General features: G+C 39.7%; 2 protein-coding genes, 1 long non-coding RNA gene and 1 pseudogene across 3 annotated transcripts; 1 reads left to right on the forward strand and 3 right to left on the reverse strand.

Annotated features, from left to right (window-relative positions):
- Positions 1-7,701: 7,701 nt before the first annotated feature.
- On the forward strand, positions 7,702-48,070 carry LOC139082925 (uncharacterized). Its single transcript, XR_011539293.1, has 4 exons — positions 7,702-7,843; positions 19,274-19,353; positions 43,112-43,376; positions 43,823-48,070. It is a non-coding gene; the product is annotated as an uncharacterized lncRNA (long non-coding RNA).
- Positions 40,474-41,417, reverse strand: LOC103541070 (olfactory receptor 9A4-like; annotated as a pseudogene).
- A 5,601-nt stretch (positions 48,071-53,671) lies between the features above and the next one.
- On the reverse strand, positions 53,672-54,616 carry LOC103541071 (olfactory receptor 9A4-like). Its single transcript, XM_070618134.1, has one exon. The coding sequence runs from the start codon at positions 54,614-54,616 to the stop codon at positions 53,672-53,674; it is 945 nt and encodes a 314-aa protein (XP_070474235.1).
- Positions 54,617-67,386: 12,770 nt separating this feature from the next.
- Positions 67,387-68,316, reverse strand: LOC103541072 (olfactory receptor 9A4-like). Its single transcript, XM_008507799.2, has one exon. The coding sequence runs from the start codon at positions 68,314-68,316 to the stop codon at positions 67,387-67,389; it is 930 nt and encodes a 309-aa protein (XP_008506021.2).
- Positions 68,317-72,089: the final 3,773 nt, after the last annotated feature.

Consider the following 72,089-nt stretch of genomic DNA (forward strand, 5'->3'; position numbering starts at 1 on the left):
TGATTTTGCTCTCTCAAGATCAGTATTAGGACATGACAGTCACTCAGATACGATCGCTCAGAAGGTTCGGGGTCTAAAGTCCTTGGATTGGCTTGTAGAGATTTTTCCCCCAACATGCCTCTCAGATTGTGAGCTAACATACTGCTCAGTGATTTCAGCAGGCCCTGCCCCTTCCTATCTACTTTCTGTGAGTAAAGATATAATAGTTTCCAATAAATTAATCACATAGATTAAAAGATGCCTAACAGACTTCCCGTGAGTGAAGGCCTAAGCTTTTCTTTCACACATGGACTTTGGGACATCTTTTTGCTTGCTTGATGGCTTATTTTGCTATTTCCTGATCTAAGCCAGATTCTAGAAAAGTGGAGGGGTCCTATAGTTGAATTTTGGATGGGTAAGATCTTACTATTGATAGAAATTAGCGTATCTAGAGAAAAATGATTATAGAGTATCCCAAATACAGGCCTTTTTTTTTAAGTACCAAAATATCAGAGGAAGATATAACCATGCTCAAATATCAAAGCATCAAAGCATGATATAGTCACGTGCTTCAAAATTCAAAAAACACTTGGAAACATTTTTCTGTCTATCTGTCCCCCCACCACCTGATTTCCCTCCCCTCAAGGCAACCAATGTTATCAATGTTCTAGTGTATGTTTGTAGAGGTATTTTAAACATATATAAGCAAATGCACACAGACACATTTTTCTTTTTTGTACAAATGACAGTATATTAAATACATGTTCTACACCTGGAAAAATATCTTGCAGATCATTACATATCTACACATAAGGGATCCCTCTTTTTCCTTTTCTTGTTTCAATGACTCCAGATTATTAACAACCTCCAGATGGAGGGCCACAGTTTATTTTGCTGTTTCCTCATTGATTAATATTTAAGCTGTTTTCGATCTGTTGCTTTCATAACCAATGATGGATTTAATAATCAAATACATAGCTATGTCCTTGTGCCAGATTATCTAAATGATAATTCCTAGGAGAGGAATTGCTCGGTCAAAGGGTGCAAGTATTTGTAACTTTGATAGATATTATGAAATTGCTTCTTATGCAGGTTATTTCACTTTACGCTGCCTATTTTCCCACAATGTGTTATAAAACTTTTTGATATTTGTCAATTTAATAAGTGGAAATGATATCTTACTTTTTAATTAATTTATGTATTTTTTATGTTTATTCTTTTTGAGGAAGATTAGCCCAGAGCTAATGTCCACACCCATCTTCCTCTACTCTATATATGGGATGCCTGCCACAGCATGGCTTGACAAGCAGGGTGTAGGTCTGCACCCAGGATCCGAACCAGCAAACCCTGGGCTGCCAAAGCAGAATGTGTGAACATAACTGCTGTGCCACCAGGCTGGCCCCTGGAAATGATATCTTAATGTAGTTTTAAATTGCATTGATCTCCTTATGGGTGAAGATGAGGGTATTCTCGTATGTTCTTATATTTTGCCCATTGTTTTTCATATGGTTGTTATACTTTTTCTTATTGATTTATAGGACCTCTTTCGACATTAGGCAAATTGTCCTTTTAAGATATGGGTTACAGATATTTTTCCCAGTTTGTCATTTGTCCATTTACTTTTTTGGGGGTGATATTAACCATATTGATTTTTCAAAAATTCTTAATAAAGTCAGATTTGTCAATCTTTTCTTTTTTGACTTCTGTGTTTTATGTTATACTTAGGAAAGTCTATTCATTCCTATAAACATTCTTTCATATCTTATATTATATATATGGTTTATTTTTTTACATTTAAACCTTTGACCCATTTGAAATTTATCCTGGTGTAATATATGCAGGAATAGACTTAAATTAACTTTTTCCTAGATCACAAACTAGTTGTCTCGTCATATATTAAATAGTCCATCTTTTCCAAATGATAGTACTCGAGTCTTTTAATTATACACTTTATAGGTATAGTTCCTCCTCATTACTCTTCCTTTTCTGAATATTTTTGGCTATTTTTTGCTTGGTTATATGTCCTTACAAAAATTTTAATCAGCTTGTCTAGCTAAAAAACTGTTGATATTTTTAAATGAGATTGTATAATTTTTATGGGTAAACTTAGGGGAGAATTGATATCTTTGTATTATTGAGTCCACCTTTCCATTTGGTTAAGTCTTCTTTTGTGTCTCTCAGGAGCATTTTGAAGTTTTCTTTATGTAAATCTTGAACTTTACTTCTTAAGTTTATTCCTAGTAATGTTATATGTCTTTATTATTGTCGCTTTTGTAAATGGGGTCCTCTCCCTCCATTGTGTCTTCTAACTGGATTTTTTGTATATGTGAAGGCTTTTGATTCCTGAATATAAATTTTGTGCCCTGCCACACCACTGAGTTATCTCACAGTTTTTTAGTTTATTTTCTTACATTTCCAGGTATCCAAATTACTTGAAATTAAAGTTAAATTTGTCTTCTCTTCCTTTGTAATATTTTACACCTGCATTTTTTTCTCTTGTCTAACTGCATTGGCTAACATGTCAGAAGTTTTCATTAACTTACTCAAACTTAAAGAGGAAGTATATAAATTTGAATTGAAGGTCTGTCATTTCATGAAATGCATAACCTGAGATCCATCCCTTTATCAAGAACAAAGGCAGCTGCAAAAGTCTGGAAAGGGCCTGAGGACAACAGACATCTGGAAAACAGGAGCCTTGTGTAAGCTCCAAACCAAGAGGTAAAATACCTTCCTAACCTACCGCCTCGCCTCTAGGGAGGGGTAAGACTGATATTAATATCTTTGCTGACCTCTTCTGGCAAATCTGAAAAATCAGCCAGAAGACGGCAGATTTGATTGATTATTTTTCCCAAGAAGTCCCTGGGCTTTCCCGGGTTGCCTGTCTGAGAACATTTTTCAGTATTCCGAAAGTTATTTTTAAATTCCACATTTTTCTTTAACATCTCTACCTCCTTCTTTCCTCCATTCTCTTTTATGAAACTTTACAAATCTTTATCCTCCTTTCCTCTCTCAGATTTTTGGCTGTTCCTGTATCCACAGCCAACATCCCTCACTGACTCCATTTCTGAGCTGCAAAATCATGCAATCCTTGCAATAGGGCAATTGGAAAGTCAACGGTCACCTTGGGCTGGAACAGTTTTGGTGGGAAATGAAGAGGAGTATCCATCTTGCTGTGGGTGAAAAAATGAATGGACAGTATGGGAAAAATAACAGTGGGTATGTACTTCCATTTGAGGAAACTTAGCAAAGAAGTAAAAATAAGATTGAAGGATAACTTAATGGTTAATCAAGAATAAAGAAAGTATATTCATTCATTCACTCATTCATCTATTCATTGGTTAGGGTGTCTGGTGGCCATGCAAATGCACCTCTCATATCTCTAATGGCAGGCAGTGTAACTGATGGACAGATCCAACTGTTGTGCTCTGAAATCCTTGCCTTGTCTTCATTCGGGCGGTGCTTCCCATGGGCTGCTCTCAGCTGATGACTGTGGGTGGCAGAGGCACCAAGATAGGTCTGTTCCCAGGAGATTCAGGACAGCTCAGATGGCAACCCAAGCTCAAGAACAACTGAATGGCCTTGTTGAACTTCATTAGGACTGCCTTGTAGTCCAAGACTCCTTCACTCAACTTTTTTACCTGCCCTCTCTCCTTCACAGAGCCCACACCTGCACAGCAATCTGGCGGCTCTCCCTCATATCCCAAGCCCAGGATTCCTCCTTTCTCCCTTGTAGGCATTTTCCCTCAGAAATTTCTTGGACTTCTCAATCTTCTTGGTGTCTGCTTCTTGGAGACCCAGTCTAACACAGACTGGAATAGACTTGAGCATGTTTGATGGATAAGAGAAGAGCAGGAGTGGAAGACGAATACTTTATTTCTCATCTTCTCTCTTGCAGATTTCTTTCCAAACTTTCTAGTTTGGGTCTATCTGCCAGCCACGTGACCTGCTGTCTAATCACAACTTTCCTCTCAATATCTTCATTCTTCCAGTGTGATCCCTGACCTTGTCCCAACTCTGAACTTCCCGTCTAGCTTTCAGCCTAAGTAAACCAAAGCCATCTGAGCAAAATCAGTGGACTCCAAAATTGGCAGCTATCATACCCTCCTAGGGTTTTGTTTCCATTGCGGAAATATCATTTATTTTCTGATTGCCTATATAATGACATATTGAAATGAACATTTTTGTTGTCATAGAATTTCAAAGGCCAAAGCTCCGGAAATAGGTGTTAAGTACCACAAATTCTAAAGAAGTGCCAGGCACACCTCTGCAAGGCTTATTAAAAATGGAATGACAATCAATTGACCTTCATTTCACCACCCATCCAGGCTATAAAGACAAAAGACTACATTTACTAGAGGGAAGAATTGATAAGGGTGGAGTTCTGTAGTTCCCCCTCCCACATGCCCTAGGCAAGTAAAGGCAGTCTCCAAGATGAAACTCCTAGAGAGATTAGCGATGCAGCAGTGATCTGTTACTCATCCCCTCCCTGATTGGATGCAAAATCCCACGGACCCACCGTGGTGCCACTGGAAGAGCTGCACGGTGATCGAGTTCCAGGAGGAGATGAATGCCTATTCTCAGAGCTTGAGAGAGCAAGGAGAGCTCTTGCCTTGTCAAAGGTGGGCATGATAGCAAGTCTGCGTTTCTATCATTGATACGGCCAAAGGGGCCAAGTGGATGCCATGGAAGGTATGAGCCATACTGAAGGCTCCTGGTCCGAGAGGGCTACTTCCTTGAATGAGGACGTTCCAGCACTGAGAGGCTGTAAGTTGAACAAACAGTGCAGGCATCGGAAAAGGATCACGAAGCAATGTGAAATGCAGATGTCCTTTCAGAATATCTAAAGAATCCACAAATGTGTCCAATGAGAAAGATGACATTTGGACCCCTGCCCCACAATGGGCATCAGCACTAAGAAAAGGATAAACAGCTCCAGACAAGTAAAAGGACTTCAGTCCCTTTCCCCTTAACCTCCTCTTCCCTGTCTTGATACCAGAAGACTCAGGGCAGAGATGGAAGATTGGAGTAGACCAGCAAGGAGGAGTGAAAGAGCAAACTATTCCTGATCTCCACCTACAGGTCTGTAAGCGGCAGGTCAGACGTGACCAGGGGAGAAGAAACTCTTTAAATGAGATGCAGCATTAAAGTTATAATACACACTGAGATGCACAATTTAACACCTGATAATGGGTCATCATGAACAGTATGAAGCTGTTTTTATAACCAAAGTGACTAGAAAATTGCAAGATCTGCCTTAAATATCACACAGAGGAAGGGAAGGGAGATCTCATGGAGCATGTTGGAAGCAAAGGTTGAAAGAAAAATAAAGCCATTTCCTATTTCTATTACATTAAATTTAGTTCGTTTAGTAAATAGGCTACACACACTTTGAAATGTCCTTATGTAAAAAGGCATGGATTAAAAGGCCCAGCCTAAGCAAGTTAATGGAAGTGTTGTCAGGACCTGTCAGTCTTCTTTAGGAACAAGGATTTTACCTTACCTGGGCCTCCTCCAATTTTGTGAATATCAGATTGACAACCCCCACAGATCACTGTATTCTCTAAGACCACACGTACAAGGCTCACACAGGGAACGGTGGATTCCCTCTTCTCTTACTATCAATAAGCATCTCTTGTGATTTGTCTCTGATACTGCAAGACCAACCATTCTGATCTGGCCAGTGCTGTGTACATTCAGAAATAGGAAAGCGTACTGTTCTATTTAATCATCACATATAATTTTAAATATTACCCAGTTACAATAAATTAGTGGTTGCTTGGCAACCAAAGAGCTGAGATTTTGAAAGGAAGGACTCTGTTACTGTTCAAATCAGAACAGCAAGATTTGTTGAAATATCCTGAGTTCTGTTCAATGCTTTACAATGGAACCAAACCCTGGGGCAGACAAAGAGAAAAACAAGGGAACACTCATATTTTACAGCTGAGTTAATTTTAGAAGAGTAAAGAGGAAATAAATTGCATCTCATATCCCAGCTTGGGTTAGAACTGCCTAATTTGAGAACAAGTACTAATTAGCTGAAAGTAAAGCTCAGCTGTGAGTTGGCTAAAAATGGGATCTCTTGCAAAAATATACTATAAAACTGGATGCGGTGGATCTGATTCACTTTGCATGTGAAAACTGGACTCATACTGACAAAATATCATGTGAGGAAAGAGTTTTGGAGCATTTTGAAAAATTTAAGGCATTTGGTTAGAGAAATGACAAGCTAGCTTGCCTATGATATATCCAGAAATAAAATCCAGACTGGCATTTTCGGTTCAGATTCTTTTGATGAGTGTGTTTCTAGCCAACATCAACTTGATCAGCTAAGGGTCAGTCTAAGAACCAAGCAAAGGATCTAGGAATAAGAACAATACTTTTAATAAAAGAAAGGAAAGGGAGACAGACTTTGGGTAATTTGGAAGCTTTTCCAGAGGGTTTTGGGAATCATATATAAAGCTTTGGAGAAAATTTAAGCAATCATTTCAAAGCCTTCCATTAGTAGCCACTCAAAAGTATTCAAATAACTGAATGGTGAATTAACCTCTATTTTATTTCGAAAATCCTCCATACTTAACTTTTGATCAAATTAAAAATTCTACTGGAGCAAGCAAGGTAGTTTGATGTTTAAGTTAATTAACCCTTTGTTGTGACTTTCTGCATTAGTCATAAAAATAAAATTTCTTATAATGTTGGAGAGGCCATCCTTTTGATGTTAACATTTCTTAATCACACACGTGGATAACATACTCTGCAAAGATACACCAGATGCTGGCAAGACAGGGCCGCCTTAGGGAGGGGAAAGCAGATGCTGGGCGGGAGGGCCATTGCTTTTCACTCACTCTTTTTGTTTTCATTTGCTTTTCACTTGCTCTTATACTTTCTTTTTGAACTTTACACCATACGAATTTATTAATAATTCGACAAAGAAATGATTTAAAATAAACATTAATATTAAATTTTAAATGCAGGTGATTCAAAGAAAAGCAACACGATGTGGAAAGAACAGGATGTGGAATTAGACACCTGAATTTGAATCCCATCTTGGCGTTTGAGTACTTAGGAGAATGTGGGCAAGTTATTCAGCATCTCTGCATCTCTGTTTCCCTTGTCCTCAACGTGGGACTTCGATTTACCTGCCTGTGGTGAATTCCCACGACACACCTGCTACATGGCACAGACTCTGCACACTGTGGTTTCCCTACTAACATTCAATGTATTCAGTAAAAACAGCTTAAGGCACACCACTCACAATCCCCACAGAGACAATAAACGGGTTTATAATAAACTCAGTTAAAAATGTATCTGGGAACTTGGTTTTCCCAAACATAACGATCTGGGTTTTACAGTTCTAACCATTTCACCGACCTTTGCCCCATTTCCTCAGCTTTTCTAGAAGGAATCAATACAGATTGAATCCCCTCCAGTGATTCTACTTTCTTAAGGCCATAGTTCAATCCAGCTTTTAACAATTAGTTCGATTGTGCTTTCATGGAAATAAACTCTGTTATTCTTCTCAGGGTGTGAGTCTCGCTGTTCATGGATCGCTCTCAAACACTTTTGGAAATCCAATTTGCCTCAGAAGTGTCTACTATTTCCAAGTTTTCATAAAAATTGTCCCCCACGTTTTCTCACTTTTTTACTTCCTTCTCCACTCCGGAAAAGACCGTAGGCTCTGGTTCTCTCTTTTCCTTATGACATCGTCCCTGGAACGCGCTCGGCAGTTTGTTGCCGGGGAGCTCCCAGGCATCACCGTGCATTATTCAGAGCCGCCACTAGGTGGCGGTGGATACACACTTCTGAGGAGGTACGCACCTGCGAGACTAGGCAACCGCGGTCTCTGAAGGTTCTGCGTCTTTGGAGGGTAAGCGATAACAACAATTATTTATTAACATTAAGTAACTTGGAAAAATGAGATAAGTATAATGAAAATACTTATAATCAAGCAGAAGCTATCTCAAGCAAAAGGCTTCTCATGTCACCTCTGGTTACTGAAGTTAATAGCAATCAGATTCTAGATAAGCACCCCAAGCCCAGCTCGTTGCGTTTCCTTCTTCTCCTTTATTCCATAATATGTTCCTCTGTGCACCTCATATTCACATACCTGTATAAAGTGCACAACGCCTTTTTGTACACCGTGAAGGACTTAGGGGTGCATACTTTGTGCATGTTATTGGTCTGCAGGTTTTACACTACCAGTGCTAATCTGATGTGGGACATGACTGGTGGCAGTGGTTGCCAAACTTGTTCAGTTGCAGGACTTCCTTTTAAAAAATAAATTATGAAAATCCTCTGACACTATAAGTTTATAAAATGGATCATTTTAATATACCCTGGTCGAGAGGCCACCTGGTGGCATAGTGGTTAAGTTCATGTGCTGTGTTTCGGCAGCCTGGGGTTCATGGGTTCAGATCCCTGGGCAGGGACCTAACACTGCTAGTCAAGCCATGCTGTGGTGGTTTCCCACATAAAGTAGGGGAAGATCAGCACAGATGTTAGCTCAGGGCCAATCTTCCTCACCAAAAAAAAAAAAAAAAAAACCTTAGTTGAGGAAATTCATACAAAACTGCAAAATCAGCAATGTTTTTCAATGAATAGGCTTTCATTTATCAGTGCATCAACTAAATACATTTAAACACAGCCATATTATTTATTTGGTGGTTGGCAATGCTTGGTTTGCCCACATCTTTGTGAGCACCTTCCAGTAACAATGTTTGGGAACCACCAAGGTGGTGCTTTGGCATCAGATAGACTCAAGTTCAAATGTAACTGTCAGTTTCAGTCTGTGCTTCTTAAACTCTGTTGGCCTCATACTTTTCATCTGTAAAATGGGCATAATAACCTTTTCTTAGGAAGGTTGCTATGAGGATTAGAAATAATGTAGGAACTATCATCAGCATGAAGCCTGCAGGTGTGTGGTCAGTAACTGCAGTATTGATTGTTAAAAGATAAGTTTCACTCTTAAGCAGTTTTGCTATATCTGCAATAATTAGAGACAATTTTTATCCTTTCGTATTGGGCTCCAGATTCTCTGTCCTGTGGTCAGCCAGCTGAGCTACTTGTCCCTGGATTTTGTCTGCATAGACTCCCCAGCTGCACCAGCCCCAGCCTCTGCTCCTCTCTCCCAGGTTCTGCCTCCATGAGTCTTCCCTTCATTTCCCCAAGTCCTCTCTCATTCTGTGCTAAAAGGAACCATCCTTTCCAATATCACACACTCTCCTCTTTACTCGGTCTCCCAGTCTTCCTCTATCTGTCTCTTTTCCTCTATACGTTTCAGTATCTTAAGTTATGTCATTATCTATTCACCATCGACTCTCTCTCCATCTTCCTGGTCTCTCCAATTTCCTGTTCAAATTGACACCAACCCATCATACTTTTATTTTAGCTCAAGGGAAAAAATTAGCATTATAACCCACATATAAATAAAAGAATGGCCAACTCATCATGTCATTGGATGTAGTCAGTCGTTGTCTTATTTCCTTCTTTTAAATCTCTCTCAACTTCTAACACTTACTCCTGCATGCTGGCTCCTTTCGAAGTGTGCACTTGGATAACTCATCCCATAATTTAACCAGGTCTACCCGACAGCTTACACTCCGTCTGCCTCTCTCACACACAACATTCTGGAAGCATCGCTTACCATCAACACTGCCTCCCTCTTTTGAGAGGCCCCCAAATCACTGAGATAACATTTTTAGTCTGGTCCCCTTTTCTCTTAACATAGGTTGGCCCTTGAACTTCCCACTTAGAAAGAAACAGATCTCGGCTCACTTAGAACAGAACAGCCGTCTCCAGGCTTGTCCGGCAGACATTGTCTCCACACTGTGGGCCCCAGCCTCCCCAACACTTCTGCTCCCGTCACATGTGGCCTGTGCTCTGAGACAGGGTTGTCTTACTTCGAGTCTGTAGTCCGGTCTATAGATTAATCGACACACCCCTTCATCTATCACCATTCATCTATTTGATTTCCTTTCTTTCCTATTTTACCTACACTTCTGCTCCCCAGAAAATTCTTTCCAGGATTTGACCACCAATCCCTCCCAATTCCCACTGGTTCCCTAAGCAATCAAGTCGGTTTGCAGAGTTTGTTTCTGTGAACTTGCCTGTTAAGTATCTACTTTCTCTCCCTTGCACCTTTTGCTCCCCTGTCCACCTTCTGCCTTGTAATTCAGCAGACCCAAGTGTGATTTCTAGCATGGACGACTAAGCATGTGAATTTGGACAATGATTTGTGTAAAAGGAAAGTGTAGATGATCTCAGACATCTGTCCCCTCTCTGACATTTATTGAGGATCTAATATGTGAATATTCCTTTAAAGATTGTATTTTTAATTTCCTCCAGTCTCCTAAGAGGTAGACCAATAATACTCAGAGAGGTTGGATATCTGTCCTAGGGTCACACAGCTCAGAACTGGTAGAGCAGAGACTTAAGCCTAAGTCTGGTTATAAATTTCATGTCTTTCCATTAGTCATCTTCCAAGGGCAAGATAGGACTCAGGAGAAAGAATCTGAGCTGCTGGGAAAGCTACTTTTCTTTATTTATAGCTTCTCTAACTAGAGTGTTATCTCCTCAAAGCTTGGAGTATTACGGGAGGCTTCAGAAAGATAGCTCATCTGTGAAAGAAAAATAAAATAATCTGGTAAAAGTCATTGTTTTCCAGAATCTAGACTCCCGAGAGGAAAAGTCTTTGCTTACAAGATAGCTTTCTGCACGTTCCCGTGGTAAGTTGAGCCCCAGCAAGTCTAGGGAAATGCCTACTTAACGTGGTTAGAAATACGTGCCAGGAAACTAACCTTTGAAGGATGTCAGGACTCAGTTGAAAATGAGCACAAGAACACAGGGGATCCACCATTTTCTGCCTGATAATCCTCATTCTTCTTTCAAACATGAAGTCAAACATGATTGATTCTGAGAAGCACCTCTTTATTTCACCCCCTCCTGGTTGGGTTGGCGGTTTCCCCTCTGTGCTGCCATACTACCCTGTGCAGGACGCTGTGGCAGACCCTGTTAGAATTGCTGCTCACCGACTCACCCTTCTCCCACTCTGCTCTGTGAGCACTTTGATGGAAGAGCCTGGATTTTATCTCTGAGTTATCAGTGCCTAGCACAGGTCCTGATGCAGAATGAGTGTTCGTTTGTATTGTGTATATGTCAAAGGGTGTGTGTGGGGGGGGCATTTGGAGAGGTGGAAGAGGAGAGGAAAGGAGAAGTGAGAAAGAGGGAAAATGGAGAAGGAAAGAGAGGAGACAAAAGAGAGAAAAAGAGGTGAAAATAGACGGATCCAGTGGAACCACTATGAGATGGATCTGGATCCATGTTCCATTAGTTACCCACATGTTTCCCTAATAAGGGGGGCAGTGATGGTGCTTTAAATCCTTAAGTATGAGCTTCAACTCACATGCTATATGCCATAGCTCTTAAAATATCTGAGTATGCCCCTTTCTCCAGTGATGGACACCCAGATAAATGACTATAGGGTTTGAGGGCAAGTCTAGGGAAATCACAGTGGATAGCCTCATCATGGTATTATAGGTCCTACTTCTTGTGCCTCAGACTCTTCTTCGCTTGATAATACTGAGCCTGAAAACTGGTTCAAATCTGGAGACTGGGCAAAGGGATCATGCGTTCATCGGGGTAGCTGGTCTGAGCCTTCTCATTCATTCTTGATTGCTTTCCTTTATGTATACTAAGCAGTCCTCTTGTTGGTTGCCAATATATCTTGTTCCGTTTGCCTTATCCAAAGAGCCACGCAGTTCAGCCTCCTTCTGTTTGCTATTTCAACCTTGCTGCCTAATAGGGCAAGTCTGAGCACTTTGCATCTGACAGTTAAGTGCTATTCTGGTGACCTCTACCCTCTTGCCACTAGGAAGCCTGGTTCTGTCACAGCATCTTCTAACAACAGCCTCAGCTGATGTCCACTTTTATCCCCTTGCTAAGAAAAATGTCCTCCAGGCCTCCCTCCAAAGGAACACGGTCAGCCATTGGATTTTTCAGTCTTATATAACAGCTCCATTATAGCATCTCCACTTTTATGAGCCCTTTGATCCCTTCCTTCAGAGTCTTCTAAGGGTATTTTTAGTATATCTATGTAATTTAATGAAGGCTGTCACTTTTTCAAAAATTCCATGAGTCAGCAGATAGCATATATTACAGCCATTTCCCAGGACCCTTGCCAGGACGTTAATCCTGCCTGAGGGGTGGTGGCTCCCTATCAGCAAACTCTCCCCTATTCAGCTTTATGTTCCAACCACCCTTGGTCTCCCGCCTGCTAGATTCACTCCTGGGCACGCTCTCCCAGTGCCTGCTCGTGCATGTTAGCTAGTTCTTGCAGCAGCTTTGATGTATAATATCTCTTTTCTGTTAGCAGCCTTAGCTCTTCCTTAGTTTATGTGGAGATTTAACCTAATTTAAATCTGGTGGAAGAAAAAGAAATGGAGGCATATCCTGAGGAAGACAAGCCTTGTCTTATAAGGCTCGTCCCTTATCTGAGCTTTCTGTGTGTTCCTAAAGTAAGAGGGGGAGGCATGTCTTCAACATGAGATTGTGTCATTTCTGCAGGTTAAGAGAGTTCAGAGGCATCTGGGTGTTCAAGGTTCTCAACTGTATCTGTTCAGGAATTCATCATACCAAGACTAAGGGTCCCACGCTTTCCCTATCAGGGCCCCATCTTTGAAATAGGAGACTTGTTCGGCTGAATGAACCTTCTTTGAAATTCTGTTACTTTTGTAATTAAATTCTATGTCTGCTCTATGCTTTGTCCATCCTCTGACTACAGAGAGTGAAGGTCTCCTTAAATGTTACCAAAGAGGCTGCTGACTCTCACACTGTGCTTTAAAGAGAGCTGAGCCTGTCCTTGTCTCCCCTCGACAAGGGCACTTCACAAAAGCGACCAAGTTCGATAGTCCTTACAGTTACTATTTTCTTTGAATGTTTCAAACACTAGTCCACCAGAGCGAAAAATCTTAACAACTGCATTTGTTATATCATTCTAATCATTCTAGGGTCTGTTTAAACTGCTAGTGGTAGAGTTCCTATTGACATTTCACCAGCAAGTGGTCCACCTCCAGACTGCCTTCATTTGTGTCTGCTTTCGGGACCACTTCCAATACCAGTTGATTTGGAGTGGGTTCCTTAGAAACAGAGACTAAGACAGGAATTGCTGAGGAAGTGATTTATGTGAGAGTCCTCTCTGGAAAGGAAGAGTGAAGGAAGCAGAATAAGTCAAGGGAAGAAAGCCAATCAAGGATGTGGTCTCAGCTGGAGACTAGTTCAGCGTGGTCCCATGGGACCTCTGATGAAAGAACTGCTCCATAGAGTTGGACTCATGTTGAGACAAATGGAATGGCTTTTTGCATCTCTCTCTCAGTCAGCCTTTCTCTGGAGGAGAGTAGATTGTAAAACCTCCTGCAGGAGGTGGCTCCTGTTCAGTCAGAACCATTCTCTGAAGAAAGAGCAGTTGTAAGCCCATAGCAGCCAACTCTCACATAGCTGGGGAGTGCTTGCAGTGACTTGGTAGAAGGGATGCTGAATAGGGGTACCAACACCTTCCGCTTCCACAACTTCCAAAAAGTCACCTAAGAGAAGACAGATGTTTTTGATGTTTGGTGAGAGACAGAGCTCATACACAAATCGAATTGGCTTGAGTAACTAGACATAAGATTCCAACATCAAGCAAATTTCAAAGGAGCTATAGATAAATTATTTAACTGCTCATGTGTGTAGAGCTAGAGCCCTGATCAATCTTCATAAAATTAGAACAGTTCTTCTGTCCTCAGCGCAGCTGCTAACATCCTGTTCTAAAATAATGAATAGGAGGTAAAAGTGAAAGTTTAAGAAAAAGTTTAGTCCTCTCTCCCTTAGTTCTAGAGAAGAGAAGTCTTTATGTAGTAATGAAGAAAAGAAAACAGATCTAAAACTTGGTCATTTCTCAAAGAATGGTATCTGGGGCTAAGGACGTGCAAGAAAATGCCCGGAATCTAGGGAAATGAAGAAAGCATTTATATACATGGGTGACTTTGTGGAAAACTCTGTTTTAAACTGTGCAATTCACTGCCTTGAGAACAAGAGAATATAAATTTGAGAGAAAAGGTAGTGAAAAAGTTGTTTCACCAAGACCAGACTGTCTCAGCACACTGAGAACAATGACCAGGAGATAGGGGATTATCTCTCCTACAAATATAGCTATCTGGCTATGGCAAAGAAAGACCAGTAATGTCAAAAACAGTTGTGATAACACTGGGAAGATTTTAAAACACTTCACAGGTGTAAAACGTTAAGGTGATTATTGTTTTATGTTAAATCCGACAATGTGTGTACCAGTCTAGAAACTCTAAGGCCCAGATAACAGCAGCCCACCACCAAAGAAATGTGAAGCATACAGTTCAATAAACGCAACAAAATAACCCCAATCTAGCCCAACTTCTTCATCAGATTGAATGAACCCCTCAAATTTACAACTGGACCAAAGAAGAGGTTTTTCCATTTCCAGGCATAAATACTATTTACCTAAACTCAACTGTTCTACATGCAATGTACAGCATTTAATTTACAACTTATGAGACATCCACACACAAAACAGGAAAAACAACCCATTTTCAAGAGAAAAAGCAATGGACCTAAACCCAGAGCAGATCCTCGTATTAGAACTATCAGTGAAGGACTTTGGAACAATTATGATTGATAGGGGAGTTCTGCAGACTGGCTGGCTAGTTAAACAAGCATAATTTGTGGAAGCTATAATTTTAAAAAGTGTTTATACGGTGCCAGCCCCATGGCCAAGTGGTTAAGTTTGAGTGGTCTGCTTCGGCTGCCCACGGTTCACCAGTTCAGATCTTGGGCACAGACCTACACACTGTTCATCAAACCATGCTGTAGCAGCATCCCACATAGAAGAACTAGAATGACCTATAACTAGGATATACAACTAGGTACTGGGGCTTTGGGGAGAAAACAAAAAGAGGAAAATTGGGAACAGATGTTAGCTCAGGGCCAATCTTCCTCACCAAAAACCCCCAAAAAACAAAACAAAAACACTTACAGTTTGGAAATCATATTAAAGGCATTTAGCAAATGAAGAGAGATTTATTCAAGAAAAATCTACTAAAATTTGATAAGAACAGCAAGAGTGTGTGGCACTTGAATCATGACCCACTCTCAGCTCAGTGTGATGGAAACTCAACTCCAGGCAGGTATAGCCAAGAATGAGCTTCCTTTCCACTGATCTCTAAGTTAAGTGCTATGATATCTTCCCAAATGGGGGAGGTTGTCAGCATTTCTCTTCCTTCCTCCCCTGCAACTATATATTGCAGAAGATAATTTCCAAGAGAGTACAGACAAGGGGTCTGGGACTTCGTACTTCTACTTAGTTTTCATTCATAGAGCAGAGGCTCCACCTTAGGAGCAGCACAATGAGAATACTAGGACCCCAATAACCCATCCCCCCTCAAGCTCACTCATAGGGTAGAGGTTCCACACCAGGAGAGGTAAGCCCAGAAGTTCAAAGGCTACTGCTACTGTCCAGCACCTGGCAACTAAAGCAAGGGTATCACTGAAAGAGAACTGCACCACTGTCCCCACCCCTGGCTCCAGGGTGATGGCTCAGATAATTTGCTCATGGGAGAGCCAACTCTGAAGGAGCTGATTTATTCGAAACAGAATGTGAGGAAGTTCCAGCCTAAGGGCACTCTGAAAATCAACGGAGGTTTTGGTGGTAAGCAAAGGAGGAGGCTGGTAATTTCATGAGGGATACAAGGCAAACCATAGGCCAGCTAGTTTAACATAGTGAACCAGAGAAAGAGAGAGCTAGGAAATGCCTTCCTGGGGTCAGAATAACACTCAAACTCTGACCTCAAAAACTACCTCTGTAAAGGCAAACTTAATTGGATCAGGAAGTGAGCAATTTATGCCCCAGAACATTGTCAAAAACAATAGAACAATAATCCAGCAATCAGTGGAGCCTAACCACTGAGTGTGATCAGGGAAAGAGACAATCAAAGAGAGCCCTGTTAAAACCACTGCCACTTTAGGGTGAATGTGTACTAAGACCGTGGCCTCTGAGGAGTGACACCAGAGGTGAACACTGACAGGGAAATTGGCTTCACTAAGATAGTCCAGTCCAACAAAAATTGACTTCACCAAAACAGTCCACTAAGCAAATCAGCAAGCAAACTACAATAACAAGCCCTTGGGATGAAGTACCAGTATCAGAGTGTTACCATATAACATCTAAAATGTCAACTTTTCAATGAAAAATTGCAAGACATGAAAAGGAACAAGAAAGTATGACCTATGCAAAAGAGGACAAGCACACAACAGAAACTGCCTGTGAGAGGGAGCAGACTTCACATTTAACAGCCGTGGACTTCAAAGTAGCCACTGTAAATATGTGCAAAGAACCAAAGGAAACAATGATTAAAGAAGTAAAGAAAGGTATGATGACAATGTTTCTCCACATCAAGAACGTCAACAGAGATCAAAATTATAAGAAGGAACAAATGGAAATTCCAGAGTTGAAAGTATAATGAGTAAAATAAAAATTCAGTAGAGGAGCTCAACAGTTGATTTTTAATTGAGAGAAGAATGAATTAGTAAACTTGAAGATAGATCAATAGGAATTACACAGTCCAAAGAACAGAGAGAGAAAAATCAACAAAGAAAAATGAACAGGGCCTCAGAGAAATATGAGACTCCGTTAATGCAGCAACATACATGTAACAGGAACACCAGAAGAATAGGAGAGATACAAAGGAGCATAAAAAATATTCAAAGAAGTGATGGTTGAAAACTTTCCAAATTTGATGAAAAACATTAATTTACACTAAGAAGGTCAATAAATTCCAAGGAGTACAAATGCAGATCCACACACAAACACACAGCAAATAGTAAATATTGAAATTGGTGAAAGACAAAGAAAAGATCTTTAAAGCAGCAGGAGAAAAACGACTTCTCATGTACAAGGGGATGTTAATAAATGAGCAGCTGATGTCTCATGGAAACAATTAAGACTAGAAGACAGTGGGATGATATCTTCAAGATAATGAAAGAAAAAACATGATCAATCAAGAATTACATATCCAGAAGAACTAAAGTTCAAAAATCACGGCAAAAGAAAGACATTCCCAGGTAAACTAAAACAGGTAATTTGCTGCTAGTAGATCCTCCTTACAAGAAATACTAAAGGAAGTTCTTCTTACTGGAAGCAAGTGATTCCAGACAGTAATTAGCATCCACACGTGCACACACACACACAAAGTGTTAATGATTGTACAGAATTGCAAAGGTAATTTACAAAGGTAATTCTGTAATTATAAAAGACAGTATAAATGCATATTTATTCTCCTGCCTTCCATTAACTGATTTAAAAAACAACTGTATAAAACAGTAAGTATATAATTGAACTGTTGAGTGGATAACGTATGTGTAATATGTCTGCTAATAATAGCACAAATGATGTGGGTAGGTACACATTGGAGTACGAAGTGACACCAAGTGGCAACTGGAATCTGAGAAACGAATGAAGAGAACAAGAAAGGGTAAATAAGGTTAATATAAGAAATGCTATAAATATACACTTGCTCTCCTTTCTTCTCCCAGCTTCTTTAAAAATTATAAAGTAATAATTGTAACAAAAATTGTAACAATAATTATAACTATATTGATGTCATATGTATAATATGTATAATAATAGCACAAAAGGGAATAAATGAATAGAGCTATGCAGGATTAATATCTAACTGGCATCGTTGGTATAAATCTGAAGTCAATTCTGAGTTAGGATGCATATGGTAAGCCCTAGAGCATCCACTAAAACAAATTACTTAAAAAAGTGGAAAAATCAATAAAAGTTTCAAAATGTTATACTAGAAAATATTCACCTAATGCAAAAGTAATATGATTAATATTATAATCATATAATAACCATATATGAGATTATATTATAATATAATCATATAATATAATCATAATAATATGGTTAATATATTAAGTGATGCAATGGAAAAGGTAGACGACATGCATAAACAAGGAAGAATTTCAACAGAGAGATTAAAAACTGTAAGAGAGAATCAAATGAAAATGTTACAAATAAAAAGATCTTGTGTGAAGCGTGAAGAATTCCTTTCATGGGCTCATCGGTAGACTCAACACAGAAGAAAGGATTAGCAAGCTTGAAAACAGGCCATAGAATATCTTGCGGTTCATGTTTACTAATTTTTCTACAATCTAATTACTTGGGCCATAATATTTTATATTCCCATCAGAAATAGATGAAAGCTCTTATTCTCCAGCATTCACATCAAGACTTAGTATTCCTAGCATTTCACTGTTTTCTAATCTGATGGATACACTATGGTTGCTGGCAAAGTAAATTTTGACAAATTATTTAACCTACTTTCTCGTCTGTTAAATGAACATAATGCTACTTACCTCAGCTTATTGCCAGGATTGAATAAAAATATATAGAAATTACTAAGTACTACTAAGTACCTACAATAAATACTTGTTCCCTTCCCTCTACATGGTTACAAAGCGTTATCAAAGTTTCTTACAGTCAGTAAGTATCTAAGATATAAAAATTAGTTAGATAACATAAGAGTTATATTCAATGTCTTTACCGAAAAAAATGTGCTAATGTTCACGGAACAAAATAACAAAGATTAAGAGCAAACTTTGGAGTCAGATGAACCTGAGTCAAATTATAGTTCTGTTCAGTTTTGAGAATTATTATCAATATTAATAAAACATGAAAGATATTTCAATTAGGCATAAAGAAAACAAATGTTTGTGGTGGCTATCCAGAAGGTATAGAAGTTTTAATTACATATGACTCATTTCTTATTCCTTATCTCCTAATAAGGAACATTAGGACAACAGGGAAAATTTAATATTTTAATTTGTATCATATACACCCATATCTATACATCATTAAGTATGGATATAGAGTAATACCTATAGAAAATTATACAGAAAAAATGACTGTCTTGTCAGAGATAGGTAACAGATACTATCTGGGTAAACATTTAACTTTCACCAAGGAGCTTTTCCAGAAGAGAGGCTATTAAAAATTTTCTTGGTTGGAAATAACCTTCTCTCTAGTTTGGTTTTTGTTTTTATTACGAGTATATAACTAAGAATACAGAATAAATGTTAACAGAGGTCAATGTTTAAATTAAGTAAAAATTGCAACACATTCAATCTGACATCTCTTAAAGTATACATAAGGCTTACTTTCTAGTGTGGTAATTATATGTGAATAAGGAGTTCAAATAAAGGTCTTTAACTGGTATTTCTTTTTTAGGTATCTGTATTGATTATGTTTGTGCTCAGCTGTGAGGAGCAGAGAGAAAAAATAGAGGAAGAAGCTACTGAGGTTTCATGGTGTGTATATAGTATTGGGGGGAGGGTGTGAGGCATCTTATTCCAGTTTTCTAGAGGAGACACCTGCAGCTTGGGAAATTAGAGTCCCCAGTGACAGACAGAGCTGTGTCCCAGCCTCCAGGGTGAGGACGGAGTAGGCTCTCTGGTTGAGAATAAACTTGGCTTGCCTGGCAGGGGCAAAGTGATGGTGTCATGCACTGAATGTGTCCCCTCAAAATTCACATGTCGATGACCTAGTTCCCAGTGTGGCTATATTTGGAGATGGGGCCTTTAAGGAAGTAATTAGGGTTAAAAGTGAGGTTTGATCCTGATTAGATAAGATTAGTATCCTTATAAGAAGAGGCACCAGAGCTCGCTATCTCTCTCTCTCTCCCTTTCTCTCTCTCTCTCTGTCTCCACACACACGCAGTGAGGAAAGGCCACGTGATGACATAGAGAGGAGATGGCTGTCTAGAAGTCACGAAGAGAGCCCTCATTGACTAGTCACAAGCTTTCTTTTGGACTTCTCAGCCTCTAGAACTGTCAGAAATAAATTTCTGTTGTTTAAACCATCCGGTCTATGGGGTACTGTGATGGCAGCCCAAGTAGACTTATATAATAGTAACCTTCCTTCATTTGGAATCAAAGTCCAAACAGAAAACCTGGGCTTCGGTACAAGAGATGTTTAATGCCCCTTCATTGCCCCTTAACCTGGAACTCTCCTTCTCCTCTGATATCCTAGAGCATTCAGGGACGCAGTTTGGACATTGGTCACTGGGTGATGACAGGTAGAAGGACCAAAGAAACTGTAGAGGATGGCAGTGAGGCTCTCTTCTCCGTCCTCCTAATTTGCCTCCACCAGCCCAGGAACAACTAAGGCCATACAAAGCTTTTGTGCAAATTGAAAAAAAAACATGCTGTCTGGGATAGTGAATTAGAAAAATGATATTCCTCGAGTGAGAAGAGACGTCCTGAAGTGAGCTTGGAAAGTGGAGGTAACTTTGTGTCAGCCTTCAACGCTCTCCAGCCAATGCAGTCGCAACAGTCTCACTGCTTGGCTGGCAGAGCATGGGCTTGATTTAAGACCCTCTTCACCACCTCAGCTCCCGACCATATGCAGTGCCAACAACTCAGTCATACATGATGGTCTTGCCTCTCCTCACGAGGCAGGAAGTCATCCTCACACATTACCCTTTGAACCCTAAGTAACCCCATCAACACACTGCTGGGCAGCTCAGTTTCCCCACCCACTTCATGGTGGGCAGGATGTGCTGAGTGATATTGTCTAAATAAACTCCTTCCTTCACAGCCCTTCTTCCAACACTATGACCCAAAACAGGAAAGACTGGCTCATTCTTGGACGTTAGGTGTTTTCTTGCTTCCCTCCTTTCCAACGGGACTCAGTTACTCAAGTACCTGTTCTTAATTAGCCCAGGCTCACGGTTTCCCTAAACAATCAGTTTGGGGAGAGCAGAACAAACTTTTAGACATTCTCATTTGGGGCCAATTAAGTTTCAGAATTTTTTAAAGATTTTGTTTAACGGGAAAACTTGAAATCTCACCAATCAGAGGCTTCTCAGTAACAAAGCTACCTTCTCCAAAGGCCCCAAGCCTATCTTTCCAGAAGATGTCTCAAATTCTAAGCAGATAATTCCTTTTCCCCTTTATCCCAGGCTCTGAACAGGATTCTCCTAGCCATTTGGAGACAAAATTAGCCCCCATCCCCCCAATGGAGACACCACAATTGACCTCTAAAACATGCACGATATCCAAAAAAGCCTGCTGTCGGTCTGAGTCAAAGCCCTAACTTCATCAAAAATCCTCTACAACACCTGATTTCTCCATCACTCATCTTACAGAGGCTCTTGCTCCTAATCTGTGGACTCTCCAGAACACGATGGAAAAGTTCAACACCTACATGCGACTCCACTCTCTGGTATTGTCTCAGGTTTCCTCTCTTCTGAACACATGTGCATCTGAATGCATTCAAGCAAGATTCTTTTGGCCTTTTATGTATGACATGTCATTTATTACCAGCTGGGCACTTCAAAGTAGGGAGAGCATAAGGACAGCCTAATGTAGGCAGTTAAATTTACAACCTGGAACAACTGACAAAATGTAAATTGGAAATCTGCTTGGTGCTGGAGTGAGACAGGAAATGTGAGAGTTACAAAACATTCATCTGGATTTTGGATTTCATTTTACGTATACCTGTTAAATCTAAGAATGTCAGTTGGTGCAGAAGGATATAAATTGGGATTAAACTTCCTTCCAATTCCTCAAATTGCCCAAACCCAACCAGACTGCCGTATAATCTTAGAGGAATTTCCTAAGCATGTATCTGCATATTTTTTTAAAGAAAATGCTGTGAAAATCTCATTTATGACCTTTTATCTCTCATTTAACAATATATAAACGACCTTCCTGTATCAATACATGTTGCTCCACTTCTTTTTTCTTGCATAGATTCCATTACATGGATGTCCTGTTCTTTATTAGCTTGTCCTGTATTTATCCATTTTTGTTGTTCTTTTAATTTTTATTGTGAAAAATGATGCTAGAAATAGTCTCAGACTTTTATAGGTCATTATGTGTTTATGTTTCTGGAATAAATCTCTAGAGCTGTAATTTCTAGGTTAAAAGGTACATATGTTGAAGCTATTGCTTTTTTTGATATCAACTTATACTCCAAAGATTTTGGATTGATTTGCATAACCACTAAGACTGTATTATAGGAGACCTCTTGATTTTCTGATCCACTACGAACTAACAGTATAATCAAAATTTTATTTTAATTTAAATTGAAGAGAACAAAAATAAGATATCTTAAAGAGAAATCAGTTGAAAAACCTGATGAAAGGGAAAATCTTTTCAGAGATAAAATTACCAAAACTGGCTCAAAAGGAATTCAAACAGTTGAATATATCTAAGTATGTTAAATAAATTGAATTCATAATTAAAAACCTTACCATACAGAAAATTACAGGTTCAGATGGCTTTACTGGTATAATCTATCAAATATTTAAGGATGAAATAATACCAGTCCTACACAAAATCTTCTAGAAAATTGAGGAGAAGAGAATACTGCCCAATTCATCTTATAAGGCTAGAATTATCTTGAAACCAAGACATCACCAGAAAATAAGTCTAAAAACAAATATTACTCATGAATACTGATACAAAAGTCCTTAACAAAATATTAGAAAATCAAATGCAGCAATATCTAAATAGAATAATATACCATAAAAAGTGATGATTTTGTTTCAGAAGTAAAAGATTGGTTTAACATTAGGAGATTAATCAACATAATTCACGATGTTGACAAAGAGAAAAACCACATAATCATTTCAATAGGAGGAGAAAAGGCATTTGACAAAAATCAACATCCACTGATTAAAAACTCTGAGCAAATTAGAAATGAAAGAGATTTTCCTCAAACTGACAAACAGCATCTAACAAAAAACCTAGTGCTAACGTGAAACTTTATGATGAAAGTTTCAACAATTTCCCTATAACATGGAGAACAAAGCAAGGATTTCTGTTCTTACCACGTCTATTCAACATTGTTCTGGAAGTTCTAGCCAATGTAATAAATCAGGAAAATGAAATTAAAAGCATACCATTAGAAAATAAAGAAATAAAATAATTTACTCACAGATGACATAATCCTATAGCTAGAAAATCTTAAGAAGCCCACAAAAAAGCTAGCACTAATGAGTGATTATCAAGGTCACTGGATAAAAGTTCAATATACAAAAATCAATTGCATTGCTATACACTAGCAATGAAGCTTGGAAATGGACAAAATAACATTATTTACAATAAGGTCCAAAAACATGACAAAAAAGAAATATAATGAACAAACCATGTTCAAGACCTATACATGTAAAACTATAAAACATTGCTGAGACAAATTAAAGAAGACATAAACAGATGAAGAAATATTCTATTCTCATGAATCAGAAGACTCAGTTTTGTTAGAATGCCAGTTCTCTCCAAATTAGTCTATAGATTCAATACAATTTCAGTCAAAATCTCAGGAGGCTTTGTTTTCCTGGACATTGAAAAGTTGACTCTAAGATTTATTTGCAAATATGAAGGACCTAAAATAGCCAAAACAATTTTGAGAAACAAGTACAAAGTGGGGGACTCACAATACCTTATTTAAAGACTTATTAAGAGCTACAGGAATCAAGACAGCATGTTATTGACACAGTATCATATAGATCAAGGGACATATAGAGCAATAAAATAGAATAAAGGATTCAGACGCAGACCCAATTGTACATCGTCAATTGATTTTTTTTTTTTTTTAAATTTCCATCATGTCTGTTTTTTTTTTTTTTTTAAAGATTTTATTATTTCCTTTTTCTCCCCAAAGCCCCCCGGTACACAGCTGTATATTCTTCATTGTGGGTTCTTCTAGTTGTGGCATGTGGGACGCTGCCTCAGCGTGGTTTGATGAGCAGTGCCATGTCCACGCCCAGGATTCGAACCAACGAAACACTGGGCCGCCTGCAGCGGAGCGCGCGAGCTTAACCACTCGGCCACGGGGCCAGCCCCAATCGTCAATTGATTTTAACGGCACTAAATGTTGGTGAAGAAGGGGAGCAGCTGGAACTCTCACATATTGCTGGCAGGAATGTACAGTGGCATAAGCAACAACAGTTAAACACACACTTACCACACAAACCTGCAATTCCACCTTAGATATTTTCTCAAGGTAAATGAAGACATATATCCACCAGACGTGTTTATGACAGTTGATAGCAGCTTTATTCACAATAAATGGCAAACCACCACCTATTGACAATCAACAGGTGAATGGATAATTTAAAATTGTGGTATATCTAGGCAGTGGAATACTACTCTGCAATAAAAAGGAATGAACTACTGATGGATACATCATCTTGGGTAAGACTCTACAAGGCTATATTAAGCAAAAGAATCCAGACATACCATCAATTCTTTATTTCTCCATTGATAAACTCAAGAGGACCAGCCCCAGTGGTCTAATGGTTAAGTTTGGCACACTCCACTTCAGCAGCCTGGATTCAGTTCCCAGATGCAGACCTACACTCCTGGTCAGTGACCATGCTGTGGTGGCAACCACACACAAAATAGAGGAAGATCTGACACAGATGTTGGCTCAAGGAGAATCTTCCTCAAGCAAAAGGAGGAGGCTTGGCATTGGACATTAGCTCGGCAAATCTTCCTCAGAAAATACATAAATAAACAAACAAACAAATAAATAAAAAACAACACTTAGAAATGAGAAATCTACTCTATAGTAACAAAAAACAGCCTGAGACTAGGGTTGGGGAGGACATTGACTTGAAAAGGGCACAAAGAAACCTTTTGAGTGATGAACACATTTTATGATCTGGTTGTGGTAGTGATTAGATGAGTGAAATTTGTTAAACTCATTGAAACCTATACTTAAAATGCTGCATTTGTTGTATAAAAGTTAATTTTAAAAAGCTTAAAAGATTTTTAAAAATAAATTCAAAATAGATAACAGAGGATGTAGCTGACCATTAGGGTCTTGATGGGGCGAGGAATGAGGTAAGGTCAAGTGATGGCTAAGGTGACATTGGGGTGAATCAAGAGGCTATTAGAATAAGTGCGTGAGTAGGATGTGGTTATGGAGTGGGTGTAGGGATGGGGGGAGTTGAAAACAACATAAGAGGAGAGGGCTTAAGTAACCCTAATGGATGTGACAATGTCACATCCGTTACATCTCGGCCATGTAACTCCAAGACCTTTCCCCAGACAGATGTATCTTTTGCCAAGTTCTACCAAAATGTTCTTGAGCAACATTCTGCAAACACGTCTTAAGGGAATAGAAATTTCTCTTTGTAAAAAGGAACATAGATGTCTCCTACCAGTAGATCTTAAAACATTGAGAGCACAATTTTAAAGTGCACATCTTTGGTGAAAGTGAAAGGATCTCAAGATAGTGTAAGATCGTGGATAAACCATTGTCATTGCAAGCAGGAACCTGAATGCTAGTTCCTTTTCATACCCATTAGCTATGGTACATTCAGTGTGAGTCTTCATCCCTCTAGCTTTGATTTTCTCACTTGAAATATCTGGGCATTGATGTACATGATGTCTAATTTTTACTTTCATCTCTACATTGCTCAAAGAGAAGGAGTGAGGAGGAGAAATGGAGCTGGTCCTAGAGTCGTCTTAAAGGTGCACTGAGCCTCTCAGCCTCCCACTGAGGCTCTCCACTCACGACCTTTTGTCATAGAACCCCTCTGCAAAGCTAATCTTTTTGTCAGACTGAACTCTTCCCAGGCAACATTATAGGTCACTCAGACCCAGTACTTAAACTTATTCTAGACTACTGGAATTTACAGGTGGGTAAAACTGGTAAATGTCCAAACTCCAACTTGGCCAAAGCTCAAGGCCATTCCATGTCTATGTTTGAGTTTCCCCCACAAGCACATGGGGACACAGGCAAGAGGAGAAGTCATCAAGGCCCAGAGAAAGAAAAATTCATTTTGATGATCTAGTGGAACAGACAGGGTTATTGCCCCAAGGGTCAAGGCCCTATCCGCACAGGAGGGAACGAGACAGGATAACCCTTACCTGCCTGCCAGCAAAGCCTCTTAACTCACCTTCATGTCTGCCCTTGCTTCCCTCTTTTTTTTTTTTTTAATTTGAGTTCATAATAATTTACATCATTGTGAAATATCAGTTGTACGTTATTTCTTGTCTGTCACCATATAGGTGCTCCCCTTCAATCCCTGTACCCACCCCCCTTCCCCTGGTAACCATGGAACTGTTTTCTTTGCTCATGTGCTTGTTTATATTCCACATATGAGTGAAGTCATCTGGTGTTTGTCTTTCTCAGTCTGGCTTATTTTGCTAAGCATAAATTCCCTCCAGGTCTTTCCATGTTATTGCAAATGGGATGAATTTGTCTTTTTTTATGGCTGGGTATTCCATTGTATATATATATACTGCATCTTCTTTATCCAATCATCAGTCAATGGGCACTTGGATTGTTTCCATGTCACAGCTATTGTGAATAGTGCTGCAGTGAACATAGGGGTACATATGTTACTTTGGATTGTTGATTTCAAATTGTTTGGGTAGATCCCAGTAGTGGATAGCTGGGTCATATGGTAGTTCTATTTTTAGTTTTTTGAGGAATCTCCATACTGTTTTCCATAGTGGCTGCTCCAGTTTGCATTCCCACCAGCAGTGTATGAGGGTTCCCTTCTCTCCACACCCTCTTCAACATTTATTATTTTTAGTCTTTGTGATTACAGCCATTTTCACAGGCATAAGATGGTATCAGTGTAGTTTTGATTTGCATTTCCCTGATGATTAGTGATGTTGAACATCTTTTCATGTGTTTATTGGCCATCTGTATATCTTCTTTGGAAAAATGTCTGTTCATATCCTCTGCCCATTTTTTGATTGGGCTGTTTGTTTTTTGTTGTTCAGCTGTGTGAGTTCCTTATGTATTATGGATATTAACCGCTTGTTGGATATATGATAGCAATATTTTCTCCCAATTGATAGGTTGTCTTTTGTTTCTTTTTTTAAAGGTTTTATTTTTTTCCTTTTTCTCTCCAAAGCCCCTCGGTATATAGCTGTATATTTTTAGTTGTGGGTCCTTCTAATTGTGGCATGTGGGATGCTGCCTCAGCATGGCTTGATGAGTGGTGCCATGTCCGCACCCAGGATCCTAACCAGCAAAACCCTGGACTACCAAAGCGGAGCTCACGAAACCAATCACTTGGCCATAGGCCCGGGCCCTGTCTTTTGGTTTTGATCCTAGTTTCTTTTGCCTTGCAGAAGCTCATTAGTCTGATGAACTCTCATTTGTTTATTTTTTCTTCTGTTTCCCTTGTCTGAGAAGACATGGTATTCGAAAAGATCCTTGTAAGTTTAACGTCAAAGAGTGTACTACCTGTATTATCTTCCAGGAGTTTTATGGTTTCAGGGCTTGTCTTCAAGTCTTTGATCCATGTTGAGTTAATTTTTGTGTATGGCATGAGATAATGGTCTACTTTCATTCTTTAGCATGTGGCTGTCCAGTTTTCCCGATATCATTTATTGAAGAGACTGTCTTTTTTCCATTGTATGTTCTCGGCTCCTTTGTTGAAGATTAGCTGTCCATATATGTATGGTTTTATTTCTGGGCATTCAGTTCTGTTCCATTGGTCTGTGTGCCTGTGTTTGTACCAGTACCATGCCATTTTGATCACTATGGCTTTGTAGTACATTTTGATGTCAGGGATTGTGATGCCTCCAGCTTTGTTCTTTTTTCTCAGTATTGCTTTAGCAATTCAGGGTCTTTGGTTGCTCTATATGAATTTTAGGATTCTTTGATCTATTTCCATGAAGAATGTCATTGGGATTCTGATTGGGATTGCATTGAAGCTGTAGATTGCTTTGGGTAGTATGGGCATTTTAACTGTTTATTCTTCCATTCCACGTGCATGGAATCTCTTTCCATCTCTTTATGTCATTATCTATTTCTTTCAATAATGTCTTACAATTTTCATTGTATAAGCCCTTCACCTGCGGAGTTAAATTTATTCCTAGGTACTTTATTCTTTTTTTGCGATTGTAAATGGAATTGTATTCTTGAGTTCTCTTTCTGTAAGTTCGTTATTAGAGTACAGAAATGCAACTGATTTTTGTAAGTTGACTTTGTACCCCACAACTTTAATGTAGTTGTTAATTATTTCTAATAGTTTTCTGATGGATTCTTTAGAATTTTCTATATAAAGATCATGTCATCGGAGGAGAGCCAAGATGGCGCCGTGAGTATGAGTAGTCCTCTTTGTCTCTCGCCCTTCGAGTCTACAATTATTTGGACACTTATCGCTTGACAAAGGATATCCAGACAGCATCTCAGGACGTCTGAGACACCCACGCGACTATACATCGGAAGGCGGATGGACTTTCCTCCGGGAGGATGTGGAAATAGGTGAAAACTCTCCGACCCCGAGGGGCAGCCTAGTACCCGCAAGCGGCTTTCTTCCAACGGACGCCCCCAGAGGATCCACACACATCTAGGGCAGGAGCGAGAACACAACAGAGGAGCGACGGTGGAAACAGGTGACCAGAACCCTACCTAAACCCCCCGCAATTACTCCTAAATGCAGAGGGAAACTTTGGAGTTGCACACCTGAGCCCGCGGGGAGAGTCTCCCCCCGCCATTGGCGGGGAGACCCAGCCTGGTGCTCAGGGCGCCCGGAGGGTCCCAGAGAGAGACACGGAGGGCACGGAGGTCTCCCAGCTGTCATTGCCCGCCCCGTGGGACTAGGGATTGCCAGAGATCTCGGAGAGGACCGGGGCGGGGGGAACTTTCAAAGGCCGGTTCTGCGACCCGGAGGGGAAGCGCCGGAGCTCCGCCAGGCAGCAGACAAAACTCTCTGTCTGCCATTAGCAGAGGGGCCACGCCCAGCATTCAGGGCTCCCGGGAGAGGCCCGGAGAGAAGCCCAGAGGGCGGGGCGAACCCCAGCTGCCGTTGCCCGCCCCGTGGGACTAGGGATTGCCGGAGATCTCGGAGAGGACTGGGGCTGGAGAGAGTTCCAGAGACCCAGCTTAGTAGCCTAGGGGGAAACCCTATAGGCTCACAGCAGCCTTAGGGAAAGCCTCTGCACAGCACCAGTAGAAGGCACCCAGCCGCCAGCCACAAGGCTGGAAGACCCCAGGGCAAAAGCAGCATAGCTAGGTGTACTAACCACAGACTGTAGAAGATGCCAATAGCTCTCCTGCGACCCATAGAGGACAAGTGAGATTTGGTGGGTGCCGACAGCAACGGAGCGACAAATATAAGTGATCCCACCCCTGGCCGCTGGAAAAGCCCATAACACCGTTGCAGACCCCAAGGAGAGAGCGCATCTAGGTGGGCAACAACAGTAGGCACCTGCAGCCTGAAGCCCCCCTGTGACGGCCCCCACGGCAGAGGAGGGAATCCAAAGGGCCACTGTGGCTACGAAGAGGGGCCCAGGCCCAGTTAGCAACTACGGACAGGGTTCCTGGTTGGTGAAGTATAAACAGCTGCTCCCCCCACCGCAGCAGCTGAAACAAGTGAAAGGAGCAACTAAACTCTATCTCCATGCGGAGGCACAAATCAACAACATCAAGCAATATGAAAAAATACATTAAATCTCCAGAACAGAAAGAAAGTAACAAATACACAGAAAACAATCCCAAAGAAAATGAGATATATAACCTAAATGATGATGACTTCAAAACAGCCATCATTAAGATTCTCAATGAGTTAAGAGAGAATTCTGACCGACAACTCAACGAGTTCAGGAGCTATGTCACAAAAGAGTTTGATACGATAAAGAAGAACCAAACAGAAATATTGGAAATGAAGAACACAATAGAGGAGTTTAAGAAAAATCTAGATGCTCTGAACAGTAGGGCCGATAATATGGAGGAAAGAATTAGCAATTTGGAAGATGGCAATATAGAATTGTTGCAGGCAGAGGAGGAGAGAGAAGCAAGACTTAAAAGAAATGAAGAAACTCTCCGAGAATTATCAGACACAATTAGGAGATGCAACGTAAGGATTATAGGTATACCAGAGGGAGAAGAGCAGGAGAAAGGGGCAGAAAACCTATTCAAAGAAATAATGGCTGAGAACTTCCCAAATCTGGTGAGGGAGATGGATCTTCAGGTGACAGAAGCCAATAGATCTCCAAACTTTATCAATGCAAGAAGACCAACTCCACGGCATATAGTAGTGAAGCTAGCAAAAGTCAACGACAAGGAGAAAATATTAAGGACAGCCAGGCAAAAGAAACTAACCTACAAAGGAACCCCCATCAGGCTATCAGCAGATTTCTCAGCAGAAACTTTACAGGCTAGAAGAGAGTGGAATGATATATTCAAAAATCTGAAGGACAAAAATCTACAGCTGAGAATTCTCTACCCAGCGAAAATATCCTTCAAATACGATGGAGAAATAAAAACTTTCCCAGATAAACAAAAATTAAGGGAGTTCATTGCCACAAAACCTCCTCTTCAGGAAAACCCTCATTCCTGAAAAATCCAAAAAAGGAAAGGGGCTACAAAACCAAGAGCAGAGGAGATAAGTAGAAGGACAACAACAGAGAGTAGCAGCTCTACATCAGAACAGATTAAACCATGGGACGAGAAACAAAGGAAACTGAAGAAAACCGGAAAACAAGACACAAAATGGTAGTGGTAGGCCCCCAAGTCTCAATAATCACTCTAAATGTAAATGGATTGAACTCCCCAATCAAAAGACACAGAGTGGCAGGATGGATCAAAGAACAAGATCCAACAATATGCTGCCTCCAGGAAACACACCTCAGCCCCAAAGACAAACACAGACTCAGAGTGAAGGGATGGAGAACAATACTCCAAGCTAATAATGAACAAAAGAAAGCAGGTGTCGCTATACTAATATCAGACAAGGTAGATTTCAAAGCAAAACAGATAAAGAAAGATAAAGAGGGACAGTATATAATGATAAAAGGGACTCTCCACCAAGAAGACATAACACTTATAAATGTATACGCACCCAACACAGGAGCACCAAAATTTGTAAAGCAACTCTCAATAGAACTAAAAGAAGACATCAACAACAATACAATAATAGTAGGGGACCTCAACACACCATTAACACCAATGGACAGAACATCCAGACAGAAAATCAACAAGGAAATAATAGAATTAAATGAAAAATTAGACCAGATGGACTTAATAGATATATATAGAACACTTCATCCAAAAACAGCAGGTTACACATTCTTCTCAAGTGCACATGGAACATTCTCAAGGATTGACCATATTTTGGGAACCAAAGCAAACATCAATAAATACAAGAGAGTTGAAATAATATCAAGCATCTTTTCTGATCATAACGCTATTAAACTAGAAATCAACTACAAGAAAAAAGCAGAGAAAGGTGCAAAAATGTGGAGACTAAACAACACGCTTCTCAACAAACAATGGATCATTGAAGAAATTAAAGAAGAAATCAAATATTATCTGGAGACAAATGAAAATGAGAACACGACATACCAAATCATTTGGGATGCAGCAAAAGCAGTCCTAAGAGGGAAATTCATTGCAATACAGGCTCACCTCACTAAACAAGAAAAAGCTCACGTAAGCAACCTCAAACGACACCTAACAGAACTAGAAAAAGAAGAACAAACAAAGCCCAGAGTCAGTAGAAGGAGGGAAATAATAAAAATAAGAGCAGAAATAAACGATATTGAAACAAAAAAGACAATAGAAAGGATCAATGAAACAAAGAGTTGGTTCTTCGAAAGAATTAACAAAATTGACAAACCCCTAGCCAGACTCACCAAGAAAAGAAGAGAGAAATCGCAAATTAATAAAATCAGGAATGACAGAGGAGAAATCACAACAGATACCAATGAAATACAAGAGATCATAAGAGAATACTATGAAAAACTATATGCCAACAAATTGAACAACCTGGAAGAAATGGACAAATTCCTAGACTCCTACAATCTCCCCAAACTGAATCAGGAAGAAATGGAGAATCTGAATAGACCAATCACAAGTAAGGAAATAGAAACGGTAATCAAAAACCTCCCCCAAAACAAGAGTCCAGGACCAGACGGCTTCTCTGGAGAATTCTACCAAACATTCAAAGAAGACTTAATACCTATTCTCCTCAAACTGTTCCAGAAAATTGAGAAAGATGGAGAACTCCCTAACACATTCTATGAAGCCAACATCACTCTGATCCCCAAACCTGACAAGGACAACACAAAGAAGGAGAACTACAGGCCGATATCACTGATGAACATAGATGCAAAAATCCTCAACAAAATTTTGGCAAACCGATTACAGCAATACATCAAAAAGATTATACACCATGATCAAGTGGGATTTATACCAGGGACACAGGGATGGTTCAACATCCGCAAGTCAATCAATGTGATACACTACATCAACAAAATGAAAAACAAAAACCACATGATCATCTCAATAGATGCAGAGAAAGCATTCGACAAGATCCAACACCCATTTATGATAAAAACCCTCAGTAAAATGGGTATAGAAGGAAAGTACCTCAACATAATAAAGGCCATATATGATAGACCCACAGCCAACATCATACTCAATGGACAAAAGCTGAAAGCCATCCCTCTGAGGACAGGAACAAGACAAGGGTGCCCACTTTCACCACTCCTATTCAACATAGTACTGGAGGTGCTGGCCAGAGCAATTCGGAAGGAAAAAGAAATAAAAGGAATCCAAATAGGTAACGAAGAAGTAAAACTCTCGTTGTTTGCAGACGACATGATCTTATACATAGAAAACCCCAAAGAATCCACAGAAAAACTATTAGAAATAATCAACAACTACAGCAAAGTAGCAGGGTATAAAATTAACGTGCATAAATCAGTAGCATTTCTATACACTAACAATAAACTAACAGAAAAAGAACTCAAGAACTCTATCCCATTCACAATCGCAACGAAAAGAATAAAATACCTTGGGATAAACTTAACCAAGGAAGTGAAGGATCTATACAATGAAAACTACAAGACTTTCTTGAAAGAAATAGGCGATGACATAAAGAGAGGGAAAAACATTCCTTGTACATGGATTGGAAGAATAAACATAGTTAAAATGTCCATACTACCTAAAGCAATATACAGATTCAATGCTATCCCAATCAGAATCCCAAGAACATTCTTCACAGAAATTGAACAAACAATCCTAAAATTCATATGGGGGAACAAAAGACCGCGAATTGCTAAAGCAATCCTGAGCAAGAAAAACAAAGCCGGCGGAATCACAATCCCCGATTTCAAAACATACTACAAAGCTACAGTGATCAAAACAGCATGGTACTGGTACAAAAACAGGTCCACAGATCAATGGAACAGAATTGAAAGCCCAGAGATAAAACCACACATCTATGGACAGCTAATCTTCGACAAAGGAGCAGAGGGCCTACAATGGAGAAAAGAAAGTCTCTTCAACAAATGGTGCTGGGAAAACTGGACAGCCACATGCAAAAGATTGAAAATTGACCATTCTTTTTCACCACACACCAAAATAAACTCAAAATGGATCAAAGACCTAAAGATTAGGCCTGAGACAATAAGTCTTTTGGAAGAGAATATAGGCAGTACACTCTTTGACATCAGTTTCAAAAGAATCTTTTCGGACACTGCAACTCCTCAGTTGAGGGAAACAATAGAAAGAATAAACAAATGGGACTTCATCAGACTAAAGAGCTTCTTCAAGGCAAGGGAAAACAGAATTGAAACAAAAAAACAGCTCACTAATTGGGAAAAAATATTTACAAGCCACTTATCCGACAAAGGGTTAATCTCCATAATATACAAAGAACTCACACTGCTTAACAACAAAAAAACAAACAACCCGATCAAAAAATGGGCAGAGGACATGAACAGACATTTCTCAAAAGAAGATATGAATATGGCCAATAGACACATGAAAAGATGTTCATCATCGCTAATCATCAGGGAAATGCAAATCAAAACTACACTAAGATATCACCTTACCCCCGTTAGATTGGCAAAAACATCCAAAACCAAGAACGACAAATGTTGGAGAGGTTGTGGAGAAAGAGGAACCCTCATACACTGTTGGTGGGAATGCAAACTGGTACAGCCACTATGGAAAACAGTATGGAGATTTCTCAAAAAGTTAAAAATAGAAATACCCTATGACCCAGCCATCCCATTACTGGGTATCTATCCTAAGAACCTGATAACAGATATCTCAAGAGTCCGTTGCACCCCTATGTTCATCGCAGCATTATTTACAATAGCCAAGACATGGAACCAGCCTACATGCCCAGAAACTGATGATTGGATAAAGAAGATGTGGTATATATACACAATGGAATACTACTCAGCCATAAAAAAAGACGAAATTGGCCCATTCACAACAACGTGGATGGACCTCGAGGGCATTATGTTAAGCGAAATAAGTCAGTCAGAGAAAGACGATCTCTATATGACTCCACTCATAGGTGGAAATTAGTATATTGAGAAGATCTGATCGGTGGTTACCAGGGAAAAGGGGGGGTGGGGGGAGGGTACGGAGGGGGAAGTGGTGTACCCACAACATGACTAACAAAAATGTACAACTGAAATCTCACAAGCTTGTAATCTATCATAACATTAATAAAAAAATAAATAAATGAATAAATAAAAAGATCATGTCATCTGCAAACAGTGAGAATTTCACTTCTTCACTCCGTATTTGGATTCCCTTTATTCCTTTCTCTTGCCTAATTGCTGTGACCAAAAACTCCAGTACTTTGTTGAATAAGAGTGGTGAGAGTGGGCACCTTTGTCTTGTTCCTATTCTCAGAGGGATGGTGTTCAGTTTTTGCCCATTGAGTATGATATTGGCTGTGGGTTTGTCATATATGACCTTTATTATGTTGAGGTAATTTCCTTCTATCCCCATTTTGTTAAGAATTTTTATTATAAATGGCTATTGGATCTTGTCAAATGCTTTCTCTGCATCTATTGAAATGATGATGTGGTTTTTATTCCTCATTTTGTTAATGTGGTGTATCACATTGATTGATTTGTGGATGTTGAATCATCCCTGTGTCCCTGGTATAAATCCGACTTGATCAAGATGTATGATCTTTTTGATGTATTGCTGTATTTGAGTTGCCAATATTTTGTTGAGGATTTTTGCATCTATGTTCATCAGCGATATTGGCCTGTAGCTTTCCTTTTTTGTGTTGTCCTTGTGAGGCTTTGTTATCAGCATGATGTTGGCCTCTTAGAATGTGCTAGGAAGCGTTCCATCATCCCTAACTTTTTGGAATAGCTTGAGAAGGATAGGTGTTAAATCCTCTCTGGAAGTTTGGTAGAACTTCTCAGGGAATCCATCTGGTCCTGGGATTTCATTCTTTGGGAAGATTTTGATTGCTGTTTCAATCTGTTTCCTTGTGATTGGTCTATTCAGATTCTCTATTTTTTCTTGATTCAACTTTGGGAGGTGGTAAGAATCTAAGAATTTATCCATTTCCTCTAGATTGTCTATTTTCTTGCTAAATAGTTCTTTGTAGTATTCTCTTATAATCCATTGTATTTATGTGATATCCATTATCATTCCTCCTCTTTCATTTCTAATTTTATTTATCTGAGCTTTTTCTTTTTGTAAGTCTGGCTAGGAGTTTGTTAATTTTATTTATCTTCTCAAAGAACCAGCTCCTTGTTTCATTGATCCTTTCTAGTGCCTTTTTTGTTTCAATAGCATTAATTTATGCTCTGGTTTTTATTATTTCTCTCCTTTTACTGACTTTGAGCTTTGTTTGTTAGTCTTTTTTCTAATTCAATTAGGTGTATTTTGAGATTGCTTATTTGGTTTTTTTCTTGTTTGTTAAAGTCTACCTGTATTGCAATGAATTTCCCTCTTAATATGGCTTTTGCTGCATCCCATATGAGTTGGTATGGTATGTTTTCATTTTCATTTGTCTCCAGATATTTTTTGATTTTTGCTTTAATTTCTTCAACCATCCATTGCTCATTCAACAGTATGTTGTTTAGTCTCCACATCTTTATCCTTTTCTCAGCTCTTTTCTTGTAATTAATTTCTAGTTTTATAGCATTGTGATCAGAAAAGATGCTTGTTATTATTTCAATCTTCTTAACTTTATTGAAGCTTGCCTTGTTTCCCAACATATGATCTATTCTTGAGAATGTTCTGTGTGCACTTGAGAAGAATGTGTATTCTTCTGTTTTTGGATGGAGTGTTCTATACATGTCTATTAAGTCCATCTGACCTAGCTTTTCATTAATTCTACTGTTTCCTTGTTGGTTTTCTGCCTGGGTAATCTATCCATTGATGTGAGTGGAGTGTTGAGGTCCCCTACTATTATTGTGTTATTATTAATGTCTTCTTTTAGGTTTGCTAATAGTTGCTTTATGTAATTTGGTGCTCCTGTGTTGGGTGCATAGATATTTATAAGTGTTGTTTCTTGTTGGTGAAATGTCCCTTTGATCATTAAACTCCCTTAGCTTATGTTTGTCTGGGAAAGTTTTTATTTCTCCATTATATCTGTAGGATATTTTCACTGATTAGAGTATTCTTGGCTGAAAGTTTTTGTCCTTCAATGATTTGAATATGTCATTCCAGCCTCTCCTAGCCTGTAAGTTTTCTGCAGAGAAATCTGCTGAAAGCCTGATGCGGATTCCTCCATAGGTTATTTTCTTCTGCCTTCCTGCCCTTTGTACTCTTTCTTTATGATTCAGTTTTGACAGTTTTACTACTATATGCCTGACAGTAGGTCTTTTTACATTGACACATTTAGGAGATCTGCTAGCCTCTTCCACATGGATTTCCTTCCCTAGGTTTGGGAAGTTCTCTGCTATCATTTCTTTGAAGAAGCTTTCTACTCCATTCTCCTTCTCTTCTCCTTCTTTAATATCTATAATTCTTATGTTGCATTTCCTAATTGAGTCAGATATTTCTCGGAGACTTTCTTCATTTCTTTTTAGTCTTAGTTCTCTCTTCCTCTGTCTGGAGCATTTCAACATGTCTATCTTCTATTATGTTGATATGTTCCTCTATAGTGTCTGCTCAAGTGTTCAGGGAATCCATATTTTGTTTTATTTCTTCCATTGTGTCTTTCATCTCTAATATTTCTGCTTGATTCTTCTTTATAGTTTCAAGCTCTTTTGTGAAGTAGTTCCTGAACTCATTGAATTGTTTCTCTACATTCTCTTTTAACTCATTGATTTTTTTGATGATAGCTGTTTTGAATTCTTTGTCATTTAGATTACGTATTTCTGCATCCTCAGGACTGATTTCTGGATACTTGTCATTTTCTTTCTGGTCTGGAGATCTAATACAGTGTTTGATGTTGCTAGAGGGTCTGTCTTTTTTGCATCCTGGCATTATTAGGTTGCAGTTACCACCTATCGCCACTGGGTGGGGATCAAGAGCTCCGTTTTCTGAGCCTTCCGCCTTCAGCAGAAATCCTAGGGGCTGGAGCCACGCTGAGCAGGTGGGGGAAGAGGCGTTTTCTCCTGTGTATTCTTGGGGCTTTCTCCCTCTGCTCTCCTGGGGTGTTGACTTGATGAGGTCACTTCTCTCCCCCCATGAAAGCTTTCACTCTGGTAGACAGCTTCCCTCTAGGCTGCAGGGGCCCTAGGATTCCTTGAAGTTCCTGTGGACAACTGTCCCCTCCCCTGATCCTTCTCTCTCCAAGGCCTCCCACGGTCCTGATCTCAGTCTTTAGGGGAGGGAGTGAATATTTCTCTTACCCCATTCCAGCTCCTCCTGGAGGGACTCCAGCCTCTCCACCTTCCATCTGCATGGCTCTCTCTGATGTTTTTTTGTGTTGAGTTTGGATGTCCTCTCTTGGAGTATCTATTTTTTTCATTGTATATTGGAGGGGGAAGATTTCTGAGAGACCTCACTCTGCCATGATGCTGACGTCACTCCTTGCTTCCCTCTTTCTACTCAGTTCTCCCTGTAGCACACTAAGTCATCTTTTAAGACACAGATTGGATCAGGTCTCTCCTCTGATTAAAACCTTCTCACTGCCCTTTATCAAAGCCCCAAGTCCTGTAAGGCCCTTCATGATTTCTACAAATGCTTTTCTCTAATGTCGTCTTGTGTTCCTGGTTCTTCACCCTGTGGTGTCCAGAAATGCTAATGACTAATTGACTAATAAGTCAAGTTCTTTAAGGGGCTTTAGCACATGCTTCTCCATCTCTTAGAGTGCTCCTCCCATTTCCCACCCAGCTTGACCTAGTTAATGCCAGATATCAGTTGAAGATCACTGTCTTGTAGAGGCTTTCCCCAACCTCCTCAGACATGTTCAGTTTCCTTGTCAGGTGTACTGCAAATACCCTTGTAGTAGAAGCTGTGTGCCTTGTCCAGATCCCCCTTCAGGACCCAGGTGCCCACTCCTCCAGCCCACAGCTATCTCCAGAAATTGCCCTTAGTCAAAGAGAAATACCTCCTCAAGATTAGAGTCCTCCCCCTAAGGCAGTCCATACTCAATGGCCTGCTGATGCAGAAGGGTAAATGCCTAGCTCCTGTGTTTTAATCAGGGGCACAATTCAGGACACCTCTCAAGAGCCATCCTAGCTTAGAGCTCCCTTTGGGATCAGTTGCCTGTAGGATTGAAGCCTCTGTTGCAACTTCCGTACAGCTCAGCTTCACCCTCTGCCCAAACAACTTCTCCCTCACAACTTACAGGAACTGTTCCAAAGATCACTCCTAGACTTAAGAAAATCTCACGGTTTCTTTTTTGAAATGATTCGCTATTGTAGACAGGGTTTTATTACATATGGTAATAGCAGTCTTCATCAAATATACTCTATCAGGGAAGGAACCCTGTCCATTATGTTCACTGCTATATTTTCAGCCCATTGTGTGAAAAATAGCTGCTATTCAAAAAATAGTCCTGTTAAATCTTCTGTTCTTTAACTTTGAATAGGGTTGAGTTCTTCTCCTATTTTCAAAAGCCATTTATATTTACCTTTTGTGAACTTACCAATTTATAAGAGAAGAACATGAATGTTGGTGGGTTAACAAGGGTGAGCAAGACAGAGAGCAAGAGGCCTGGGTGGTGACAGGTAGAAGAACTAAAGAAACTGTAGTGGATGGCAATGAGGGACTCTTCTCCATCCTCCTAATTTGTCTCCACCAGCCCAGGAACAACTTAGGCCACACAAAGCCTTTGTTGAAAAGGCATCCTCTCTGGGTTAGTGAATTACAAAAATGGTATCCACCGAGTGAGAACAGACCTCATGTCATGAGCCTGGAAAACAGAGGTAGATTTGTGTCAGCCTTCAACTCTCTCCAGCCAATGCAGCCCCACCAGTTCTCATTGATTGGCTGGCAGAGCATGGGCTTGATTTAAGGCCCTACTCATCACCTCAGCTCCTGCCCATATTCAGTGCCAACAACTCAACCACACATGGTGGTCTTGCATCTCCTCACCAGGAAGGAAGGCATCCTCACACAACACCCTTTGAACTGTAAGTAATCCCATCAACCCACTGCTGGGCAGCTCAATTTCCCAACTCACTTCAGGGCTGCCAGGATGTGCTGAGTGTTATCATTTAAGTAAATTCCTTCCTTCAAAGCCCTTTCTGCAACACTATGAAATTCTTACAATTCCATTGTCAAACATCCATGCCCTGGAATTACTGAGGACTTGGAGTTAAGAGGGTAGCCTCTTTTTTTTTTAACTCTGCCCACAGAAGAGATCTATGGAAAGGTACTGAGACACTTGTTTTTGGGAGACAAAGGCTTAACACGTGTTATGAGACCTGAAGTCTGGGTCTGGGAGGAATCTGAACAGAAATTGTTGCTTTAAGCAGCTGGAACACACTGGATGCTCTCTCTCGATTTCGTCATTCAATTCTTATTTGTATCTATCCCATACACACTACCAAGAGAAGAGGTTTCAGCAACACACTGAACTTTATCAAAAGGGACTGTTTGTACATTTTTATTCCCAAATATTTCCATGTTCTTTATATCACAAATGTTTGCTGAATGAGAAGCATTCTAATTCCTATATCATCACTCTAGATTGCTTCTGTGGCAAAATGTACAGACACTACATTACCTTTGCACTTGCGATGGGGACAGGGTGACAAGACAGACAACCAGAGAAAAGGAGAATCCTTGGGTATTTAAAATGCATATGTCTATCTTGTCAAGAAATTGCACAAATATATGGGAAAAGAGGGGGAAACAGTTGATGAAAAAATAAAATGAGCATCTCTCCCTTGTACCATGATTATGCCCTCGACCTCATCTCACCTCCTTCTCCATTTCCTTCCTCCTCCATGGAATGCACTTTCTGAAATAGATTACAAACAAATTAATTGAGTTAATAGAAAAATATATACGTTCCTTCTTCCAGTTTCTCCTGCATTACAAGGTTATGCTTCTTTGAATTCAACAGCGGAAGTAAGCAGAAACTAAAGCTATAAGGTTCTAATGGGCAGAGAATGGGTTTCATTTCTCCCTGCCTTGTCTACTTCCGAGGCCTGATCAGGAACAGTACAGAAAGTTTGATTTTTGTATCAATGATAATGGTAAAAGATGAGTTAGAGTTTTTTAGGTTACTAAATAATCCATAATGAAGATCATAACATCTAAAACTGAGAGAAGAGTTATTCCTTGATGAGTTGACCGCAGTGTTTCAAACTATCCCAAAGGGCCTCTTTGACTTTGTCATTCCAGAGAGTGAAGATAAAAGGGTTCAGGAAGGGGGCTAAGACAGAAAGCAGTAGTGAAACTATCTTGTTATACTCAGCTTGCTGAGTTTGCTGGGTTTGACATAAAGGAACAGGCAGCTGCCGTAGCCGATCACAACAAAGGTGAAGTGGGAGGCACATGTAGAGAAGGCTTTCCTCCGGCCAGAGGCTGAGGGGATCTTGAGGATGGTGGAGATGACGTAGGTGTAGGAGACAATCGTTGGGACAAGGGAACCAATGATAATCACCACAGCCATTAAAAACAGAACAAACTCTGTGAAAAGAGTGTCATCACAGGATAGTTTGAGCAGTTGTCCTTGGTCACAGAAATAATGGTCTAACAGATTTGATTTACAGAAGGTAAACTTAAATGTAGCATAGGCTGGCCAGATTTCAGAAAGAAACCCAAACACCCATGACACAATTACCACCCAGACGCAGGTGTGGCTGTTCATAATGATGATGTACCTCAGAGGGTTGCAGACTGCCAGTTAATGGTCCACAGCCATCACTCCCAGTAGTACAAACTCTGTGGACCCCACAGCAAGGTACAGGAAGAGCTGGGCAACACATGCAGTCAGAGATAGTGTCTGCATCCCAGGGAGCAGCAACTCCCAAAGCATCACAGGGATGATAATGGATGTCACCAGGATCTCCAAGGCAGAGAAGTGACCAAGGAATAAACACATGGGGGAATGCAGGCGTTTATCAACACAGACAATCATGATGATGACTGTGTTTCCCATTAATGTCACTGTGTAGAAGAAAAAGAATATAGCAAAAAGAATACGATGTAGCTCTTGGGACCCAGGGAAGCCTAGAAGGCAGAATTCAGTGGCACTAGAGCGATTGCCCATCATTTAGTGCTTCTTTCTGCTCCTTGTGGAACCTGGAGACGAGAAGAGAGGTAACTCTGCTCCACATGGTTCTGCTCTCGAGAGAGAAGGAAGACAGATTAGGATGAGAAAATATTTTCAACTTGATGATCAGGTGAGATGCCCCTAGTACCGTGCTGTGCCAAAGTCACACCTAAATGTTCTCACCTCAAATGTAGCTCAAGGCTAGCTCTTGGGAATGGGTGATGATATCTTCTTCTCTATCGCTGTAAGGAAAACCTTCCTTGTCTTTTTTTCCCCACTGGATGTGCCTTCTCACAGGGGACAGAGGCTAAGATCTCTTGAAGTGGCCAGTTTTGAAGCTGAATTATCAGCCTCTCCAAGGCCTGTCCTACTTCTTCTTAGGTTCACTGTACCAGAAGACATCATTGTATTCCAGATGATGTTCAAAGCATGGAACTTTGAACCGCAGCCCTCACCCATACTGGAAATATATAGACCCCACCTTGGGACCAGCAGAAAAGAGGCAGGGGGTCCAATACCAACATCCTTGCTTTCTCCAGTTTTTGAAACCTCCACACTACAGAGCAGCAAGATCTCCAAATGGAAACTCTGGAGCTTGGGACAATTTCCCAGAGCAGATTCATTCTTCTCTGACTCCATTTTCTTTAAAAATCTTAGGAGGAAGGAAGATGTCACCTGGCACTGACAGATCCAAGGCTGTAAGCTGCATAGGATTCCCGGATCTCTGCCCCTAACTTCATCTATCCCAACTCAAATGTCATCTCCTCAAAGGACTCTTTCCAATCGCCCAACCCAAAACAGGAAAGACATGATAATTCTTGGACTTTAGTTTTCTTTGTAGCACTTGTATTCCTGATACTATGTTATGTGTTTGTTTATTTCACTCCTTCACTTAACATGAAACAAATATCCTCGTGAACAGAACATACAGAAGACTAATAAGTAAAATATATAGTATGTGAGTTCATTAATCATGCCGTAAGAAAAAGAAAGCAAGGAAGAGGAAAAGGAAATTTAATTCTATTTATTCATTGTTCATCTATGTTATAGAATGCAAAATCCATGAGGGCAAGGATATGATTTGTATATATATGTTTTGTGCATGTATATATATATGTGTATATATATATATATCTTGATATCTATAATATTCTTGAGCCCAATAAGTAGAGCTGGAAACTTTTGTTAAATGATAGAGGTGTGGGTGTATAATATGTGATTAAGTAGTACTGGGTCCTGGACAAGATAGTTAGGCCATTTCCCCTCAATCTTACTCTTCTTATCTTCCCCTCCTGCCTCATGGTACCGTTTTCCTTTCCTCCTTTCTCTTCCTGATGCAACTTTCTCAATATCTATGTGGCTCTTTTCCTGATGGACCAACTGGTTTCAAGGACAGAAATGTTGGGAGAGTTCAGTGGTCTTCTTTCTCATAAATTCTGCATAAGCAGCACTAGATGAAGAAAATGAGAGAAAAGATCCTGGTTGAGCCTATCCCTAGCGTTGGGTCAGAGAAGAACTATACCTGCTCAGAGAAGAACTCTACCTGCTCTCTGCTGTGCATGTGGCATTTGGAGATGAGCCCATCTGCTCTGCTGCTCCCATGGCAAACTCTTTAGGCTCTAAGTGTCCTTGTTCTAGAAGGCACCAAGCCCAGAACTTCCCATCCTGATCCTCTCTTTCTCTTTCCTTTGTAGAGGAGAACCCTGAGAAGACACTCACCTTATGGAGAAGCTTCACTGCCATCTCTAATGCTCTTCAGAGCTCAGCCAAGGATAACTCCATCTGCCCAGGGGCTGGAGCAACTTGCTGCTGTCTCCATTCATGGTGAAGAAGGAAACTGATCTCAGGGAGATGCTTATGAAAAATTCCAGAAGTGACAGTGCTGTGGGAGCTGAGGGTCTCTGTCTCTCTCTCCTTCCATCCCGCCTCCATCTTTCCCAAGGGGGTTCAGTCACTGAGGTACCTGTTCTTAATTAGCCCAGCTTCAGTGTTTCCCTAAACAATCAGCCTGGGGAGAGCAGAAAAACTTTTAGTTGATCCCATTTTGACAAGTTAAGTTTCATAACTTTTTAAGGTTTTTGTTTAATCGGAAAAACCTGAAATCTCACCAATCAGAGACTTCTCAATACCAAGGCTGCCTTCTCCAAAGGCCCTAAGCCTAGCTTTCCAGAAGATGTCTCAAATTCTAAGCACATCATGCCTTTTCCCCTTTATTCCAGGTTCTGAACAGGATTCTCTTGTCTATTCAGAGCCAAAATCAGCCCCCACCACCCAGTAAGAAATACCACATTTACCTCTAAAATGTGCACCAGTATCTAAAAAAGCCTGCTGTTGGTCTCAGTCAAAGCCTTAACTTCATGAAAAATCCCCTATAAAGCCTGATTTCTCCTTCACTCATTTTACAGGGGATCTTGCTCCTAATCTGTGGACTCTCCAGAACACGATGGAAAAGTTCAACACCTACATGCGACTCCACTCTCTGGTATTGTCTCAGGTTTCCTCTCTTCTGAACACATGTGCATCTGTATGCATTCAAGCAAGATTCTTTTGGCCTTTTATGTATGGCATGTCTCTGATTACCAGCTGGGCACTTCAAAGTGGGGAGAACATAAGGACAGCCTAATGTAGGCAGTTATATTTACAACCTGGAACAACTGACAAAATGTAAATTGGAAATCTGCTTGGTGCTGGAGTGAGACAGGAAATGTGAGACTTACAAAACATTCATCTGGATTTTAGATTTCATTTTATGTATACCTGTTAAATCTCAGAACGTCAAATGGTGGAGCAGGGTATAAAATGGGAATAATCTCCCTTCCAGTTCCTCAAATTGCCCAAACCCAACCAGATTGCCATATAATCTCAGAGATACTTTCTAAGCAGATATCTGCATAGTGGTTTAACGATAATGCTGTGAAAATTCATTTTACCCTCTTTCTCTCTCATTTGACAATATATATAAGATACCTTCCTTTATCAAAACATATAGTTGCATAGTAATACATTATAAGGTACTCGTTTCTTATTAGTTTTCCCCTCTATTGATCAATTTTGGTGTTTTTTTCCCTCTTACTATGAAAAATGATGCTATGAATATTCTTAGATATTCATGTCATTTCTATTTCTGTTATAAATTCCTAGAGTTGGAATTTTCTGCTTTTAAGGTAGACGTATTGATGCTAGTGCTTTTTATTGGCATCAAATTATGCTCCAAAGATTTTGGATTCATTCGCATAGGTACTATGACTGTATAGTCATGTGTCACTTAATGATGGAGATAAATTCTGTGAAATGCATCAGTAGGCAGTTTGATCATTGTATGAACATCATAGAGCATACTCACACAAACCTAGGTGGTATAGGCTGTTACACGCCTAGGTCATATTGTATAGTCTATTGCTCCTAGACTACAAACCTATACAGCATGTTACTATACTGAATCCTAAAGGCAATTGTGACACAATGGTAAGTATTCGTGTGTCTAAACCTATCTAAACATAGAAATGGTACAGTAAGAATACTGTACAAAAGATAAAGAATGATAAGCCTGTATAGAGCACTTACCATGAATGGAGCTTGCAGGACTGGAAGTTGCTCTGGGTAGGTCAGTGAGTGAGTGGTGAGTGACTGTGAAGGCCTGGGACATTATTGTACACTACTGCAGACTCTGTAAGCCCTGAATCAGTGTGCAGTATACAGTTATACTGTATAAGGCTACATTAATTTTACACAAAAACACTTTTCTTTCTTCGTTGATAAATTAACCTTAGCTTGCTGTAATTTGTTTCCATCATAGACTCTTTAATTTTTTTAAACTTTTTTGACTCCTTATAATGAAACTTAGCTTAAAACACAAATACAATGTATAGCCATACAACAATATTCTTTTTCTTTATATGCTTATTCTATAAGCTATTTTCTGTTGTTAATTGTTTGTTATAAGCTTTTTCTTAGAGACTAAGACACAAACATATACATTAGCCTAGGCTTACACAGTGTCAAGATCATCCATACCACTGTCTTCGATTTCCACATCTTGTGCTACTGGAAAGTCTTCAGGGCTGCTAGCATGCATGGAGCTGTCCTATTCTGTAACAACAATGCCTTCTTCTGGAATACCTCCTGAATGACCCGCCTGAGGCTCTCCTTGAGGTATCATTCTTTTCAGAAAAATGTCCATGGTGGTTTCCTTTATTGATCATTGATTTCCTTGTAAGCAGATCATGCACAATGAATATTCCTCTTTATTCATGAAAGCCTTTCAGCGTTGGGATCCACTTTTTCAAACTTTCTGAGGGGCTTGTTGAGGTCTGTAAAAGCTTTTGCTAAACTAGTCACTATGAATTTTCTTAAGGGTTCTTCTTTTTCTTCTGCAGTTTCTTTTTCTCTTTTCTTGTCTTCAGTTATGAATTCCTGTCCCAGTTCCCCAAACTCCTCATTAGTAAATTCCTCAGGAGACACATCTAGGAGCTCTTAAATGTCACCCTTATCTACCTTTATGTTAAAGTTGTTTGCTATCTCAACCCCAGTCTTGCTGATGTTTACAACCTCCTCATCTTTGGCAAATCCTTCGAAGTCATGGATGAACCTCTTGAGTGTCTTCATCCAGAGGCTGCTCATATCCTCCTTCGTGACATCACCCCAAGCCCAAGCAAGGCTCTTGATGCAATCAGAGATATTGTAATCCTTCCAAAATAGCGTCAGTGTCTCCCTCAGTTGCAGCAATTACTTAAGCAAAGTTCCTCCTCCAGTAGTACGCCTTAAAAGCTGCTATAACTCCTCAATCCATTGGTTGGATCAAAGAGGTGGTGTTTGCATGTTTGATATTGGGATGAAGATCACCATAAAAGAGAGATGTCCAGGAGCGTTATCAACAAAAAGCACTTGAATCTTTAAACATATGCTATTCTTCAAACACTACTTCTCCATTTTGCTGGCATAGCCTTTCAGGAGGGCACCTTGGAAGAGGAGCTGAGTCATCCATGAACTCTTGCTCCTGTAGTACACTGATGGTATGTGATTATTGATATGCTTGAAGGCCTTGGGGTTCTCCCTGGGCCATATCATAAAAAGCTTCAATTTGTAGCCCCCAACACTGCCTCCAAGCAAGACTGCTATCCTGTCCTTAAAAGCTTTGAAATCTGGCAATGACTTGGCCTCCTTTTGGATGAAAGTTTTTTCATCCATTTCCAGAATAGGGAGGTTTCATCCATATTGAATATTTTCTCTGGCAAGTAATTTTCCTCAACATTCAGCTTACCTAGACTTTCCAAAAATTCTTCAGCTACCTGCACATCAGCACTCACAGACTTGCCACTGACTTTCACATTGTATAATGACCAACCATTCTTGAATCATTTAATCCATCCACAGCTAGTAGTAAATTCAACATCATAGACTGGGCCAGTATTTTCTTTCAACATCACAAGCAAACTTTTTGTTATAGCTGTAGTCATCAAGGTGCCTAGAGGGATTACATTTCTGTGTCTGGTTTTCAATACAGATCATTAGAATTTTCTCCATTTCTGATAGACCCTTCTTGGATTTTTGTAAATCTCACTGCCTTCAATCAAGCAGACTCTCTAACAGCTTTCCTCACTTTGTTCTGGTTCTTCAAGATCATAGCTATGGAGGAATGGCACATGCCTGGCTGGCAACTGGTGATCATTCACTGATCTCCTATGTCATAGTCTGTAATAATTTTTAATTCCATTTCCAGGTAAATCATTTGACATGGTCTCTTACTGGCAATAATAACAGTGGATTTTGTACACTTAGGGGCCATAATGAACAAAACAATGCAAGATTAAATCAAGCACAGGAGACAATGATGCAATCAAGAGATACAGTAAACATGAGATGTTTGAGGCTTCTGCTGGGCTATATGGTGTGCTGTTTTACAGTAATTTTTTGCAAGTATAAAATGTACACTCTAAAATAACAATACAAAGCATTATAGTATATAAATACATAAGCCAGTAAAATAGTAATTTGTTATAATTATCAGCATTATGTACTACACATAATTGTATGTGCCAGACGTTTATATTACAGTCAGCTCAGTAGATTTGTTTACATCAGCATCACCACTAACACGTGAATAATCCATAGCACGATGGCAACAACGTCACTAGATGATAGGAATTTTTCAGCTCCATTATAATCTTATTGGACCATCATTGTTTACGTGGTCTGTTATTGACTGAAAAATTATTATGCAGCCCTTGAGTGTATAAAATGAGAGTTATTGACTTCCTGATCCACTACCAACCAACAGTATAATCACAATTTAATTTTAATTTTAAATTGAAGAGAACAAAAATAAACTATCTTAGAGAGAAATCAATTGAAAAGCCTGAAGAAATGGAAAATGTTTCAAAAGGTAAAAATTACCAAAACTGACTGAAAAAGAAATTGAAGAAATAAATATTTCTAAGTATGTTAAATATATTGAATTCATAATTAAAAATCTTTTCACACAAAAAACTACAAGTCCAGTTGGCTTTACTGATAAAGTTTATAAAATGTTTAACTAAGAAATAATACCACTCCTACACAAAATCTTCTGGAAAATTGAAGAGAAGGGAACACTGCCCAATTAACCTTTTAAGGCCAGAATTATCTCAGTACCAAAGACATCACAAGAAAATAAATCTAAAAACCAATGTCACTCATGAACATTGATGCAAATATCCTCAACAAAATACTAGGAAATTAAATCCAGAAATATCTAAAGAGAATGATATACCATATAAAGGTGGTGATTTTATTTCAGAAATAGAAGCTTGGATTAATATTAGGAAATTATTCAATATAATTGACCATGTTAACAGAATTAAAGAGAAAAAAATGAATGATCATTTCACTAAGAGTGGAAAATCATTTGGTAAAAACCAGCATTCATTGATTAAAAACTGAGCAAACCAGGAACAAAAGGGATCTGTTTCAAATTGATAAATAGCATCTAACAAAAAACCTAGCGCTAACATGAAACTTAATGATGATAGATTCAATGATTTCCCTCTAACATAGAGAACAAATCAAGGATATCTGTTCTCATCACTTCTATTCAACATTGTACTGGGAGTTCTAGTCATTGCAATAAGGTAAGAAAATGAAATTAGAAGGAAACACTTAGAAAATAGACATAAAATTATTTATTCTCTAATGACATAATTCTCTACATAAAAAAGAATTCCAGAAAGAAAGCTGCTAGAACTAATAAAGAATTATTGAGGTTACAGGGATAAAAGCTCAATATAAAAAAAACTCATTTTATTACTATACACTTAAAATGGACATGGGAATTAGAAATACAAATATAATTTAAATTAAGACCCCAAACATAAAAAAACATGGGTTATGTTGAACAAACTAAGCACAAACCTTAAAACTATAAAACATTGCTGAGAGAAATTAAAGATATAAATAAATGAATATTCTATTTTCATGAATCAGAAGACTCAATTTTTTCAGGATGCCAATTCTCTACAAATTAGGCTAAAGATGCAATACAATTGCAATCAAAATCCCAGGAGGCTGTTCTATAACATTGAAAAACTGACTCTAAGATTTATATGCAAATGTGAAGGACCTAGAAAAACCAAATTAATTTTGAGGAAGAAAAATAAACCTGAGGGACTCACAATATCTTATTTAAACACTTGCTACAAAGCTACAGGAATCAGGGCAGTGTATTTTTGACACAGTATCATGTAGATCAATAGACATATAGACCAGTAAAATAATAGAGAATTCAGACACAGACCCAAACATTTATCTTCGATTGATTTGAACAACATGAAGTGTTGGTGAAGAAGTGGAGCATCTGGAATTCTCATACATTGCTGGTGGGAATGTTCAATGATATAAATAACAGCAGTTAAACATACATTTACCATACAAACCTGCAATTTCGCCTTAGATATTTTCTCAAGGTAAATGAAAACATATATCCACCAGATGTATTTCTGAATGTTGATAGCAGTTTCATTCACGTTAAACAGCCAACAGGGCAAATGACAATCAACAAGTGAATGGATAAATAAATGGTGTGACATCCATACAGCAGAATACTACTCAGCAATAAAAAGGAATGAAATATTGATAGATGCACCGTCGTGGATAAGTCTCTACAAGGCTATGTTAAACAAAAGAATCCAGATATAAATTCAATAATTTACTATCCCATTAATAAACTCAAGAAATGAAAATGAAAATCTACTCCATAGTAATGGAAATCAACATGAGACTGAGGTTGGGGTGGACACAAAGAAACCTTGGGTGATGAACATGTTTCAGAATTTGGTTGTGGTGGTGATTAGATGAGTGGTTAAATCTGTTAAAAGTCATTGAAACTTACACTTAACATGCTGCATTTATTGTATAAAAATTAATTTTGATAAAGTTGAAAATATTTTTAAAAAGAAATTCAAGATATAAAAAAGAGGATATAAGTGACCGTTGGGGACTTGATAGGAAGAGGAATGAAGTAAGGACAGGTGAAGGCTCAAGATGACATCCGGTGAATATGAAGGCTATTAGAATAAGTTGAGTAAGTAGGATGTGGCTGTGGGGTGAGTGTGGGGATGCAAGGAGCTGAAAACAACACAAGAGAAGGAGGGGGCTTATCTAACCCTAACAGATATCACAGTGTGACAAGTAACTCTCAGACCTTTCCCCAAATATATGTATCCCTAGCCAAGTTCTATCAAAATGTTCTTGAATAACATTCCGCAAACACCTCTTAAGGGAATAGAAAATTTTATTGTAAAAAGGAACATAGATATCTCCTACCAGTAGATCTCAAAACATTGAGAGCACAATATTAAAGTGTACATCTTTGGTGAAAGTGAAAGGATCTCAAGATAGTGTAAGATCATGGATAAACCATTGACATTGCGAGCAGGAACCTGAATGCTAATTCTCCTTCATACTCATTAACTATGTTACATTCACTGTGAGTGTTCATCCCTCTGGTTTTGGTTTTCTCATCTGAAATATCAGGACATTGACATAAATAAAATCTAAGGTGTTATTTTTTTGCGTCTCTACTTGGCACGAAGAGAGGGAGTGAGGAATAGAAATGGAGCCAGTCCTAAAGTCTTCTTAAAGGTACACTGAGCCTCTCAGCCTCCCACTGAGGCTCTCAACTCATGACCATTCCTCATGGAACCCTTCTGCAAAGCTAGCCTTTTTGTCAGGTTCAACTCTTTCCAGGTAACATTATAGGCCACTCCAGATGCAGTGCCTAAACTTAGCCTACACTACAGGATTTTAGGGGAGGGTAAAACTGGTGAATGCCCAAACTCCAACTTGGCCAAACCTCAGGGCCATTCCATGTCTATATCTGACTTCCCCACATAAGTACTTGGGGATACTGGAAAGAGGAGAAGTCGTCAAGGCCCAGAGAAAGAAAAATCCATTTTGATGACCTAGTAGACTATTCAGGGTAATAACCCTAAGGGTCAAGATCCTATGTGCAGAAGAGGTAATGAGAGATAATCCTTACCTGCCTGCAACCAAACCCTCCTAACTCACCTTCATGTCTGCCCTCTTTCTACTCTGTCCTCCCTATAGCAGCCTGAGTCATCGTTTAAGACCCAGATTAGATCAGGTCTCTCCCCTGATTAAAACCTTCTCACTGCACTTTGGTCATAGCCCAAAGTCCTGTAAAGCCCCACATGATTTCTAGAAATGCTTTTCTCTAATGTCATCTTGTGTTACCCATCCTTCACCCCACGCTGTCCAGGAACACTGATGTTATTCCAGTTCTTTCAGAGGCTTCAGTGCATGCTGCTCCATCTCTTAGAGTGCTCCTTCTACATCCCACCTAGCTTCTCCTAGTTAATGCCGTGTATCAGTTAATGATCACTGTCTTGTAGAGACTTTCCCCATCCTCCTCAGACACGTTCAGGTTCCCTGCCAGGTGCTCACCAAAAACCCTTGTAGTAGATGCTATCTGCATTGCTCAGACTCTCCCAGGATTCAGACATGCACTCCTCCAGCCCATAGGTGAGACTATCCTCAGAAATTACCCTCAGACAAAGAGAAATGCCTCCCTAGTTAAAGACCTTCCCCTGACGCAGTCTGTACTCAATGGTCTGTTGATGCAGGAGAGCAAGTACCTAGCCCCTGTACTTTACTTAGGGGCACAATTCAGGACACCTCTCAAGAGTCATCTAGCTTCAGAGCTCCCTGTGAGATGGATTCCCTGTGGGACTGAAGCCTCTGGTGCAGCTTCCTCACAACTCAGCTTCCCACCGGCCCAAACATCTTCTCCCTCACACCTTTACAGGGAGTGGTCCAAACATTGCTCCCAGACTTAAGATAACTTCATGGTTTCTTTCTTGAAAAGATTCATTATTTGTAATTACATGTGTTTTGAGAATGTGAAAGAATGCATAGACTTTTTTTATTACATAAAGTAAGATCAGTTTTCATCAAACATACTCTATCTGGAAGGAGACCATATCCACTATGTCCACTGATATATTTCCAGCTCATTGTCTGAAAAATAGCTGTTATTAAAAATCAGTCTTGTTAAATTTTCTGTTAATTTTGAATGAGATTGAGTTCTCATAGTTTTAAAAACCATTTATATTTCTCTTTAGTGAACTTATCAGTTTATAAGAAAAGAACAGGAATGTTGGTGAGTGAACAAGGGCGAATAAGGCAGAGAGCAAGAGGCCTGGGTGACAACAGGTAGAACTAAAGAAACGGTAGTGGAGGGCAGTGAGGCTGTCTTCTCTGTCCCCCTAAGTTTACTCCACCAGCCCAGAAACAACTTAGGCCACAGAAAGCCTCTGTGCAAATTAGAAAAAGGCATCCTCCCTGCGTTAGTGAATTAGAAAAATGGTATTCATCTAGTGAGAACAGACCTCATATCATGAGCCTGGAAAACAGAGGTAGATTTGTGCCAGCCTTCAACTCTCTCCAGACAATGCAGTCCTATCAGGTCTCATTGATTGGCTGACAGGGCATGGCTTGATTTAAGGCCTCACACACAACCACATCTCCCATCCATGTGCAGTGCCAACAACTAAATCCTATGTGGTAGTCTTGCCTCTCCTCACCAGGCAGGAAGGCATCTTCACACAGTACCCTTTGAACCCTAAGTAACTCTGTCAACCCTCTGCTGGGCAACTCATTTTCCCCACCAACTTCAGGGCTGCCAGGATGTGCTGAAAGTTACCATTTAAATTCCTTCCTTCGAAGCCCTTTCTCCAATATTATGAAACTCCTACAATCTCATTGCTAAAGAGCCATGCCCTAGAATTGCTGAGGACTGAGAATTAAAAGGGTAGCCTCGTGTTTTTTTATATCTGCCCACAGAGAAGACCCATGGAAAGGTGCTCAGATGCTTGGTTTGGGAGACAAAGACATGACACGCATTATGAGGCCTGAAGTCTGCGTCTGGGAGCAATCTGATAGAAATTGTTGCTTTAAGCCGCTGTAACATACACGGCGCTCATTCTAGGTTTAGTCATTCAATTCTTATTTGTCTCTATCCCATATGTGCCACAAAGAGAGTAGGTTTCAGCAATACCCTGAAGTTTAGCAAAAACTTTTTGCCCATTCTTATTCCCATTTTCATCTTCCTTATATCACAAATATTTGCCAAGTTAAAAGCATTCCAATCCCATATCATCATTCTAGATTGAATCTGTAGCAAAATGTATATACACTATGCTACCTTTGCACTTGCAATGGGGACAGGATGACATGATAGATAACCAGAGAAAAAGAGAACCATAGAATATTTAAAATTGATATGGTCATCTTGTCAAGAAATTTCACAAAATCATAGGAAAAGGCGTAGAAACAGTTGATGAAGAAACAAAATGAGCATCTTGGCTTTGTACTCTGATTATGCCATCTACCTCATCTCACCTCCTTCTCCACTTCCTTCCTCCCCCATGGAACTCATTTTCATAAAAGCACTACAAACAAATTAATTGAGCGAATAGAACTTTTGCAAAAATATATGTTTCTCTTTCTAGTTTCTCCCACATCACAAGGTTATGCTTCTTTGAATTCAACAGTGGAAGCAAGAAGAAACCAAAGCTATGAGGTTCTAGTGGGCAGAGCGTAGGTGTCATTTTTACCCTCCTTGTCTACTTCCAAGGCCAGATCAGGAACAGTACAGACAATTTGATTTTTGTATCAATGATAACGGTAAGAGATGAGTTAGAGTCTTTTAGGTTACTAAATAACCCATACAGAAGACCATAACACCTAAACTAAGAGAGGAGTTATTCCTTGAGGAGTTGACAGCAGCCTTTCATACTATCCCGAAGGGCCTCTTTGACTTTGTCATTCCGGAGAGTGAAGATAAAAGGGTTCAGGAAAGGGGTCAACACAGAAATCAGCAGGGAAGCTATCTTGTTATACTCAGCTGCCTGCGTTTGCTTGGGTTTCACATAGAGGAACAGGCAGCTGCCATAGCCGATCACAACAAAGGTGCAGTGGGAGGCACATGTAGAGAAGGCTTTCCTCCGGCCAGAGGCTGAGGGGATCTTGAGGATGGTGGAGAAGATGTAGGTGTAGGAGACAACTGTCGGGGCAAGAGAACCAATGATAATCACCACAGCCATTAAAAACAGAACAAACTCTGTGAAAAGAGTGTCATCACAGGACAGTTTGAGAAGTTGCCCACGGTCACAGTAAAAATGGTCTAACAGATTTGATTTACAGAAGGTAAACTGAAATGTGGCATAGACTGGCCAAATTTCAGAAAGAAACCCAAACACCCATGACACAATTACCACCCAGATGCAGGTGCGGCTGTTCATAATGATGTTGTACCTCAGAGGGTTGCAGACTGCCACATAACGGTCCACAGCCATCGCTCCCAGTAGTGCAAACTCTGTGGTCCCCGCAGCAAGGTACAGGAAGAGCTGGGCAACACATGCAGTCAGAGATAGTGTCTGCACCCCAGGGAGCAGCAACCCCCAAAGCATCACAGGGACAATAATGGATGTCACCAGGATCTCCAAGGCAGAGAGGTGACCAAGGAAGAAATACATGGGGGAATGCAGACGTTTATCAACACAGACTATCATGATGATGACTGTGTTTCCCGCTAATGTCACTGAGTAGAGGAAAAAGAACATAGCAAAAAGAATGTGATGTAGCTCTTGGGACCCAGGGAAGCCTAGGAGGCAGAATTCAGTGGCACTAGAGCGATTGCCCATCATTTAGTGCTTCTTTCTGCTCCTTGTGAAACCTAGAGATGAAAAGAGAGGTAAGACTTCTCTGCATGGTCCTGCTCTTGAGAGAGAGAAGGAGGACAAATTAGGATAAGGAAATATTTTCAATGTGATGATCAGGTCAGATGTCCCTACTACCATGCTGTGCATAAAGTCACACCTAAATGTTCTCACCTCAAATGTAGCTCAAGGCTAGCTGCTGGGAATGGATGATGACACCTTCTTCTCTAGTGGTGTGAATAAAAGCTTCCTTGTCTTTTGTTCCCCACTGGTATGACTTCTCAAAGGGAACAGAGCTCTTTTGAAGTGGCCAGTTTTGAAGCTGAGTCCATCAGCCTCTCCAGTCCTGGGATTGTCCTACTTCTTCTTAGGTTTACTGTACCAGATGACATCATGGTATTCCAGATGATGTTCAAAGCATGGAACTTTGAACCCCAGCCCTCAGTCACACTGGGACTATATAGACCCACCTTGGGGCCAGCAGAAAAGAGGCAGGGGATATAACACCAACATCCCTGCCTTCTCCATGTTTTAAAACCTCTTTATTACACAGCAGCAAGATCTCCAAAGGGGAACTCTGGAGCTTGGGGCAATTTCCCAGAGATTCATTCTTTTCTGACTCCATTTTCTTTCAAAGTCTTGGGAGGAAGGAAAGATGGCAGCTGGCAGTGACAAGGACAGGTCTGAGGCCATCAGCTGCTTAGGATGCCTGGATTTCTGCCCTGAAATCATCTATCCTGTTACGCAAATGTCATCTCATCAGAGGACTCTTTCTAATCACCCAACCCAAAACAGGAAAGACATGATCATTCATGGACTTTAGTTTTCTCTGGAGCACTTATATTACCTGATACTCTGTTATAGGTTTAATTGCTTAATTCAAGCTTTCATTTAACATGAAACAAATTTCACTGTGAACAGAACATACACAAGATACATAAGTAAAATATATAGCTTGTGAGTCCATTAATCATGCCATCCTAAAAAGAAAGCAAGGAAGAGGGAAAGGAAATTTAATTCTATTTATTCATTGTTCACTTATGACACTAGAATACAAACTCCATGAGGGAAAGGATAAGTTTTCTATATATATGTATTATAGATGCATATATAGTGTATAAATATGCATCTATATATATTATATATATAAAATATACTTGAGCCCAATAAGTAGAGCTGAAAATTTTTCTTAAATGATAGATGTGTGGATGTGTAATATGTGATTAAGTGGTACTTGGTCCTGGCCAGGCTAGTTAGGCCATATCCCCTCAATCTTACTCTTCTTGGTTTCCCTTCCTGCTTCATGGTACCATTTTCCCTTCCTCCCTTCTCTTCTTGAAGCAACCTTCTCAATCTCCATAGCTTTTTTCCTAATGGGCAAACAGGCTGCAAGGACAGAAGTGTTGGAGAGTTCAGTGGCCTACTTTCCCACAAATTCTGCACAAGCAGCACCAGATGAAGAAAATGAGAGGCTCTTGACTGATGCCAGGGAGCCAGGCTTATCCCTAGCATTGGGTCAGAGAAGAACTCTATCTGCTCTCTGCTGTGCAGGCGGTATTTGGAGATGAACCCCACTGCCCTGCTACTCCCATAGCACACTGTTCAGGCTCTAAGTGTCCTTGTTCTAGAAGGCACCAAGCCCAGACCTTCCCATCCTGATGCTCTCCTACTCTTTCCTTTGTAGAGGAGAACCCTGAGAAGACACTCACCTTATGGAGAAGCTTCACTGCCACTTCTAATGCTCTCCAGGGCTCAGCCAAGGATAACTCCTATCTGTACACGGGCCAGAGCAACTTACTACTGTCTCCACTCATGGTGAAACTGTTCTCAGGGGGATGCTCAGGAAACAGTCTAGAAATAACAGCATTGTGGGTGCTGAGGGTCTCTCTCTCTCTCCTTCCATCTTGCTTCCTTTTTTCTCAAGGGGGTTCAGTCACTGAGGTACCTGTTCTTAATTAGCCCAGCTTCAGGGTTTCCCTAAACAATCAGTCTGGGGAGACCAGAACAAACTTTTGGTTATGCTCATTTTTGGTCAATTAAGTTTCAAAAACTTTTTAAAGTTTTTTTATAATCTGAAAAACCTAAAATCTCACCAATCATAGGCTTCTCAATACCAAAGCTGCCTTCTCCAAAGGCCCCAAGTCTACCGTTCCAGAAGATGTCTCAAATTCTAAGAAGATCATTCCTTTTTCCATTTATCCAAGGTTCTGAACAGGATTCTCTTGTCTATTCAGAGCCAAAATCAGCCCCCACCACCCAATAAGAGACACCACAATAGACCTATAAAACATGCACCAATGTCCAAAAATGCCTGCTGTTGGTCTCAGTCAAAGCCTTAACTTCACCAAAAATCCCCTACAAAGCCTGATTTCTCCTTCACTCATCTTACAGAGGCTCTTGCTCCTAATCTGTGGACCCTCCAGAACACTACATGCGACTCCACCCTCTAGTATTGTCTCAGGTTTCCACTTTTCTGAACACATGTGCATCTGTATGCATTCAAGCAAGATTCTTCTAGCCATTTATGTACGGCATGTCTCTGATTACCAGCTGGGCACTTCAAAGTGGGGAGAGCATAAGGACAGCCTAATGTAGGCAGTTATATTTACAACCTGGAACAACTGACAAAATGTAAATTGGAAATCTGCTTGGTGCTGGAGTGAGACAGGAAATGTGAGACTTACAAAACATTCATCTGGATTTTAGATTTCACTTTATGTATACCCGTTAAATCTCAGAACGTCAAATGGTGGAGCAGGGTATAAAATGGGAATAATCTCCCTTCCAGTTCCTCAAATTGCCCAAACCCAACCAGATTGCCATATAATCTCAGAGATACTTTATAAGCAGATATCTGCATAGCAGTTTAAAGATAATACTGTGAAAATTCATTTTAGAACCTTTTCTCTCTCATTTGACAATGTATATAAGATACCTTCCGGGGCTGGCCTAGTGGCTCAGTGGTTAAGTGCGGACGTTCTGCTTCAGCGGCCCGGGATTTGCCAGTTTGGATCCTGGGTGTGGACATGTCACCGCGTGGCAAGCCACGCTGTGATAGGCGTCCCACATATAAAGTAGAGGAAGACAGGCATGGATCTTAGCTCAGGGCCAGTCTTCCTCCGCAAAAAGAGGAAGATTGGTAGCAGTTAGCTCAGGGCTAATCTTCCTCAAAAAAATAAAGACAAAAGAAGACACCTTCCCATATCAACACATATAGTTGCATAGTAATACATTATAAGGTGCTCGTTCTTTATTAGTTTTCCCCTCTATTGATCAGTTTGGTTTTGTTTCCATTTTTGTATTATGAAAAATGATGCTATGAATATTCTTAGATATTTATATCATTGCACATTTCTATTTCTGTAATAAATCCCCAGAGTTGGAATTTCTTGCTGAGAAGGTAGATATATCAAAGCTATTGCTTTTTATTGGCATCAAATTATACCCCAAAGATTTTGGATTGATTTGCGTAACCACTATGACTGTATAGTCATGTGTCACTTAATGATGAGGATACATTCTGAGAAATGCATCAGTAGGCAGTATCGTCATTGTGTGAACATCATAGAGTGTACTCACACAAGCATAGATGGTATAGTCTAGTACATGCCTAGGCTATATGGTATAGTCTATTGCTCCCAGGCTACAAACCTATACAGTATGTTACCGTACTGAATCCTATAGGCAATTGTGACATATGGTAAAGATCTGTGTATCTCAACCTATGGAAACATAGAAATGGTACATTAAAAATATGATATAAAATATAATAAATGATAAACCTATATAGGGCACTTACTGTGAATGGAGCTTGAAGGACTGGAAGTTGCTCTGGGTAAGTCAGTGGGTGAGTTGTGGGTGGCTGTGAAGGCCTAGGAATTTATTGTACACTACTGCAGACTCTGTAAGCCCTGAATCAGTGTACAGTATACACTTATACTGTATAAGCCTTCATTAACTTTATACAAAAATATTTTTCTTTATTCATTAATTAATTAACCTTAGCTTGCTGTCACTTGTTTATTTCATAGACTTTTTAATTTTTTTAAGCTTTCTTGACTCACTTTTAATAACATTTAGCTTAAAACACAGTGTACAGTTATACAAAAATATTCTTTTTTAATATCCTTATTCTATAAGCTCTTTCCTATTGTTAAATTTTTCTTTTATAAACTTTTTTGTTAGAGACTAAGACACAAATATATACATTAGCCTCGGCCTACATAGGATCAGGATCATCCATATCACTGTCTTCAAATTCCAGATCTTGTGCTACTGGAAAGTGTTCAGGGGTGATAACATGCATGAAGCTGTCACCTTCTATGATAACAATGCCTTCTTCTGGAATACCTCCTGAATGACCTGCCTGATGCTCTTCTTGAGGTATCACTCTCTTCAGAAATATGTCCATCGTGGTTTCTTTTTTTTCATCATATATTTGCTTGTAAGCAGATAATGCACCATGAACATGCCTCTCTATTCATGAGAACCTTTCAGTGTTGGGATCCACTTTTTCAAACTTTTTAAGGAGTTTTGTGGGCATTGTAAAAGCTTCTGCTAAACTTGTCACTGTGAATTTTCTTTGGGGTTCTTCTTTTTCTTCTCCTGCAGTTTCCTTTTCTCTTGCCTATTCTTCAGCTATGAATTCCTGTTCTAGTTCCAAAAACTCCTCATTAGTAATTTCCTCAGGAAACACCTCTGGGAGCTCTTCAATGTCATCCTTATCCAAACCCTGGTTAAAGTTGTTTACCATCTCAATCCTAGTCTTGTTGATTTTTTGTAGCCTTCTCATCCTTGGCAAATCCTTTGAAGTCATGGATGATCTTCTTGAGTGTCTTCATCCAGAAGTCATTCATACACTCCTTTGTGACATCACCTCAAGCCCAAGAAAGGTTCTTGATGAAGGATGCAGTCATAGATGCTGTAATCCTTCCAAAATTGCATCAGTGTCTTTCTCAGTTGCAACAGTAGCCTGGGCAAAGGTCCTTCTCAGGTAGTAGGTCTTGCCATCTGATATAACTCCTTGGTCCACTGGTTGGATCAAAGAGGTTGTATTTGCATGGAGAAATACTGCTTCAATATTGGGATAAAGATCACCAATAAAAGGGAGATGTCCAGGAGCATTATCAATGATAAGCACAATCTTGAAAGGGATGTTATCCTGCAAACACTACTTCTCCATTTTGCTGGCATAGTCATTCAGGAGGACACCTTGGAAGAGGAGCTGAGTCACTCATGACCTCTTGCTCCTGTAGTACACTGACAGTATGTGCTTATTGATATGGTTGAAGGCCCTGGGGTTCTCACTGGGCCAGATCATAAAAAGGTTCAACTCATAGCCTGCAACATTAGCCCCAAACAAGACTGCTATCCTGTCCTTAAAAGCTTTGAAACATGGCATTGACTTGACCTCCTTTTGGATGAAATGTCTTTCATCCACTTCTAGAATATGGAGGTTTCGTCCATACTGAATATTTGCTCTGGAAACTAATTTTCCTCAATCTTCAGCTTATCTAAAGTTTCCAAAACTTCTTCAGCTGCCATCACATCAGCACTGACAGACTCGTCACTGACTTTCATGTTGTGTCATGAACAACTCTTCTTGAATCATTTAATCCACCCAGAGCTAGCAGTAAATTCAACATCATAGTCTGGTCCAGTATTTTCCTCAACACCACAAGCAAACTTTTTGCTTTGTCTGTGATCATCATGGTGCCGAGAGGGATACAATTCTGTGTCCGGCTTTCAATCTAGGTCATTGCTTGTTTCTCCGTGTTTGATAGTCCCTTCTTGGATTTTTCAGTCTTAGTGCCTTCAGTGAAGCAGATCCTCTAACAGCTTTCACCACTTTGTTCTGGTTCTTCAAGGTCATAGCTATGGAGGAATAGGACATGCCTGGCTGGCGAGCGCTAACCATCACTGATTTTCCATCTTCGTAGTCCTTAATCATTTTTAATTCTCTTTCCAGGTCAATCACTCAACATGGCCTCTTACTGGTAACATTAGGAGCCAATTTTATAGACTTAGGGGCCATTAAAAACAAAACAACACAAGATTAAATCAAGCACAAGAGGAAATGATGCATTGAGTGACACGGTAAACATGAGATGCATGAGAATTCTGCAGGCCTACGTGGCATACTGCTTTACAGTATATATATTTTTACAAGTATAAAAAGTACACTCTAAAATAACAATAAAAGGTATTGTAGTGTAGTAAATACATAAACAAGTAAAATAGTGATTTATTAGCATTATCTATATTATGTACTGCACATAAGGTACGTGCTATACATTTATATGACGGGCAGCTCAGTAGATCTGTTTACACCAGCATCACCACTATCACATGAGTAATACATAACACTACTATGGTGATGTCATTAGACAATAGGAATTTTTCAGCTCCTTTATAACCTAATGAGACCATTGTTTTACATGCGGATTGACTGAAAAATTATTATGCAGTCAATGAGCATATGAAGTGAGAGTTGCTGACGTTCTAATCTACTACCAACCAACAGCATAATCAAATTTGCATTTTAATTTTAAATTGAAGGGAACAAAAATAACATATCTTAAAAGAGAAATCAATTGAAAAACCTAACGAAATGGAAAATCTTTTCAAAGACAAAAATTACCAAAACTGGCTGAAAAAGAGATTGTACAAATGAACACTTCTAAGGATGTTAAATAAATTGAATTCACAATTGAACGTCTTCTGACACAGAAAACTATCAGTCACGTTGGCTTTACTGTTAAAGTTTATCAAATATTTAAGTAGGAAATAATATGACTCCCATGCAAAATCTTCTAGAAAATTGAGGAGAAGAGAACACTGCCAAGTTTATCTTTTAAGGCCAAATTATCTTGAAACCAAAGTCATCACAAGAAATAAATATAAAACCAGTATCACTCATGTACATTGAAACAAAAAACCTTAAGAAAATATTAGAAAATAAAATTCAGCAATATCTAAAGAGAATGATATGCCATAACACAGTGGTGATTTTATTTCAGAAGTAAAAGGTAGACTAAACATTAGGAGATTAGTTAACATAACTCACCACATTAATAGAATTCAAGAGAAAAACCACATGATCATTTCAATAAGAGTGGAAAAAGCATTTGGCAAAAACCAACAGTCATTGATTAAAACCTGAGCAAACTAGGAACAAAACAGATCTTCCTCAAACTTATAAATGGCATCTAACAAAAAACCTAGTGCTAATGTGAAACTTAATGATGGCACACTCAATACTTTCCCTGTTATGTAGGGAACAAATCAAGGATATCTGTTCTCACCACTTCTATTCAGCATTACACTGGAAGTCCTAGCCATTGCAATAAGGCAAGAAAATGAAATTTGAAGTATACAGTTAGAAAATAAAGAAATAAAATAATTTATTCTCTAATGACATAATTCTCTAAATAGAAAATCCTAAGAAGTCCAGAAAGAAACTGCTAGAACTAATAAATGATTATCTAAGTCACAGGATAAAACCTCAATATACAAAAACTTAGTTGATTACTATACACTTAAAATGGACATAGGAATTAGAAATAAAAATATCATTTAAATTAATACCCCAAACATGAATAACTAAGGTTTATATTGAACAAACTAAGCATAAGACTTAAAACTATAAAATATTGCTGAGAGAAATTAAAGAAGACTAAATAGATGAATAATTCTATTTCCACAAATTGGAAGACTCAGTTTTGTTAGAAAGCCAATTCTCTCCAAATTAGGCTATAGATTCAATATAATTTCAACCAAAATCCCAGTAGATTTTTTATAACATTAAAAAGCTGACTCTAAGATTTATATGCAAATATGAAGGACCCAGAAAAGCCAAATTAATTTTGAGGAAGAAGAATCAACCTGAAGGACTCACAAAATCTTATTTAAACACTTGCTACAAAGCTACAGGAATCAGGACAGTGTGTTATTGACACAGTATCATGTAAATAAATGGAGATATAGACCAGTAAAATAATAGAGAATTCAGACACAGATGCAAACATTTATCTTCTATTGATTTTAACTACACGAAGTGTTGGTGACGAAGTGGAGCATCTGGAATTCTCAGACATTGCTGGTGGGAATGTACAATGATATGAATAACACCAGTTAGACATACACTTACAATACAAACCTGCGATTTCACCCTAGATGTTTTCTCAAGGTAAATGAAAACATATATCCACCAGATGTGTTTAAAAGTGTTGATAGTTTTATTCACACTTAATGGCAAACAATCTAAATGACAATCAATAAGTGAATGGTTAAAGAAATGGTGTTACATCCGTACAGCAGCATACTACTCAGCAATAAATAAAAGAATGAACTATTGATAGATGCGCCATCATGGATAAGTCTCTACAAGGCTATGTTAAACAAAAGTATCCAGATATAAATTCAATATTTTATTACTCCACTAATAAACTCAAGAAATGGAAAACCTACTCTATTGTAACAGAAATCAGCCTGAGGCTCCTGTTGGGGAGGACAGTGACTAGAAAGAGGCACAAAGATACCTCCTGGGTGATGAACATGTTTCAGAATTTTGTTGTGGTGGTGATTAGATGAGTGGTCAAATTTCTTAAAACTCATTGAAACTCACGCTTAAAATGCTGCATTTATTGTATAAAAATTAATTTTAATAAAGTTGAAAATATTTTTAAAAAGAAATTCAAAATATAAAAGAGGATATAGCTAACCATAAGGGGCTTGATGGGGAGAGGAATGAGGTACGGTCAAGTGAAGGCTAAAGATGACACTGGGTTGACTTAGAAGGCTATTAGAATAAGTGAGTGAATAGGATGTGGCTCTGGGGTGGGTGTGGGGATGGGGGAGCTAAAAACAACACAGGAGAAGGACGGGCCTTAAGTAACCGTAAGAGATGTCACAGTGTGAAAAGTAGCTCACAGACCTTCCCCCAAACAGATGTATCTTTTGCCAAGTTCTATCAAAATATTCTGAATGACTTTCTGCAAACACATCTTAAGGGAATAGGATCTTTTCTTTGTAAAAAGGAACATAGATATCTCCTACCAGTAGAACTTATAAAATTGAGAGCACAATTTTGAAGTGTACATCTTTGGTGAAAGTGAAAGGAGCTCAAGATAGTGTAGGATCAAGGATGAACCATTGTCATTGCCAGCAGGAACCTGAATGCTAATTCCTTTTCATGCCCATTGGCTATGTTACATTCACTGTGAGTGTTCATCTCTCTGGTTTGGTTTTCTTATCTGGAGTACCAGGACACTGACATACACGATGTCTAATTTTTTCTTTCATCTCTACATTGCCCCAAGTGAAGGAGCAAGGAGCAGAAATGGAGCTGGTCCTAGAGTTTTCTTAAAGGTGCACTGAGCCTCTCAGCTTTCCAGTGAGGCTCTCCACTCATGACTGTTTCTCATGGAACCCTTCTGCAAAGCTAACCTTTTTGTCAGATTCAACTGACAAACATTATACATATACATTTCATATAAACATATAACATTATAGGCTACTCCAGACCCAGTGCCTAAACTCAGCTTAGACTACTGAATTTTACAAGAGGGCAAAACTGGTGAATGTCCAAACTCCAACTTGGCCAAAGCTCAAGGCCATTCCATGTCTATATCTGACTTTCCCACATAAGCACATAGGGATACAGGAAAGAGGAGAAATTATCAAGGCCCAGAGAAAGAAAACTCCATTTTGATGACCTAGTAGACTATGCAAGGTAATAACCCTAAGGGACTAGGCCCTATGCACAGAAGAGGTAATGAGAGATAATCCTTACCTACCTGCCACCAAACCCTCCTAACTTACCTTCATGTCTGTCCTCTTTCAACTCTGTCCTCCCAATAGCAGCCTGAGTCATCTTTTAAGACACAGGTCTCTCCCCTGATTAAAACCTTCTCACTGCACTTTGGTCATAGCCCCTAGTCCTATAAGGCTCTAATGTCATCTTGTGTTCCTCATCCTTCACCCCATGCTGTCCAGAAATGCTGACTTTATTCCAGTTCTTTCAGAGGCTTTAGTGCATGCTGCTCCATCTCTTAGAGTGCTCCTTCCACTTCCCACCTAACTTCTCCTAGCTAACAGCAGATATCACTTAATGATCACTTTCTTATAGAGACTTTCTCCCACCTCCTCAGACATGTTCAGGTCCCCTGCCAGGTGCTCTCCAAACAACCCTGTAGTAGACGCTATATGCATTGCTCAGACTCTCCTCCCAGACTCAGATACTCACTCCTCCAGTGCACATCTGAGGCTATACGCAGAAACTACCCTCAGACAAAGAGAACTGCCTCCCCAGTTAAAGGCCTTCCCCTGAGGCAGTTTGTACCAAATGGCCCTTTGATGTAGGGGAGCAAATGCTCAGCCCCTATGTTTTAATTAGGGACAAAATTCAAGACACCTCTCAAGAGTCATCTTAGCTCCAGAGCTCCCTGTGGGATGGATTCCTTGTGGGATTGAAGCCTCTGGTGCAACTTCCTCACAGCTCAGCTTCCCACCGGCCCAAACATCTCCCTCACACCTTTACAGGAATTGGTCCAAAGATCACTTCTAGACTGAAGACAACCTCACAGTTTCTGTCTTGAAATAACTCACTAATTGTAACTACATGTGTGTGTGCTTGTTTGTGAAAGCGGATGTATATCTAGACAAGTTTTTATTATAGATGCTAATAATAGTCTTCATCCAATATTCTCTATCAGGGAGGAGAACATGTCCACTACGTTCACTGCTATATTTTCAGCACATTGTCTGAAGAACAGCTATTATTCAAAATCAGTCTTGTTAAATTTTCTGTTCTTTAACTGAATAAGCTTGAGTTCTTCTCACAGTTTTAAACGCCATTTACATTTCCCTTTTGCGAACTTACCAATTTTTTTCTTTTGAAGATTAGCTCTGAACTAACATCTGCTGTCAATCCTCCTCTTTTTGCTGAGGAAGACTGACCCTGAGATAACATCTGTGCCCGTCTTCCTCTACTTTATACGTGGGACGCCCGCCACAGCATGGCTTGATGAACAGTGCCACGTCCGCACCCGGGACCCGAACTGATGAACCCCGGGCCGCCAAAGAGGAACCTGCGAACTTAACTGTTGCACCACCAGGCCGGCCCCAGAACTTACCAATTTGTAAGAGAAGAACAAGAATGTTGGTGGGTGAACAAGCGTGAGCAAGACAGAGAGCAAGAGGTCTGTATGACGACAGGGAGAAGAACTAAAGAAACTGTAGTGGAGGGCAATGAGGGACTCTTCTCCATCCTCCTAATTTGCCTCCACCGGCCCAAGAACAATTTAGGCCATACAAAGCCATTGTTGAAAAGGCATCCTCTCTGGGTTAGTGAATTACAAAAATGGTATCCACCGAGTGAGAACAGACCTCATGTCATGAGCCTGGAAAACAGAGATAGATTTGTGTCAGCCTTCAACTCTCTCCAGCCAATGCAGCCCCATCAGTTCTCATTGATTGGCTGGCAGAGCATGGGCTTGATTTAAGGCCCTACTCATCACCTCAGCTCCTGCCCATGTGCAGTGCCAACAACTCAGTCATACATGGTGGTCTTGCTTCTCCTCACCAGGCAGAAAGGCATCCTTGCACAGTACCCTTTGAACTCTAAGTAATCCCATCAACCCACTGCTGGGCAGCTCAATTTCCCAACTCACTTCAGGGCTGGCAGGATGTGCAGAGTGTTATCATTTAAAAAAACTCCTTCCTTCAAGCCCTTTCTCCAACATTATGAAATTCCTACAATGCCATTGTCATACAGCAATGGCCTGGAATTGCTGAGGATTTGCAGTTAGGAGGGTAACCTCTCATTTTCATACCTGCCCAGAGAGAATATCTATGGAAAAGTGCTGAGACACTTGGATTTGGAAGACAAAGATGGAACAGGCACTATGAGGCCTGAAGTCTGGGTCTGGGAGCAATCTGAACAGAAATTGTTGCTTTAAGCTCTTGTAACACATGGCATGCTCTTTCTAGTTCTTATTTGTCTCTATCCAATATATGCAACAAAGAGAGGAGGTTTCAGCAATACTCTAAAGTTAAGCAAAAATCTTTTGCCATTCTTATTCTCAAAAATTTAAACTGCTTTATATGACAAAGATTTGCCAAGTGAGAAGCATTCCAATCCTATATCATGACTCTAGGTTCATTCTGTGGTGAAATGTATATATACACTAAATTTCATTTGCAGTAGAAATGGGGCCAGGATGACATGATAGGCAATTAGAGAAAAAGAGAACCATAAGATATTTAAAATGCATATGTCCATCTTGTGAAGAAATTGCACAAAACTATAGGAAAAGATCTAGCAACAGTTGATGAAGACACAAACTGAGCATCTCTCCTTTGTACTCTGATTATGCCATCTATCTCACCTCACCACCCTCCTTACTTCCTTCCTCCTCCACAGAATGCATTTTCAGAAATGGATTACAAGCAAATTGAGCTAAGAGAGGTTTTACAAAAATGTATTTGGTTCTTCTAGTTTCTCCGGCATCACAAGGATATGCTTCTTTGATTTCAACAGTAGGAGCAAGCAGAAACAGGCTATGAAGTTCTAGAGGGCAGAGAATGGGTTTTCACTTTTTACCTGCCATGTCTACTTCCATGGCCTGGTGAGGAGCGGTACACACAATTGATGATCATAGTAAGAGAGGAGTTAGGGTTTGCTAGGTTGCTGAATGACCAACAATGAGGTACATACGACCTAAAACTGACTGTGAGAAGAGTTATTCCTTGAGGAGTTAACAGCAACGTTTCATACTATCCCGAAGGGCCTCTTTGACTTTGTCATTCCGGAGAGTGAAGACAAAAGGGTTCAGGAAAGGGGTCAACACAGAAATCATCAGGGAAGCTATCTTGTTATACTCAGCTGCCTGCGTTTGCTTGGGTTTCACATAGAGGAACAGGCAGCTGCCATAGCCGATCACAACAAAGGTGAAGTGGGAGGCACAAGTAGAGAAGGCTTTCCTCTGGCCAGAGGCTGAGGGGATCTTGAGGATGGTGGAGATGATGTAGGTGTAGGAGACAACTGTCGGGGCAAGAGAACCAATGATAATCACCACAGCCATTAAAAACAGAACAAACTCTGTGAAAAGAGTGTCATCACAGGACAGTTTGAGAAGTTGTCCTCGGTCACAGTAATAATGGTCTAACAGATTTGATTTACAGAAGGTAAACTGAAATGTGGCATAGACTGGCCAAATTTCAGAAAGAAACCCAAACACCCATGACACAATTACCACCCAGATGCAGGTGTGGCTGTTCATAATGATGTTGTACCTCAGAGGGTTGCAGACTGCCACATAACGGTCCACAGCCATCGCTCCCACTAACACAAACTCTGTGGTCCCCGCAGCAAGGTACAGGAAGAGCTGGGCAACACATGCAGTCAGAGATAGTGTCTGCATCCCAGGGAGCAGCAACCCCCAAAGCATCACGGGGATGATAATTGATGTCACCAGGATCTCCAAGGCAGAGAGGTGACCAAGGAAGAAATACATGGGGGAATGCAGGCGTTTATCAACACAGACAATAACAATGATGATGGTGTTTCCCATTAATGTCACTGAGTAGAAGAAAAAGAATATAGCAAAAAGGAGGTGATGTAGCTCTTGGGACCCAGGGAAGCCTAGGAGGCAGAATTCAGTGGCACTAGAGCGATTGCCCATCATTTAGTGCTTCTTTCTGCTCCTTGTGAAACCTAGAGATGAAAAGAGAGGTAAGACTTCTCTGCATGATCCTGCTCTCAAGAGAGAAGGAAGACAGATTAGGATGAGGAAATATTTTCAACCTGATGATCTAGTGAGATGCCCCTAGTACGTGCTGTGCACAAAGTCACATATAAATGTTCTCAGCTCAAATATAGCTCAAGGCTAGCTGCTGGGGATGAGTGATAACACCTTCTTATCTATCAGTGTGAAGAAAAGCTTCCTTGTCTTTTGTTCCCCACTGGATGTGACTTCTCACAGGGGACAGAGGCTAAGATCTCTTGAAATGGCCAGTTTTGAAGCTGGGTCCATCAGCCTCTCCAGTCCCAGCATTGACCCACTTATTCTTAGGTTCACTGTACCAGATGACATCATGATATTCCAGATGATGTTCAAAGCATGGAAATTTGAACCCCAGCCCTCACTCATACTGGGACTATATAGTCCCACAATGGCACCAGCAGAAATGAGTCAGGGAGTCAACACCAAAATCCCTGTTTTATGCCGGTTTTAAAACCTCCATATTTAAAGCAGCAAGATATCCAACGGGGAACCCTGGAGTTTGAGACAATTTCCCAGAGCAGATTCATTCTTCTCTGACTCCATTTTCTGTCAAAGTCTTGGGAGGAAGGAAAGATGGCACCTGGCACTGACAAGGTCGGGTCCAAGGCTGTCAGCTACATTAAATGCCTGGGTCTCTTCCTGTCATTTCCTCTATCCTGTTACTCAAATTTCACCTCCTCACAGGACTCTTTCCAATCACCCAACCCAAAACAAGAAAGACATGATCATTCTTGGACTTTAGTTTTCTTCCCAAAACTTATATTGCCTGATACTATTATATTGCCTGATAGATGATTGTTTATTTCACTCCTTCACTTAACATGAAACAAACATCCCCATGAACAGTACAGAAGACTAATAAGTAAAATATATAGTATGTAAGTTCACTAATTATGCCATAGGAAAAAGAAAGCAAGGAAGAGGGAAAGGAAATTTAGTTCTGTTTATTCATTGTTCATCTATGTCATTAAAACATAAAATTCACGAGGGCAAAGATATGGATTGTACATATATTTTTTCTGTGTGTGTGTGTGTGTGTGTGTGTGTGTGTGTATACCCAGATCTATAATATTCTTGAGCCCAAAAAGTAGAGCTGGAAATTTTTGTTAAATGATAGATGTGTGGATGCATGCTATGTGATAACATAGTACTTGATCCTAGCCAGGCTAGTTAGGCCATATTGCCCTCAATCTTACTCTTCTTGGTTTCCCTTTCTGCTTCATGGTACCATTTTCCCTTCCTCCTTTTTCGTTCTGGTGCAAACTTCTCAATCTCCATGGCTCTTTTCCCAATGGGCAAACAGGCTGCAAGGACAGATGTGTTGGGAGAGTTCAGTGGCCTACTTTCCACAAATTCTGCATAAACAGCAATAGATGAGGAAAACGAAAGAGAGGCTCTTGACCGATGCCAGGGAGCTGGGTCTATCCCTAGCATCGGGTCAGAGAAGAACTCTATTTGCTCTCTGCTGTGCGTGTGGCATTTGGAGCTGAGCCAATCTGCTCTGCTGCTCCCATAGCACACTCTTCAGGCTCTAAGGGTCCTTGTTCTAGAAGGCACGAAGCCCAAACCTTCCCATCCTGATCCTCTCCTACTCTGTCCTTTGTAGAGGAGACTGCTGAGAAGACACTCACCTTATGGAGAGGCTTCGCTGCCACTTCTAATGCTCTCCTGGGCTCAGCCAAGGATAACTCCTATCTGTACACCGGCCAGAGCTACTTGCACCTGTCTCCACTCACGGTGAAGAAGGAAACTGTTCTCAGGGGGATGCTTAGGAAACAGTGTAGAAATAACAGTGTTGTGGGTACTAAGGGTCTCTCTCTCTCTCTCCTTCCATCCTGCTTCCCTTTTTCCCAAGGGGACTCAATCACCGAGGTACCTGTTCTTAATTAGCCCAGGTTCAGAGTTTCCCTAAGCAATCAGCCTGGGGAGACGAGAACAAACTTTTAGTTACTCTTTTTTGGGTCAATTAACTTTCAAAACTTTTTAAAGTTTTTGTTTAATTTGAAAAACCTGAAATCTCACAAATCAATAGCTTTTCAATCCCAAGGCTGCCTTCTCCACAGGCTCCAAGTCTAGCTTTCCAGAAGACGTCTCAAATTCTAAGCAGATTATTCCTTTTCCCCTTTATCCCTGGTATCCTTTTCCTGAATAGGGAGGTTTTATCAATATTGAATATTTACCCTGGCAGGTAATTTTCCTCCACATTCAGCTAATCTAGAGTTTTCAAAAATTCTTCAGCTGCCTTTGCATCAACACTCACTGACCCACCGCTCCCTTTCACATTATGTAATGAATAACGATTCTTGAATTGTTTAAACCACCCAGAGCTAGCAGTAAATTCAGCATCACAGTCGGGTCCAGTATTGTCTTTCACCATCACAAACAAAGTTTTTGCTTTGTCTGTGATCACCACGTTGTTGAGAGGGATACACTTCCATGCCTGGGCTTCAATCCAGGTCATTAGAAGTTTCTCCATGTTTGATATGGGCCCTTTTCAAATTTTTGTCTCATTGCCTTCAATGAGGCAGATCCTTTAACAACTTTCACTACTTCATTCTGGTTTTTCAAGATTGTAGAATGGGACATTCCTGGCTGGCAAGCAATAACCATCACTAATTTTCTCTTTTTCTGTTCAAAAAATCATATGCAAAGATTTACTTGCAATAATAAAAAGTTGAAATCAAAGGAAATGATTAAATACGTCATGATAGAATATTATAGATCTTGTAAAAATCATGTTTTGAATGATTTATTTACACAAAAACTTCATCATAAGATATTAATGCTTTTAAAAAGCATAATATAAAATAGTATACTATCATTGTTCCAATTTTGTAAAACATGGAAACTAATTAACGTCTGAGAGTACAGAGTCTGAGTCAAATGGACTAGGTTTGAATATTGGCTACACCATTTAGCTATTGGTTATATTGACATGAGATTCTACAAACTACTTAATTACCTAAGCTTCTGTTTGCCTTCTGTAAAATTGACATAATAGCTATAGTACCTGCCTATAAAGTTATTGTGAGAATTAAATGAGACAATGAATTATTACTGTTGTAAAAATAATCAGGGGAAACTAAGAAAACATTAACAGTGATTTACTCTTGGTGTTGGCATTATTGGTGCCTTTACTTTGCTCCTTTCAAATTTCCATATATTTTAAATTACCTATAATGAAACTTTATTACCTTTATAACTCAAAACAGTTACTGATAATAAAAATAAGGCTAGAGTTAATTATCTCTTAAAGGACTAAAAATTTATTTTAATGCGGATGAGCACATTCAAATTTATAGCTTCTATTTTTTTAATTTTATTTTGTTTTTATTTATTTATATTTTTATTGAGGTAACATTGGCTTATAACATTAACAAATTTCAGGTGTACATGATCATATTTCGATTTCTGTGTAGAGTACATCATGTTCACCACCCAAAGACTAACCATGCATCTGTGACCATATACCTGAGCCTAATCACCCTTGCACCCTCCTCCCTCCCTCCTTTCCCTCTGATAACCACCAATCCAACGTCTGTCTCTATAAGTTTGTCATTGTTTTTATCTTCTATTTATGAGTGAGATCCTATGATATTTGACTTTGTCCCTCTGACTTAATTCACTTAGCATAATACCCTCAAGTTCCACCCATTTTGTCACAAATGGCAAGA

Source organism: Equus przewalskii, chromosome 4 (genome assembly GCF_037783145.1).
Source record: "Equus przewalskii isolate Varuska chromosome 4, EquPr2, whole genome shotgun sequence".
In the NCBI taxonomy this organism is placed as follows: Eukaryota; Metazoa; Chordata; class Mammalia; order Perissodactyla; family Equidae; genus Equus; species Equus przewalskii.

What these genes read in the sequence shown, in the direction of transcription:
- LOC103541071 (XM_070618134.1), bottom strand. Translation starts at nt 54,616, where the DNA reads ATGATGGGCAATCGCTCTAGTGCCACTGAATTCTGCCTCCTAGGCTTC.
- LOC103541072 (XM_008507799.2), bottom strand. Translation starts at nt 68,316, where the DNA reads ATGATGGGCAATCGCTCTAGTGCCACTGAATTCTGCCTCCTAGGCTTC.